The following is a 72089-nucleotide window of genomic DNA, read 5'->3' as shown; positions in this document are numbered from 1 at the left end:
ATGAATGGAGAGAAGTGTATGACGCTGATTGATTGGTCAGCGTCATACACTTCTCTTTACAACGCCCACTTGATAAAAAGGTAAAAAACGCCCAGGTGTCTATTAAGAAACTAATTAGCATAAATCTAAAATTGCTCATAACTTGCTCAAAAATTATCGTTTTTCACAATAAAAACCACTGTTGTTATATACATTACAGCGCCAATCAGATTATGTAGGAGATAGGGCATTTATAATCTGGTGACAGAGCCTCTTTAAGGAGGCAGCACATTCTGCAGCTGCTAAGTGGAGGGAACCTCAGCCATCGGCTCTGTAATGCCGCCCCCTCTGAGACTCTGCAGGGTGCCGCCAGAGGCTCAACTCGCCTCATGGTTGATGCGGTCCTACATTGACCTTACGGGGGGAGGGGGGTGTGGTTGGCCACAGGGAGACGGAGTCTGTGACCCAATGGGACATAGCGGGATATTTTTCAGACCTCCCAGGACGGCGGGACAGAGGTTAAAAACCGGAACTGTCCTGCTGGATCCGGGACGGTTGGGAGCTATGCCATAAGGAAACGGCAAATTTTAGTTTTTTAAATTTCGTTTTTTCCTCCCCGCTTTCCAAAAGCCAAAACTTTTTTATTTCTTCGTCCACATAGCCATCTGAGGGCTTGTGTTTTGTGGAACAAGTTGTAGTTTTTCATGGCATCATTTATTGTAGCGCATAATATACTGGGAATCTTAAAAAAAAACTATTTCTGGGGTGAAATGGCCAAAAAACAGCAATTACGCTATTTTCTGGGGGGTTTTGTGTCGCCATATTCTAAGAGCCATAACTTTTTTATTTTTCCATCAATTTAGCGATGTGTGGGCTTAAAGTTTGCGGAGTGAGCTGTCGTCTTCACCGATACCATTATGGGGTACAAGTGACTTTTTGATCACTTTTTATTACATTTTTATGGAGAGCCAAGGTGACCAAAAAACAGCAATTTGCATGTTTTATATATATATATTTTTGTTACGCCGTTCACCGAGCGGGTTAAATAATGATATATTGTGATAGTTCTAACTTTTACAGACGCAGCGATACCAGTTATGTTAACTTTTATTTTTTTTAACATTGCTTTTATTGGAAACATGGGAAAAGGTTTGTTTTTTTTGACATTTTAATTCTTTTACATTTTTGGAACATAAAAAAGAACTTTATTTAATTGTTTTTTACTAGTCCCCCTAGAGGACTTGAACCAGTGATCGTTGGATCGCTTGAATGATATACTGCAATACTAATGTATTGCAGTATATCGTGATTCTGATAGTCTCCTTTGAAGCCCTGCCGGAGGCAGGGTGGCGCAATGGAATGTTTGAGCGGGCGCCCAACAAATTATAATAATTTAAATGCCGGGGTCGCAATTGACCGTGGCATTTAGGGTAGGAACACACACAGCTTATTCAGGTGAGATACACTGTTTGAAGCTGCGCAGCGTATCCGCCCATAACACCGCAGTGAATGCCGTCCGAAATCCCGCACCACGCTGTGGAGCGTTTTTTCGGTCATAAATTCTGCTGTGGAAATTAGCGCACATACTTACCCCCTCCCTCTTCTGACGTCCACTCTGGCCTCATTGAATGATGTTGCAGCCTGTGATTGGCTGCAGCAGTCACATGGCCTTCAACGTTAACCCGGACTGGAGAAGAAGCAGGGAACTGTGGGTAAGTATAACTTTATTATTTTTAAACACACTACTTTGTTGCAGGTTTAAGCACGCCATTGAATTCAATGGGAAGACCAAAAACAGAAAAGCAGCGATTTCGCAGAATTAATGCTGCGGTTGAAGAAGCCACACCGCAGGTCAATTTATGTGCTTGTTGAAATCTCGCCCACACTGCTGCTTCTGTAATACGCTGCGGATTTTCTGAAATTAATCCGTTGTATAAAATCCAAAGTGTGTAAGTCGTGTGTGTTCCTACCCTTAGGCCTTATTCACACGAACGTGTGCGTTTTGCGCGCGCAAAAACGCTGCATTTTTTGCGCGTTGCAGCTCCATGAGTCATAAGTGTTTGCTGCGTGGCTGCGTGATTTTCACACATATGCCATCCTTATGATACGCGGTTTTGATGTTTAGAAAAAGAAATGAAGGAAGTGGTTTTATTTTTCCCTTCATTTCTTGATCTACTGTTGCGCGAATCACGCGCGACACACGGAAGTGCTTCCATGTGCTGCGCGTGATTTTCACACACCCATTGACTTCAATGGGTGCGTGATGCGCGAAAAACGCCCAAGTATAGGGCATGTCATGAGTTTTACGCAGCGGATTTTCACGCGCGTATCACGGACGTTAATCTTTCAGTCTTCCCATTGCAGTGAGGTGTTGGCTGTATAACATACCCGCTGAGTATATAGCGAGCTCAGCCCGTGAGTGTGCCTATACATCACCGTAACGGCTGTCACGTACAGGTACGTGACATGTTGTTAAGGTTTAAAGTGACATTGTTACTAACTCCATACCTCCCAACCGTTCCAGATCTGGCAGGAAAGTCCCGGTTTCTCACCGCTGTCCCGCCGTCCCGGGCGGTCTGCAAAATGTCCCGCTGGGCGCTGCAACTGTATCAAAACAGCTGATCGCTGCTGACAGGCGCCCTGCATGCCAGATGACTGCAGCAGCGATCAAAAGAAGGCAGGAGTCTTGCGGCGGTGTTCTCACTTGGATCTATGCCGGAACGGGAGTGGACCAGTCCAGTCACCTGACCTGTCATCTGACCTCACCGGGCTGTATCTGGAGCTATCTACAGGGGGGCTGTGTGTGGCGCTATCTACAGGGGGGCTGTGTGTGGCACTATCTACAAAGGGCTGTGTGTGGCGCTATCTACAGGGGGGCTGTGTGTGGAGCTATGTACAGGGGGGCTGTGTGTGGAGCTATCTACAGGGGGGCTGTGTCTGGCGCTATGTACAGGGGGGCTGTGTGGAGCAATCTACAGGGGGGCTGTATCTGGAGCTATCTACAGGGGGGCTGTGTGTGGCGCTATCTACAGGGGGCTATGTGTGGAGCTCTCTACAGGGGGGCTGTCTGGCGCTATGTACAGGGGCGCTGTGTGTGGCGCTATGTACAGGGGAGCTGTGTGGAGCAATCTACAGGGGGGCTGTATCTGGAGCTATCTACAGGGGGGCTGTATGTGGAGCTATCTACAGGGGGCTGTGTGTGGAGCTATCTACAGGGGGGCTGTGTGTGGAGCTATCTACAGGGGGGCTGTGTGTGGAGCTATCTACAGGGGGGCTGTGTCTGGCGCTATGTACTGGGGGGCTGTATGTGGAGCTATCTACAGGGGGGCTGTGTCTGGCACTATGTACAGGGGGGCTGTATCTGGAGCTATCTACAGGGGGGCTGTGTGTGGCGCTATTTACAGGGGGGCTGTGTGTGGAACTATCTACAGGGGGCTGTGTGTGGCGCTATCTACACGGGTCTGTGTGTGGAGCTATGTACAGGGGGCTGTATGTGGAGCTATCTACAGGGGGGCTGTGTGTGGCACTATCTACAAAGGGCTGTGTGTGGCGCTATCTACAGGGGGGCTGTGTGTGGAGCTATGTACAGGGGGGCTGTGTGTGGAGCTATCTACAGGGGGCTGTGTCTGGCGCTATGTAGAAGGGGGCTGTGTGGAGCTATCTACAGGGGGGCTGTATCTGGAGCTATCTACAGGGGGGCTGTGTGTGGCGCTATCTACAGGGGGCTGTGTGTGGGGCTCTCTACAGGGGGCTGTGTCTGGCACTATGTACAGGGGGGCTGTGTCTGGCGCTATGTACAGGGGGGCTGTGTGGAGTAATCTACAGGGGGGCTGTATCTGGAGCTATCTACAGGGGGGCTGTATCTTGAGCTATCTACTGGGGGCTGTGTGTGGAGCTATGCACAGGGGGCTGTGTCTGGCACTATGTACAGGGGGCTGTGTGTGGCGCTATCTACAGGGGGGCTGTGTGTGGAGCTATGTACAGGGGGGCTGTGTCTGGCGCTATGTACAGGGGGCTGTGTATGGCGCTATCTACAGGGGGCTGTGGGGCGCTATCTACAGGGGGGCTGTGTGTGGAGCTATCTACAGGGGGCTGTGTGTAGCGCTATGTACAGGGGGCTGTGTGTGGTGCTATCTACAGGGGGCTGTGTGGCGCTATCTACAGGGGGGCTGCATGTGGAGCTATCTACAGGGGGCTGTGTGTAGCGCTATGTACAGGGGGGCTGTGTCTGGCGCTATGTACAGGGAGGCTGTGTCTGGCGCTATCTACAGGGGGACTGTGTCTGGCGCTATCTACAGGGGGCTGTGTGTGGCACTATCTACAGGGGGCTGTGTGTTTTGCTATCTACAGGGGGTTGTGTGTGGCGCTATCTACAAGGTGGCAATGTGTGGAGCTATGTACAGGGGGGCTGTATGTGGAGCTATCTACAGGGGGGCTGTGTCTGGCGCTATGTACAGGGGGGCTGCGTGGAGCAATCTACAGGGGGGCTGTATCTGGAACTATCTACAGGGGGGCTGTGTGTGGCGCTATCTACAGGGGGCTGTGTGTGGAGCAATCTACAGGGGGCTGTATCTGGAGCTATCTACAGGGGGGCTGTGTCTGGCGCTATGTACAGGGGGGCTGTGTGTGGAGCAATCTACAGGGGGGCTCTGGTGAATGATTTTTCCATTGACCGGTAGCAACTGGAAAAAAAAAATCCCTATCATGTCACATGTCAATTGAAAAGTCATCAACCACAGGGTCTCCTTCTTGACTTTCATTGTTCTCAGCCTTTTGATTTGTCCTGCAGCTGCTGCCGTGATGAGCAAATGTTATACCCAAGATAGGAAAAGTAACATAAAGACGATATAACCGGATCCATAATATCTGTGATATCCAGACAGTCCAGAGATCCGCAGTGAGAATGTGCGCGTGTTATTTGCAGAAGGATCAGGCCGTGATTTGATGTGTTGATGCGGGATATATGGCGTGGTTAGGGGACGTGGCTTAAAATGTCCCTCTTTTCCAAATTCAAAAGTTGGGAGGTATGACTAACTCTTGCCCAACATACGTGTGTGCACCCGTAATTACGGGAGCGTTGCTAGGCGACGTCAGGGGATAGTCACTGTCCAGGGTGCTGAAAGAGTTAACTGTATTAAAAGTTGGAGTTAATAGTATTAAAAGTTAACTTACCCAGAACTCCCTGCTTCTTCCTCCAGTTCGGCCTCCCGGGATGACGTTTCATCCCATGTGACCGCTGCAGCCAATCACAGGCTGCAGCGGTCACATGGACTGCCGCGTCATCCAGGGAGGTCGGACTGGATGTCAAAAGAGGGATGCGTCACCAAGACAACGGCCAGGGTTCGTATAAACTTCTTTTACTTACAATCGCTGCGGAAACTCTGCCCGAAATGGCTGCCCCTTCTCTCTATCCACCACTGATAGAGAGAAGGGGCTGCCGATTAGTGCAATGCAAGTTTGCATAGAAAACGGGTCCGTAAATACGGGTGGAATACTGGTGATAACAGGCCCGTATTGACGGGCACGGGTCCGTAAATACTGTTGTAATACGGTTCGAATACGTGTGACAAAGTACCCGTATTTACGCCAGTATTTATGGGAGGAAAAAAATAGGTTTGTGTGCATGAGGCCTCAGGCTGGGTTCCCACAGTGCAGATTTGATGCAGATTTTGTAAGCCAAAACCAGAGTTGGATCTAGGAGAGCAGACCTATATTGGGCGTAACTGTACGTCCAAAAACCAAGTGATTTCCCGCAGACGGGCGTACAGTTACGCCCTGCAGATAAAGCGAGCACAGGAGCTGTGCGCGCTTTATCTTCAGCGGCTGTCAGCTGTTATACACAGCTGACATGCCGCTGCAATGGCTGCGATGGCTGTTACCGCCGATCGCAGCCATTTAACCCCTTCAATGCGGCTGTCAATGACATCCGCCGCATTGAAGTGGTTTACAGAGGGAGGGAGCTCCCTCTGTAACCCCCGGGGCCCCCCGCGATGGATCGCGGGTGGCGATTGTTGCTATGGCAACCAGGAAGCCGTTACTAGGCTTCCTGGTTGCCCAGGTACGGAAGCCCGAGGCAGGACCTAATACGCTAACTGTCAAATGAAAAATGACAGTTACGATGCACTGCACTACATAAGTACCGGGGATCAGAAGACCAGATCTTCAAGTCCCCAGGTCAGTGTAAAAGAAAAAGTGAAAAATTTTAAAAAAAATGTGAAAGAAAAATAAATAAATAAAAGTTAATAAATAATAAATAAATAATAAAAACAACACTTGCCCTGTTTCCCTGATCAACTCCTTTATTATTAGAAAAAAAATGAAAATATGAAAAAAAAACGATACATAATAGGTATCGCCGCGTTCGGAACGGCCTGATCTATAAAAATATCACATTATTTTTACCGCACGGTGAACACCGTAAATTTTTTTTTTTTTTACTTTATCAAAGATTTTATTTTGAAAATATACACAACAAAACAGCATATACATAGTTTCATACATTTGCAAAATTCACATACAATGCACTATAACACTTCAATATTACATAAAGTATCAAAGACACAGAGCAGCAGTAGGAGGTAGCCTCCTAATCAGTAGGCAAAAACTATATAAGAATGTAATGAAAATAACAGTCCCATAAGTGCAGCAAAGATAGTGCATTATTTAGGGGAGCCAGTCCCCACAGGTGGGTAACAATTATCGCATATAAGTGCACTTTATACGACAGACTAACACTAACACAAGACAACAAAGGGAAACACATACGGATATAACACGCAAAAAGTAGACTTTATGTAGATATTCAAAAGAGGCCATCCAGCCAGAGAGGTAAATCATCACCACCCCGGAATCCAGCCCACACTGCACCGGTGGGGGCAAAGAGCTCAGCTTTACCCTGATCAGCAGACATCAACTCCTCCATCCTCATAATTCCATTCACCTCCGTCACCCATTCCTTCAGAGAAGGCACAGTGCTGGACTTCCAATGACGAGGAATCACTGTTCTTGCTGCTGTCAAAAAATGCCGAAAGACACTCTTTTTGAGGAGTGAGAGTGATCCCGGAACCATGGAAAGTAAACCAATAGAGGCCGAAGTCTGAACCTCAGTGTGAAAGAGTTTATTACCGAGATCAAAAATCTTTTCCCAAAAGGGACGAAGTTTGGGACAATCCCACCAAATGTGCAGCATGATTCCAGGAGCCTCCCCACACCTCCAGCATTCATCAGGTACTTCAGGGAATATCCTATGCAGTAAAGAAGGACAGCGATACCATCTAGTGAGAATCTTGTAATTTTTTTCCTGGGCAAAGCACGAAGTCGGCAGTTTATGCGCCAGTAAGAAACATGTGCCCCACTCCTCAGCAGAGTGTCGGATCCCCAATTCCTCATCCCATGCGGCTGTGAATGTCAACTGAGAGTAATCGTATTTAGGGAGAAGGATCCCGTGTAAAAAAGACAACACATGAGAGGGGGCAGTAGTCAACAACAAGTAGTGTTCCAGAGGAGTCTTAACCTGCAGCAAAGCAAAACGGTCGCCCATTGAAAAAAGATAGGAGCGCAATTGAAAATAGGACCACCAAACCGGACGTCCCCCTGGGCAGGCCCCGGAGACCACAGCCTGTGACAAAATTGTACCCTCAGGTGTAAGAGTCTTAGCCAAGAAACTACCGTCCTGTCTCTCCCAACAGAGGAATGTGTCCACACCCACCGCCGGAGGAAAGGAAGGATCATCAAAAAGAGGGGTTAGAGGGCCTGGACGGTGAACAATGCCCATCGTAGCAATGATCCTCTCCCATACTACAAGAAACTGACGTGTGAGGTAAGGCAGAGAAGATGAAGGTCGCTGAGGAGCGGACAACCAAGGCAGAGACAACAATGCTAGGGGAGACATGGCCTTCTCAATGCGCACCCATTGCTTACCCGCACCTGAACTGAACCAGTCTACTAATCGCATCAGTAACGCAGCTTGGTGGTAGCGTTTAAAATCTGGCAAACCTGCTTCCCCCTCCTTTTTCGGCCGACTAAGGACAGCAAAACGAACACGAGGCTTAGAGGAGCCCAAAACAAATTTAGTTATGGCCCTATGCAAAACTTGGAAGAAGCTCGTTGGAATCATGATAGGGACAGTTTGGAATATGTAAAGGAATTTGGGTAAAATGTCCATTTTTACCGCATTAATGCGCCCAAACCACGATATGCGATTCCCACCATACGCCATTAAATCCTTCAAGGTGCGCTGCAGAATGGGTGTGTAGTTCAAAGCGAACAGATCCGACTGGTGTGTGGGAATTTGCACCCCCAGGTATTTTAGAGATGTAGATTGCCATTTGAACGGGAAAACCCGAGCGAGATGGGTGGCTAAGGTAGAATCGAGAGATATATTCAATGCCTCCAATTTGGAATAGTTGACTTTGAAATTGCTCACATGTCCAAAACGCTCGAATTCCCCAGTCAAAGATGGCAAGGAAACCATGGGAGTTGTAATGTACACGAAGAGATCATCGGCATATAATGCTAGTTTGTGGTGCTTTGCGCCAACACAGACGCCATTAACATTAGGGTTGTTCCGCAGTGCCACGGCCAGGTGTTCCATGACCAAAACATAGAGTAAAGGTGAGAGTGGGCACTCCTGTCTCGTGCCATTAGAAATAGACAAAGAGTCAGATAACAACCCATTAACTCGAACCCGGGCCGTAGGCCCTTGATATAATGCCATAATCCTATCCACCATAACGGCGCCAAGGCCAACCTGTGTCAGGACACTGCGGAGAAACACCCAATGTACCCTGTCGAATGCTTTTTCCGCATCGACCGAGAGTAAACACATCGGTATCTTATGGGATTGGCAGTATGATGTTAAAAGGAGGGTCTTGTTAGTGTTGTCCCGTGCTTCTCTGCCGCGCACAAACCCCACCTGGTCATCTGTGACCAAATCTGGTAAGAGAGGCGAGAGTCGAGAGGCCAGTAACTTCGCAAAAATCTTAACATCTACATTTATCAATGATATTGGTCGGAAGTTTGCGCACACCGTCGGATCTTTGCCCGGTTTTGGTAAAAGGGTAATATGAGCCTCAAGGGACTGGGGTGCAAAGGGACACGAGGAAGACACTGAATTAAAAACTTTCGTCAAGAACGGAGCCAATTGATGCTTAAATGTTTTATAGAATTTATTATTGAACCCATCGGGTCCTGGACTTTTGCCCAAGAGGAATTCCACAACAGCACGCTCCACCTCCGTTTCCAAAAAATCCTCCTCGAGTCCCAAAGCCTCCCCGCCCCCCAAGGACGGCAGCGCAGTGTCATGTACATACCGGTCTATTTTATCACGTAACGCATCCACCTGCATATCCTGAAAATGGCCTTTAAGATTGTATAATGCCGAGTAATACTGTCTGAAGCAGTCGGTGATCCCCACCGGATCATGAACCTCACCACCCGAGGGGGAAGTAATTTTAGGGATATACGACGCCTGGGTGCGAGGATGTAGTATCCGTGCTAGAGACTTGCCACATTTATCAGCAAATTCGTACGAGTGTTTTCGCATACGGTCCCTGAATCGAGCGTGTGACTGGTCTATCAGAGAACGCAAGGATTCTCTCGCTGCAGTGAGTTCCGCAATTAACTGTGAGGAAAGCACTCGTTTATGGCGGGATTCAAGGTCCCGTATCTGAGCAAGGAGCCGCGTAATGGCTACCCCTTTTTCCCGCTTCAACCGAGCCCCATGTTGGATCAGAACTCCCCTGACCACACACTTTAACGCCTCCCACTGCAATGGTAATGGGGTAGTGTCACGTGTGTGTACCTCAAAAAAACTGTTAAGTGAGTCCTTAAGGGCTGACACACACACTGAGTCACCCAGTAAATTATCATTAAGTTTCCAAGATTGGAAATTGGGTACTGAACTAGGAAACGTAAGTGTTAGAAATACAGGGGCATGATCCGACCAAACCATAGGGCCTACCTCCGAAATGGGTTGCCAGGTAAGCAAATGGTGGCTAATAAGAAAGGCATCCAGTCTACTATACATATTGTGTAGCGGGGAGAAGTAAGTGTATTCTCTTACCTGAGGATGAAGAATCCTCCACACGTCAATCAATTGCATGGAATGCATCACAGTTTTCAAGGCTCCCAAATGGGATTTCGGTACCGCAGACCTGCCCGAGGAGGTGTCAAGCCTAGAATCGAACGTCAGGTTAAAATCACCACCCACAATCAAAACTCCCTCGGTGAACTCTTCCAATTTTCGCAAATACCCACAACATACTCGCGCCTGATCCTGATTGGGGAGGTACATATTAGCCAAGGTGAACAGCTTATTCCGAATGGACAGTTTGAGAAACACATACCGACCACCCGGGTCAACCAGAACGTCTACCAGTTTATGAGAGAGTGACTTGTGTATACAAATACTAGCGCCCTTGGACTTGGATTCCAGGTTGGTACTGTGGAACCATACTGGATAATAGCGATTTGTAAACTGTGGAGTGTGGCCCACCTGAAAATGAGTCTCCTGTAAAAACAGGATATTTACCCGTTCTTTGTGCATATTATACAATATCTGCGACCGTTTTTACGGGACATTAAGCCCTCTAGCATTAAAGGTACAGACTTTCAGTTACGCCATTTCCAACGCACATATGTCTAGCAAATCAAGAAATGTGCTATAACAATGAAGAAAAGGACGGGACAGACAAGGAAGGGAGACACGACAACAAGGACAAACAAGCGGGTGAAACAAGCAGCCACTCCTTGATCTAATCAAGGAGAAACAATCCAATATACACCGGATATAACCAGTGAAACCCTAAGAGGAGGAGTGTCAGGACAAGGTCTAGCCAGCGCCCCGCACCCCCCAACCCTGCAAATTTTATATAGCAAATAACACTATAACACAAAAGGAAAACCAAGGCACTTATTGCGTTACCCAAAAATAATTAATTAAGGAGTTACATTGTTAATAGGGCCTTAAAGAAACCCCAGCAGCGAACACCCCTGAATACATTCATTATCAGCATAAATGTACAAACAGGTTTAGCAATAAAGAAAAATAATAAGAAAAAATACATTCGCAATTGTGGCATATTAACGGCAATCGACCGCTATTAGTGACCACCAGGACTCCAACAGCAATCACCTGTGAAGCATAATGCAGACCCACTCAGTAATGACCATATGTAACTACGAATATAATTGCTTCAGCTGATAAACGCAATAAACATTGTAATTAAACTCCGACAGCAGGCTGCAATTAAGAGACATTAAAAGGGCATCACATCGGCTCCGCAGGACGCCCATCATGACGCCTCATAGGAGAAGCAGGAGAACGACCTCGCCTGCGTGACCGTGGACGCGGCGGCGGGATGGGAACATAAGGCCAATCCGGGAGAGAGACTCTAGGCAAGCGGAGAGCATCACAGAAATCTGGAACGTCCCCCGGGTCCCGAACACTCAGCAGTGCCCCATTCCTGCGAACCTGCAACTGAAAGGGGTGACCCCAGGAATAGGAAATCTCATGTTCTCTCAAGACGTCCAGTAAAGGACGTAGCACCCGGCGCTTGTCCAGAGTCATTCTGGACAAATCAGACAGCAGCTGGATCTTGACTCCCTGTAATAAGACCTCGCCTTTATCTCGAGCCTTCCTCATGATCTGCTCCTTAAGAGAAAAAAAATGGACACGGCATAGCACATCTCTAGGCCTATCAGGATCCGGGCTGCGCGGACCTAGAGTTCTGTGTGCTCTATCCAGCTCCAAGGGATCGTCAGCAGGGCGCACAAGTAGAGAATTAAACAGAGACTGTAAAGCAGGAATGAGTTGACCCGGAGAGATATCCTCAGGAATGCCCCTCAGCCGAATATTATTACGGCGATTCCGATTCTCATGATCCTCAGCAAGATTAAATAATGTGTGAATCTGCTGAGAGTGTTGATCTAATCGGTCGGCATGAGAAACTTGTTGCTGTGTAATATTGGATACATCGCTTTCCATCCGCTGTACTTGATCGGACAATTGAGATAAATTGGTAGTAAGAGATTGTATTTCCGATTTATATGTCGTCTCCATGCGGTTTACATAACGCTCCATGTCCTGTTTAGTGGGCAATGCTGATAGCTGTCGTCTCAGGCCCTGCAAATCATCCCCTAGGACAGCAGTAACACCAAAATGAGAGGAGGGATAAATAACCATATCTCTGGGAGAGGTAGAAGGCAGAATTGCAGGCCCCAGCACATGAGGGGAGGATAAAGGAGAAACCCGGCCGCCATTACAGGCACCACGTGGCGAACAGTCCCGCGTAGGCAGCGCCATCTCAGCCCCAGAAGAGCACGGCTCAATCCCATCCAGCAAGGAGGGAAACTGCCCCTGAGAGCCCGATATCGAGGGGAAGGTACTAGCGGTACCTGATGCAGCTACGCCGGTCGCAGATGATAGCCCCTCTGGAAGCGAAGTCCCGGCGCCATCTCGCCTCCCTTCCAGCGGCGCCATCTTGGATGATGTTCCAGATGCAGCGTCGGTCAGAAATCTCTGGATAGAGCCGGCTGAAGATATCTGCCGTGTACAGTAGGGAGTCCCCGTGGAAGCCATGGATTTCCTGACCATCAGGGTGATAAAATATTGCTTATTAATGTGCTTATGAGCGGGTTAGGGAAGTGCAGGAACGGAGCTCTCAAGCAGCACGTCTGGTCAGCGCCATGTCCAAGCCACGCCACCGTAATTTTTAATAAAAAACAATGACAGCATTTTATTTTTTGGTCATCTTGTCTCAAAAATTTTTTAATAAAAAATGATCAAAAAGTTGCAAGTAACGCAAAATGGTACCAATAGAAACTACAGTTCGTCACGCATAAAACAAGCCGCCCCGCAGCGATATCAACGAAAAAATAAAAAAGTTATGGCTGTCAGAAGATGGCGACACTAAAACATGATTTTTTTAGAAAAGAGTATTTTCATTGTGGGAACGTAGTGAAACGTAAAAAAATGAAATAAATTTGGTGTCGCTGTAATCGTATCGCCCCGCAGAATAAAGTTAACATGTTGTTTATACTGCACGGTGAACACTGTAAAAAAAAAAAAGAAAAAAAGAAACGTGCTAGAATGGCTGTTTTTTGGTTTCCTCATCTCCCAAAACATGGAATAAATAGTGATAAAAAAAAAATCGCATGTACCCCAAAATGGAACCAATAAAAATTACAGCTCGTTCCACGAAAAACGCGCCCTCAATAGCTCCGTCACCGGAAAAATAACACGTTATGACTTTCAAAACGCAATGATGCAAAATGATTCTAAGGCCTGATTTACACGAGCGTGTGCGTTTTGCGCGCGCAAAAAACGCTGCGTTTTGCGCGCGCAAAAGGCATTTGACAGCTCCGTGTGTCATCCGTGTATGATGCGCGGCTGCGTGATTTTCGCGCAGCCGCCATCATAGAGATGAGGCTAGTCGACGCCCGTCACTGTCCAAGGTGCTGAAAGAGCTAACTGATCGGCAGTAACTCTTTCAGCACCCTCGACAGTGAATGCCGATCACAATATACAGCAACCTGTGAATAAAAAAAGACGTTCAAACTTACCAGGAACTGCCTGCTTCCTCCAGTCCGGTCTCCCGGCCGTTGCCTTGGTGACGCGTCCCTCTCTTGTCATCCGGCCCCACCTCCCAGGATGACGCGGCAGTCCATGAGACCGCTGCAGCCTGTGATTGGCTGCAGCCTGTGCTTGGCCTGTGATTGGCTGCAGCTGTCGCTTGGCCTGAATTGTCATCCCGGGAGGTCGGACTGGAGGAAGGAGCCGGGACTTATCGGTAAGTCCGAACTTCTGTTTTTTTTTACACGTATATGTATATGGCGATCGAAAGTCACTGTCCATGGTGCTGAAACAGTTTAAGTCTTTCAGCACCGTGGGCAGTGACTGTCTCCTGACGTCGCGTACCCGAACATTTTTTGCCGGGTTCAGTCAAAACGAGTTCGGCCGAACCCGGTGAAGTTCGGTGCGCTCATCTCTAATTTGACACTCCGTTTGGATGTTTGTAAACAGAAAAGCACGTGGTGCTTTTCTGTTTACATTCATCCTTTTGACAGCTCTTGCGTGATTTTCGCGCATGCAACGCAGTAGCGTCCGTGTGGCATGCGTTGTTTTCACGCACCCATTGACTTCAATGGGTGCGTGTTGCGTGAAAAACGCACGATTATAGAACATGTCGTGAGTTTTACGCAACGCACTCACGCTGCGCAAAATTCACGCATCGTCTAAACTGCCCCATAGAGTAATATAGGTGCGTACGACACGCGTGAAAAGCACGCGCGTCGCACGCGCGTATATTACGCTCGTGTAAATGAGGCCTAAATCACGGCCCAGACTCACTTTTAGGTCCAGTAGAATTTCACTAAATACCCCACATCGTCATTTGCTGGACCCCACAGGTGGACCCTGTAGACGCAGCGGAGATGAGGAAACTTTAGGGCCTTGTGCAGCTTATAGGGCTAATGAAGAAGTCAAAGATTAGGCAACACTGGAGCGCAGATATTTTGTATAATACCCAATAAACCTGGCCTGTGTATAAAGGATTGGTTCAAAGCGTACCACACCAATCCATGGATTATTCATTCTCCCCATTATTACATCATCCTATTATGACCTGTTGCACTCCGCCCAGCTTACATATACCCTGATGTACTCCGCCCAGCTTACATATACCCTGATGTTCTCCGCCCAGCTTACATATACCCTGATGTACTCCGCCCATTTTACATGTACCCTGATGTACTCCGCCCAGCTTACATATACCCTGATGTACTCCGCCCAGCTTACATATACCCTGATGTACTCAGCCCAGCTTACATATACCCTGATGTACTCCGCCCATCTTACATATACCCTGATGTTCTCCGCCCAGCTTACATATACCCTGATGTACTCCGCCCAGCTTACATATACCCTGATGTACTCCGCCCATCTTACATATACCCTGATGTACTCCGCCCAGCTTACATATACCCTGATGTTCTCCGCCCAGCTTACATATACCCTGATGTACTCTGCCCAGCTTACATATACCCTGATGTACTCTGCCCAGCTTACATATGCCCTGATATACTCCGCCCAGCTTACATATAGCCCGATGTACCCGCACATATTACATATACCCTGATGTACTCCGCACAACTTACATATACCCTGATGTACTCCGCACAGCTTACATATACCCTGATGTACTCCTCACATATTACATATACCCTGATGTACTCCGCACAGCTTACATATAGCCTGATGTACCCGCACATATTACATATACCCTGATGTACTCCGCACAGCTTACATATATCCTGATGTACTACGCACAGCTTACATATACCCTGATGTACTCTGCACAGCTTACATATACCCTGATGTACTACGCACAGCTTACATATATCCTGATGTACTCCACAGTTTACATATATCCTGATGTACTCCGCCCAGCCTACATATACCCTGATGTACTCCGCCCAGCTTACATATACCCTGATGTACTCCTCACAGTTTACATATAGCCTGATGTACCCGCGCATATTACATATACCCTGAAGTACTCCGCCCAGCTCACATATGCCCCCACATTATAAGCTGAAATACCACTAATACACCAAGCAAAATCTGCGCTTCAAAAGCCAAATGGTGGTCCAACTGAGCCTGGCAGTGTACCCAAACGGCAATTTATGACCACATATGGGGTATTCTGGAGAACCCGCTTAACAATTTATGGGATGTGTGTCTACGGTGGTACAAGCTGGGCACAACACATTGGGCACTGAAATGGCATATTTGTTGAAAACAGCCATTTTCAATCTGCAACATCTATTGTTTACTCATTTTTGCAAAACACTTGTGCAGTCAAAATGCTCACTACACCCCTAGATAAATTCTTTGAGGGATCTAGTTTCCAAAATGGCGTAATTTTTCGGGGGGTACCACTGTACTGGTACTATAGCTCAATGCAACATGGTGTCTCAAAAACGAATCTTGTAAAATCTCCACTCCAAATACTAAATGGCGCTCCTTCCCTTTAGAGCCTTGCTGTGTGTCCAAATAGCAGTTTATGACCACGTGTGGGGTATTTCCCTACTCTGAAGATGTTGCTTTACAAATGTTACGGTGCTTTTTCTCCTTTATTTGTTGAGAAAATGAAAAATTTTTAAGTAATGCTACATCTTATTGGAAAATAATGTAATTTTTCATTTTCACTGCCCTTTTCTAATAAAATCTATGAGACACCTGTGGGGTCAAAATGCTCACTCCACCCCTAGATGAATTCCTCAATGGGTGTAGTTTGCCAAATGGAGTAACTTTTGGGGGGTTTCCACTGTACTGGTACCTTAGGAGCTTTGCAAAAGCGACATGGCGCAGAAAAACCAATCCAGCAAAATCTGCTCTACAAAAGCCAAATGGCGTTCCTTCACTTCTGAGCCCTGATGTGTATTCATACAGTACTTTTTTACCACATATGGGGTATTTCCGTACTCTGGAGAAGTTGCTTTACAAATGTTACGGTGATTTTTCTCCTTTATTTGATGAGAAAATGAAACATTTTTACCTAAAGCTACGTCTTAGTGGAAAAAAATGAAATTTTTCATGTTTACTGCCCAATTCTAATGAAATCTATGAAACACCTGGGGGGTCAAAATGCTCACTACACCCCTAGTTGAATTCCTCAAGGGGTGTCGTTTCCTAAATGGAGTCACTTTTGGGGGGTTTCCACTGTACTGGTACCTTAGGAGCTTTACAAATGTGACATGGTGCCGAGAAATCAAACCAGCAAAATCTGTACTTCAAAAGCTAAATGGCGTGCCTTCCGTTCTGAGTCCTGCCGCTTCCCCAAACAGCTGTTTATGACCACATGTTGGGTATTTCCGTACTCTGGAGAAGTTGCTTTACAAATGTTGGGGTGCTTTTCATCATTTATTTGTTGAAAAAAATAAAAATTTTGAGGTAAAGCTACATCTTATTGGAAAATAATGTAATTTTTCAATTTCACTGCCCAATTCTAATGAAATCTATGAAACACCTGTGGGGTCAAAATGCTCATTACACCCCTAGATGAATTCCTCAAGGGGTGTAGTTTCCTAAATGGAGTCACTTTTGGGGGGTTTCCACTGTTCTGGTACCTTAGGAGCTTTACAAATGCGACATGGTGCAGAGAAATGAATCCAGCAAAATCAGCGCTCCAAAAGCTAAATGGCATGCCTTCCCTTCCGAGTCCTGCCCCTTCTCCAAACAGCCGTTTATAACCACATGTTGGGTATTTCCGTACTCTGGAGAAGTTGCTTTACAAATGCTGGGGTGCTTTTCATCATTTATTTGTTGAAAAAATTAAAAATTTTGAGGTAAAGCTACATGGTATTGGAAAATAATGTAATTTTTCATTTTCACTGCCCAATTCTAATGAAATCTATGAAACACCTGTGGGGTCAAAATGCTCACTACACCCCTAGATGATTTCCTCAAGGCGTGTAGTTTCCAAAATGGGGTATTTTTTGGGGTGTTTCCTTTGTTTCGGCACCACAAGACCTCTTCTAACCTGACATGGTGCCTGAAATATAATCTAAGAAAAGGAAGGCCCTAAGATCCTCTAGGTGCTCCTTTGCTTCTGAGGCCGGTGTTTCAGTCCAGTAGCGCACTAGGGCCACATGTGGAATATTTCTAAAAACTGCAGAATCAGGGCAATAAATATTCAGTTGTGCTTCTCTGGTAAAAACCTTCAGTATTACAGGAAAAATTGATTAAAATGGAATTTCTGCAAAAAAAAATGAAATTTGTAAATTTCCCCGCTACTTTGCTTTAATTCCTGTGAAACGCCTAAAGGGTTAAAAAAAACTTTCTGAATGCTGTTTTGAATACTTTGAGGGGTGCAGTTTTTAAAGTGGGGTGATTTGTGGGGGTTTCTAATATATAAGGCCCTCAAAGCCACTTGACAACTGAACTGTTCCCTAAAAAAATGGGTTTTTGAAATTTTCTTGAAAATGTGAGAAATTGCTGCTAACTTATAAGCCTTGTAACGTCCTAGAAAAATAAAAGCATGTTCAAAAAATGATGCCAATCTAAAGTAGACATATTGGAAAAGTTAGCTAGTAACTATTTTGTGTGGTATAACTGTCTTACAAGCAGATCCATTTGAATTTAGAAAATGCTAATTTTTTTAATCGACCAAATTTTTTCACTAACTTAAAGAGGCTCTGTCACCAGATTTTGCAACCCCTATCTGCTATTGCAGCAGATAGGCGCTGCAATGTAGATTACAGAAACGTTTTTATTTTTAAAAGACGAGCATTTTTGCAAAAGTACAACTGGGCGTGTTGAAAAGTAAAAGTACAACTGGGCGTGTATTATGTGCGTACATCGGGGCGTGTTTACTACTTTTACTAGCTGGGCGTTGTGTATAGAAGTATCATCCACTTCTCTTCACAACGCCCAGCTTCTGGCAGTGCAGACACAGCCGTGTTCTCGAGAGATCACGCTGTGACGTCACTCACAGGTCCTGCATCGTGTCGGACGAGCGAGGACACATCGGCACCAGAGGCTACAGTTGATTCTGCAGCAGCATCGGCGTTTGCAGGTAAGTCGATGTAGCTACTTACCTGCAAATGCTGATGCTGCTGCAGAATCAACTGTAGCCTCTGGTGCCGACATGATGCAGGACCTGTGAGTGACGTCACAGATCTGCACTGCCAGAAGCTGGGCGTTCTGAAGAGAAGTGGATGATACTTCTCATCACAACGCCCAACTAGTAAAAGTAGTAAACACGCCCCGATGTACGCACATAATACACGCCCAGTTGTACTTTTACTTTTCAACACGCCCAGTTGTACTTTTGCAAGCCTCATTTGCATAAATACGAAAATGGTCATAACTTGGCCAAAAATGCTCGTTTTTTAAAAATAAAAACGTTACTGTAATCTTCATTGCAGCGCCGATCTGCTGCAATAGCAGATAGGGGTTGCAAAATCTGGTGACAGAGCCTCTTTAAAGTATAATATGTCACGAGAAAACAATCTCAGAATCGCTTGGATGGGTAAAAGCATTCCCGAGTTATTACCACATAAAGTAACACACGTCAGATTTAAAAAATGAGGCTCTGTCATTTGGTCCAAAAGTGGCTCAGTCCTGAAGGGGTTAAAGAGGCTCTGTCACCAGATTCTCAAATCCCTATCTCCTATTGCATGTGATCGGAGCTGCAATGTAGATGACAGTAAAGTTTTTTTTTATTTTTTAAACTTTCATTTTTGGCCAAGTTATGAGCTATTTTATATTTATGCAAATGAGCTTTGAAATGGACAACTGGGCGTGTTTTTATTCGTATGTCCAACTGGGCGTATATTGTGTTTTTAACTGGGCGTATTTACTTGTTTTACTAACTGGGCGTTGTGGAGAGAAGTGTATGATGCTGACGAATCAGTGACCAGTCAGCGTCATACACTCCTCTCCATTCATTTACACAGCAGCATCACGTTCTTACTAGAACGATGTGCAGCCACATACACAAGTGTCCTGATAATGAATACACATGACATCCAGCCTGGACGTTATGTGTACTCAGAATTCTGACACTTCTGAATCCTTTCTGTGAGATTTCCAGCAAGGGAAACAAAATCTCGTTTACCTCATAATCTCGCGAGATTACGCGCGGCTTGCTGAAATCTCACAGAAAGGATTTAGAAGTGTCAGAATTCTGAATACACATGACGTCCAGGCTGGATGTCATGTGTATTCATTATCAGGACACTTGTGTATGTGGCTGCACATCGTTTTAGTAAGAACACGATGTGCTGTGTAAATGAATGGAGAGGAGTGCATGATGCTGATTGGTCACTGATTCGTCAGCATCATACACTTCTCTCCACAACGCCCAGTTAGTAAAACAAGTAAATACGCCCAGTTAAAAACACAATACACGCCCAGTTGCACATACGAATAAAAACACGCCCAGTTGTCCATTTCAAAGCTCATTTGCATATATATATAAAATAGCTCATAACTTGGCCAAAAATGAACGTTTTTCAAAAAAAAAAAAAAACCCCCGTTACTGTTATCTACATTGCAGCGCCGATCACATGCAATAGGAGATAGGGATTTGAGAATCTGGTGACAGAGCCTCTTTAACCTGTTTAGGTTCTGTTCCTAGTTTTGTTTTACAAAATGCAGGCAAAATCTGCAGCAAATCTGCACAGTGGGAACCCAGCCTAAGGGGCTAACCGCTGGTAAAGATATAAGTCATGTGTAAGGCACTAAGCATCCCTGGCTCTTTAAGAAGGGAGCACGTGGGGCAGGGGACAGGAAGTGGAGGCGTGGCTTAAGGTGAGCTGCAAGATAATGGATGGAGATGTGAGCAGGAATGTGTAGAGTTGCTGTTACCTCTGAGTGATTTACTTTTCATGGAGACGTCACAACTGGCGAGGGGGAGAATGTCCTGCTGCAGTGAGTACTGACTGCTGTTCTGCATTTATCAAACCCAAATACAAGGACTTTGCTCCGACACCTGCAGCATCGTTATTTCTTGCACTTCCATTACTGAGCACAGCTAAGATGGCCGATTATCTGCACGTGTTCCCAGTTACCGCGCTCTCAACAGGAGAACTAGAATTAAAAGCTTTCTGGAAGCAATTGACATAAAAGATGATAAAAGTAAAAGGGGTTATTACTGTACTATGCTGGCAGAGGTGTATGACATGTACAGCACACTACCTGCTGCAGACTCTCAAACATACAGCAGCTGCTCCAAAGCCTAACACATTACTTCAACCCTAAACCAAACATCACATTACATGAGATACAAGTTTAGACCTGCCAAGTAGCTTCCAGAAGAATCCATGGACACCTAAGTCTCAACATTTAAAGAGAACCTTTCACCTGTCCATACATGTGCAGCATATAATAGGCAGGGTTGCACAAACCCTGGGGCGTACGCATGTGCGTGCGTGCGCTCTCTGCCGGGAGCTTAAGAGAGCGCGCACAGCTCCGATGCCGCTGCCGAATTTACTCCCGCCGCAATGGAACAGAAGAAGGATTCGCGCTCTCCTCTTCTGTTCCGTGGCGGAGCTGTGCACGCACGCTCTCTTCTCTCCAGCTCTTGCTGTGACGCTGATCGGACAGTGTCACAGCATTGTTACAAGCCCCATTGACCGTTCAGGGGGTTATTTAAATATTGGACGCCAAATATAACGGCACCGATATCTGAATAACGGAGGAAGATAGGAAAAAAAATGCAAAGTGCCCCAGGGTTTGTCCAGCCCTGCTTATTGCATGCTGCTGAGTTCACACGTGGCGGATTCACTGCGTAATAGCACGCGGCGTACCTGCCCTGTGCGCCGCAGGGAATTCCAGGCGGAAAAGTGCACTGAACTTTGGTGCCGTTTTTTGCCCGGAATGCCCGCTGCGGAAAACTGCAGCACTTAGTGCTAGCAGACCAGCCTCCTGGGATGACGTCTCATCCATCCCAGGAACCAATAACAGGCTGCAGCAGCGGTCATATGGGATGAAGCGGCATCACAGGAGGCCGGCCCCGTGACGTCATCCAGGCTGGCCTCCTGGGATGATGTTTCAGCCATGTGACCACAACTGCAGCCTGTGAGTGGCTGCAGCGGCGGTCACATGAGATGAAGCGTCATCCCAGGAGAATAAAACAGACTGCTAGGTAGGTTTAATTTTTTATTTTTTTTTGTAGTTCTGCTTTTCGCGGCGGGATCACTTCAAATCTGCTGGAAAAAAAACGGAACTGCTATTTGATGCGGGACTTACGTCCCCATTGAATTCAATGGGGAAATCTCGCAACATGTAAGCAGCGTTTGCGTGGAGACAATTGACATGCTGCAGAATTAATTTCCGGACCACGGGTCCACTTCTAAGGCTATGTTCACACGGGGTATTTTGCCGAGTTTTTTGACGCGGAAACCGCGTCGCAAAACTCGGCAGAAACGGCCCGAGAACGCCTCCCATTGATTTCAATGGGAGGCGTCGGCGTCTTTTTCCCGCGAGCAGTAAAACTGCCTCGCGGGAAAAAGAAGCGACATGCCCTATCTTCGGGCGCTTCCGCCTCTGACCTCCCATTGACTTCAATGGGAGGCAGGAGAAAGCGTATATCTCGCTGTTTTATGCCCGCGGTGCTCAATAGCCGCGGGCGAAAAATGGCGCGATAATTGCCGCAAAAATCGGCGTGCAGGGAGATGAATATCTGCCTCAAAGTTCCAAACGGAATTTTGAGGCAGATATTCCTCCCCCAAAATACTCTGTGTGAACATAGCCTAAGCGTTAAGTTAATGTCTATTTACCGGTGCATTTTTCATTTCCTGTGACGGTCCGTGTCTTTGCTCAGCCAGCACTTCCGTCTATTCAGATTCACGACGCGTCATCGACTACGTTTACAGGCAGGGTGCCAGGTGGATGTTTCATGATCTCTTCAGAGTTCTGCCTCTGGACCCACTGCCTGTAAATGTAGATAACGCGCCGGGCATCTGAATAGCTGGAAGTGCTGGCTGATCAAAGACACGGAGTCTCTGCTAGTACACGTTCCCTCCTCCTATTATCTCGTCGTCCACGCCTCCTCCTTCTTCACACTTGTAATTCCCGTACTGCCTGGCCGCCTTGTCTCTCCACTAAAATGCCCCCTCCTCCGCTTATCTCGACCACCATGCCTCCTCCTCCTTTTTCTCTATGTTTACCGCACCAGCCTCCTCTTGCTGCATCCGAACCCTGCCTCCTATCGCTACTGTCCCTTTTTTATCTATTAGCCCAGGGGTCTCAAACATGTGGGGTAGCCCCTGAAATCACTGTCCATATACAGTATGGACAGTGATGTCCGTGTCTTCCCCAGAGCTGGAGGCCCAGAAGAGAGCGCTAGTATAGGCTCTGTTCCGGGACTCTGGGGAAGCCTCTGACATCTACGGGTGGGCACTGTGGCAGTATCTACGGGTGGGCACTGTGGCAGTATCTACGGGTGGGCACTGTGGCAGTATCTACGGGTGGGCACTGTGGCAGTATCTACGGGTGGGCACTGTGGCAGTATCTACGGGTGGGCACTGTGGCAGTATCTACGGGTGGGCACTGTGGCAGTATCTACGGGTGGGCACTGTGGCAGTATCTACGTATATTATCTATCTGTAAAAAAAAAAAAAGTTCTACCATTGTTTGGAGTAGTGTTTGCTTCACTGCACGGGTCAGTTCTCACGTTGCGTAAATACTGCATTTTTTTCTGCAACGGAATAAGTTGCGGAAAATCCATAGCAAATACAGTTGCAGCAAAGTGGATGAGATACAACAAATATCATCCACACGCTGAGTAAATACTGAGCGAAAAAAGCGCTCAGCAATTGACCTGCGGTGCAGAGTTTTTTTCCGCAGCATGTCAATTGTATTTGCGTAAACGCTTATTTGTTGTGGGAATTCCATGGGAAGGTAAATCCCGCAACAAATAGTTATTGCTTTTTTTCCGGCGGGTTTGCAAAAAAAAAAAAACAACTCAGAAAACAAAAAATATATTATACTTACCTAGGAGCCTGTTCCTTAGTCCAGGCCGGCCTCCTGGAATGACGCGTCATCCCATGTGACCACCGCTGCAGCCAATCACAGGTTGCAGCAGTCCTCATGGGATGACACATCATCCGAGGAAACCGGCCTGCTAACAAGTGCTGCAGTTTTTCGCAGCGGACATTTTGGATGAAAAACTGCACGGTGTTCCATTTGGAATTCCATGCGGTGCACAGGGCGGATGCGCTGCGTGCTTTTACACAGCGTATCCGCCCCGTGTGAACTCCGCCTAATACGGTATCTCTTAGAACAGATCCACCAGCAGGTGAGGAAGACTTGCTGATTGGATTGTGTGTAACAAGATGTCTCTCATAGGTTGGGTGTGCAGACTTACATTTATCAGGCTGTGAAAGGGTGGGGTAGGTAGAGGGATGCCTGTAATTTAAATCAGGGATAGATGGAGGCACAAAGGATAATGATGATTATTAGTGGCTGTTTAGGACAGTGCAGGGAGGGAGCTGGGTGCCTGTAATTAGAGCAGGGAATGACCCTGTGAATGTAGAGGGGCATGGCAGTATGCAAATACCTGAGATGCTGTGGTGGAAGGGGAGGTGCAAGCTGTCCCAGATGCTGTAAGGGATCATGGGTATGGTGGGTTACAAGACAGGAAACGAAACAATGGATGTAAACAAACTAGGGCTGGGTGATTTTGCGAAAAAAATAGAATCTAGATTATTTTATTTTTTACACTATAGACAATTTTTGATTTGAATCTCTATTTTCAGATTTTTGTTAAACTGTACTAAGATAGGGAATTTATGGTACATTTCTAGTAAACAATGTACAGTATATATGGTGTGGTGTATGTGCAGCAGGAGAACCGTTAGACCAGAGGTAAAATACAAATAAAGTCCCATTCACATAAAAAAAAAAAAATTCTACGGTTAGCGCGTACACCTGGAAAGATCCAGACAAACACGCTTAATCCCTGAACGACCACCCACCGTCTTGTGACGGCAGGCGGTGCAGGTTCTTAGTCTACAGTAACGTATTTTGGCGTCGCTGTAGATTAGGCTGATGAGCGCTGATCCTCTAAGCGGAAGCGACCATGGCCGCGGCAAGATCAAATGTAACTCCCCGCTTTGATCTTGTCATCGGAAACACAGGGATGTAATCAAACACCGGGGAAACCCTCTGCAATCAGCCCATGGGACCTACAAAGGACCCCAGGTCTGTCTGTTGAGTAAGCCTGCTGTTTGGGCACACTATATGCTGCCCTAACAGCAGCATGTGACATAGTAACAACGTATGATGTGACATGTTTCACTTTATGTGGCAATAACTTCGGAATGCTTTTACCTATCCAAGCGACTCTGAGATTGTTTTCTCGTGACACATTGGATTTTATGTTACTGGCATAATTTGCTCGATACATTCAGTATTTAAAGGGAATGTGTTGCCAGCAAAAAATGTTTTTTTTTTTTTTTAGTTAAACAATTAGTGTGTAGGTGATTAAACATTGTTCTAATTTTTTTTATTTTTTTCACGAGTCAGGAAATATTATAAATTAGATTCTAATTTATAATATTTCCCAGCACTGGTCACTAGATGGAGCAATTCCCAAAATTGCAGCATTGCATGTGGTAAAGCAACCACATTGCTTAATGCTGCAAAATTGGAAAAAAATCCCTCGCTCTAGTGAGCTCTCAGAATCCCCCCCCTCCTTTATCCTGGCTAGTGCCGGGAGAAACGAGGGGATTGAACGGTAAAACCTCCTACACTGTGTGTCGCCATTTTTTGAGCTAACACACAGTGTAGAAGGTTTATATACACTAGTAAACACACACAAACACGAACATACATAGAAATCACTTACCTTCTCTTGCCTCCGTCCGCTCCGTCTGCTGCCGCTGCTCCAAGTGCACAAGTCCGGAAGCCGCGACCGGAAGTAGTAATCTTACTGTCCGGCCGCGACTTCCGGTCTACAGGAAAATGGCGCCGGACGGCGCTCAGTTCAACTTGGACTGTGTGGGAGCGGCGCATGCGCCGTTCCCACACAGACGGCGTACACCATAGTGGATGGAACGGGCCCCGTTCGCATTCACTATGGGACTGTAGCTGCCGTATTCCATGTCTGTATGTGTCGTTAATTGACACATACAGAAATGGAAAAAAAAAATTGCAGCCCCCATAGGGAAGAAAAAGTAAAAAAATAAAAAAAAGTAACACACAAACACACAAATAAATACAAAAGTTTTTAATAAAACACTAACATCAAACTGATATAAAAAATTTTTTTGGGGTGACACTGTTCCTTTAATTGTGAAAAACACCAAAATTTTGTGAAAAATTGCAAAAATTTGCATTTTTCCAAATTTAAATGTATTTGCTTGTAAGACTGGCAGTTATCAAAATATGCACAATGATAAGGTTGTTACGTTCCTTTAATGATTCAAATTTACTGCCTGAAGTAGAACGATTAAAATATTGTTTAATTGATAAATCATTAAAAATGAGCTATCCTAGCCCTAATTTCAATAGAACAGGCTCAGCTAAGGTGGTCAGTCATGAAGAGAGGAATACTCGTGTGATGATGTTCTTCCAACCACCAAGCAAAACCTCTCCCCTTATAGTATATTGCACTGACACACCTCACTGACAGGAGATAATCCAACGCGTTTCCGTGCCACTAGTACAGGTGACACATCATCAGGGACTATCAATTCGGTTTATTTATTGTTTCATCTATTACTGCCGGTAAGCACAGTTGTGTGCTGAATTAAACCTCACGGCGCGTGTACGTCTCTAATGCATTGGCCGCACACGCGCCGGCGAAGTTCCGGTCTATTTGACAGGCCAAAGCCCACCCTCTCAGCTGACGTAGCTAAGGTCAGGCACCAACCCGCAGTGAACACGTCAAAAATAACGTTGCAGGAAAAGTGCCGAGCCTCCTATCAAGCAGCCAATCAGCTTTCATTTGGACGCTATAGCGTCCCACGTTGCCTAGGAGATCTCCAGGCGGAGCATATTAACTGCCGCAAGAATTCATGACCTTTATACAGATACAAATCAGACAAGAAAAAACAGACAAAGGCACCATCTCGCCACACATAGATAAGAGGAAGAAACTTAAAGACAACTCAGATAACGTTATCTATTACGCATATAGAATAAGGGGATAGACATTGTCAAAAAGTAAGACATGGTCCCAAGATGGGATACATGCCCACCCAACGCTGAAAAACGCATACCAATCGCATGCTACAGATTCTCAAAAAACCTTTTACTTCCTATACCACAAGAATAACTGTATTACAACATAATTGGCAAGAGACAAAATCGCCACTCTCAAAAAACGTTCGTTGGATTATATTGTCTTATGCTCAATGAGGTTCAATGTTTGTATGATCAGTGTCTTGACGTGTACTTACACACCGAGACACCCAAATGACCTTCTATATAGCTCGCCCAGACGTTAATGGATAAACGCATATTCAAGTCACATTAGTGACCTTGAGAACAGACTATTGGGTCAGGTATCATAAAAGTACTCAGCAATATTAACAGTAAACCGGATAGAGAATAAAGATATATAGCTCTGAAAGAAACAGCCAGTGCATACACACTTAGGGATATCAGACGTAGAGTATGATTTTACATTAGAATTTTATTGAATGTTATTAAACACCGAAAATTGCTATAGGAAACAAGCATAGGAGATCTGGTCATTTAGACCTTGGGGACAAATAGTTTTAAGACGATGGATCCATTGCGCTTCTTTTTGCATGATCCTTTTATCTACGTCACCGCCTCTTAGTGTCTGTCTGATGCATTCCACCCCTTGAAATTTGAGGTTTGAAGAATCACCCCTATGACACTCCCAGACATGACGGGACACTGAGGTATCCTCTTGTCGCCTGACATCCCCAATATGCTCCCTAATCCTCCTTCTGAATTCCCTTTTCGTTTTCCCTACATATTGCATTTTACAATCACAGGTAATTAAGTAAACCAGCCCCTTGGTTTTGCAATTGATGTAGGACCTGTTCTCAAAACTTTTCCCCGTAATGGTACTCCTAACCTTACTGCTGCATAGTATTGACGCACAGGCTTTACAGGACCCACATCTATAACTTCCTTTTAAGCCACGATTCAACCAGGTGCCAACAGGGTCCCGGATATTTAAATGGCTATGAACTAGCCGATCCTTAACGTTGCATCCACGTCTATAGGTAATCAAGGGAGATTTTCCTACCAGACCCCCAATGTCTGGGTTGGCTTGCAAAATACCCCAATAGCGTTGTAGGATAGACCGAACCTCCACACTAGAGGAGTCAAAGGTTGATGACCCTAACTATTTCCTCCTCCACTTCCTTCGGTTGACTGGCAGTTATACCACACAAAATTGTTGCTACTTAACATCCCCCATATGTCTACTTTTAGATTGGCATAATTTTTTGAACATCTTTTTATTTTTCTAGGACGTTACAAGGCTTAGAACTTTAGCAGCAATTTCTCACATTTTCAAGAAAATGTCAAAAGGCTATTTTTACTGGGACCAGTTCAGTTGTGAAGTGGCTTTGTGGGCCTTATATATTAGAAACCCCCAATAAGTAACCCCATCTTAAAAACTTCACCACTCAAAGTATTCAAAACAGCATTCAGAAAGTTTCTTAACCCTTTGGACGTTTCACAGGAAGTAAATCAAAGTAGAGAAATCCCCCAAAAGTGACCCCATTTGGGAAACTACTCACCTTAAGGAAATTATTTAGGGGTACTGTGAGCATTTTGACCCCACAGGTTTATTGCAGAAATTATTGGAATTAGGCCGTAAAAATCTACATTTTTTTTTTTTCAAAGCAACTGTAGGTTTAGCTAATTTTTCTTCATTTCCACAAGGACTAAAGGAAAAAAAAAGCACTAAAGTTTTGTAAAGCAATTTCTCCTGAGTAAAACAATACCCCACATGTGTGTCCAAACAGCCGTTTATGACCACGGCAGGGCTCAGAAGGGAAACGGCGCTATTTGGCTTTTGGTGCTCAAATTTAGCAGGAATGGTTTGCGGAGGCCATGTCACATTTGCAAAGCCCCTGAGGGGACAAAACCATGAAAACGCCCGAAAAATGACTCCATTTATGCAACTACACCCCTTGAGAAATTCATCTAGTGGTGTAGAGCATTTGGACCCCACAGGTGTTTCATAGAATTTATTAGAATTGGGCAGTGAAAAAAAAACTAATCCCTTTTCTTCAATAAGACGTAGCTTTAGCTCAAAATTTTTCATTTTCTCAACCAATAAAGGAAAAAAAGAACCTCCGCATTTGTAAAGCAATTTCTCCCGAGTACTGCAATACCCCATATGTGGTAATAAACTGCTTTTTGGGCAGAGAGTAGGGCTCAGAAGGGAAGGAGCGCCATTTGGCTTTTGGAGTGCAGATTTTACTGTATTTTTTTCCGGGCGCTATGTAGCATTTGCAAAGCCCCTGTGGGACCAAAGCAGTGGAGACCCCCCAGAAGTGACCCCATTTTGGAAACTACACCCCTCAAGGTATTCAGCTAGGGGTGTAGTGGGCATGTTAACCCCACAGGTGTTTTGGAGAAATTAGTGTGTGCTCGATGTTGCAGAGTGAAAATGGGATTTTTTCCCATTGATATGCCAGTATGTGGTGCCCAGCTTGTGCCACCATAACAAGACAGCTCTCTAATTATTATGCTCTGTTTCCCGGTTTTAGAAACACCCTACATGTGGCCCTAATCTTTTGCTTGGCCATTTGACAGGGCTCACGAGTGAAAGAGTACCATGTAAAATTGAGGCCTAAAATTACAAAGTATTGGATCACAATTGCAGAGGCTCTGATGTGAAATAATCATTAAAAAAAACCCTGAGAAGTGACCCCATTTTGGAAACTGCACCCCTCAAGGCATTTATTAAGCATTGTAGTGAGTATCTTCACCCCACAGGTCTTTTCCATAAATGATTGCGCTGCGGATGGTGCAAAGTTAAAAATGTAATTATTTTTCCTAGATATGCTATTTCAGTGGCAAATATGTCGTGCCCAGCTTGTGCCATTGGGGGGAGACACCCCATAAATTGTTAAAAGGGTTTTCCCTGGTTTGGCGATGCCATATATGTGGAAGTAAACTACTGTTTGGGCGCACTGTATGGTTCAGAGCGGAGGGAGCACCGTTTGGCTTTTGAAGCGTAGATTTGCTTGGTGGTAGATTTGTTTGAGTATTGCTGTTTCCGTTTATAATGGGGGGGGGGGGGGTACATCAGGGGCATAGTCAGGTGGTATAATAATTGGGTTAAAAAAAACAACCAGTAAAATAATCCATAGATGTGTGTTACGCTGTGACCCAATCCTTTCTGCACAGGCCGGTGTCGCACTGATAAATGTCCTTCCTTATCCCCCTTCTGGTCCACACTTCCCAGAAAAATTCCCCAAACTGCAAAGGTGCGAAGTGTTGTCCTGGTATAATACGGGCGCCCTCGCTTCCAGCAGATATGTTTGGGTTCTCCCATTCCTGGTTCCCTCATTTTAGGGCCTTGATAATTCGCCTCTTGAAACAGAAGAAATGTTCCCCTGGGCCGGCACTACTGCATATTTTTTTATTTCCTGACTTATGGAAGCCTTAAAGGGAATGTGTTGCCCCAAAAACATGTTTTTTTTAAAAAAAATAAACATTTAGTGTGTGGGTGATTAAACATTGTTCAAATTTTTTTTATTTTTTTGCACGAGTCCAGGAAATATTATAAATTATTTCTAATTTATAATACTACCCATTTTTGGTCACTAGATGGAGCTGTTCCCAAAATTGCAGCATTGCAACGTTGGGTTAAAAGCCCTCGCTCTAGTGAGCTCTCAGCATTCCCCCCTCCTTTATCCTGGCTAGTGCCGGGATAAACGAGGGGTTTGAACGATGTAACCTCCTACACTGTGTGTCGCCATTTTTTGAGGTAACCCACAGTGTAGTAGGTTTACATACAGTAGTAAACACACACAAACACTAACATACATTGAAATCTCTTACCTGCTCCTGCCGCCGCGGCTCCCTCCGGCCCGTCCGCTCCCTTTGCTGCCGCTGTTCCATGTGCACAAGTCCGGAAGCCGCGACCGGAAGTAGTAATATTACTGTCCGGCCGCGACTTCCGGTCCACAGGAAAATGGCGCCGGACGGCGCCAATTTCGAATAGGACTGTGTGGGAGCGGCGCATGCGCAGTTCCCACACAGACGCCGTACACGGCAGTCAATGGGACGGGAGCCGTTCGCAGTCCCTATGGGACTGTGGCTGCCGTATTCCATGTCTGTGTGTGTCGTTAATCGACACACACAGAAATGGAACAAAAAATGGCAGCCCCCATAGGGAAGAAAAAGTGTAAAAATAAGAAACAGTAAAACACAAACACACAAATGAAAATAAACGTTTATATTAAGGCACTAACATCTTTAACATATAAAAAAATTATTTGGGATGACACTGTTCCTTTAAAGAGGCTCTGTCACCAGATTTTGCAACCCCTATCTGCTATTGCAGCAGATAGGCGCTGCAATGTAGATTACAGTAACGTTTTTATTTTTAAAAAACGAGCATTGACCATTTTCGTATTTATGCAAATGAGGCTTGCAAAAGTACAACTTGGCGTGTTGAAAAGTAAAAGTACAACTGGGCGTGTATTATGTGTGTACATCGGGGCGTGTTTACTACTTTTACTAGCTGGGCTTTCTGATGAGAAGTATCATCCACTTCTCTTCAGAACGCCCAGCTTCTGGCAGTGCAGATCTGTGACGTCACTCACAGGTCCTGCATCGTGTCGGCACCAGAGGCTACAGATGATTCTGCAGCAGCATCGGCGTTTGCAGGTAAGTCCATGTAGCTACTTACCTGCAAATGCTGATGCTGCTGCAGAATCATCTGTAGCCTCTGGTGCCGACACGATGCAGGACCTGTGAGTGACGTCACAGATCTGCACTGCCAGAAGCTGGGCGTTCTGAAGAGAAGTGGATGATACTTCTCATCAGAAAGCCCAGCTAGTAAAAGTAGTAAACACGCCCCGATGTACACACATAATACACGCCCAGTTGTACTTTTACTTTTCAACACGCCAAGTTGTACTTTTGCAAGCCTCATTTGCATAAATACGAAAATGGTCATAACTTGGCCAAAAATGCTCGTTTTTAAAAAATAAAAACGTTACTGTAATCTACATTGCAGCGCCGATCTGCTGCAATAGCAGATAGGGGTTGCAAAATCTGGTGACAGAGCCTCTTTAACTAATCTTATTTTTTGATAGATGTAGTGGTATGAGGGCTTTTTGCGAGACGAGCTGTAGTTATTATTGGTACCATTTTGGTGTAAATGTCACTTTTTAAAAACTGCAATTCTGGCATAGTTTTTAGTTTTTTTGTTTTTTTTTTAACAGCGTTCACCATGCGTTATAAACTACATGTTCACTTTATTCTACGAGTCAGTCAGATTCCGGCGATATCCAATTTATAGGACTTTTTTATGTTTTACAACTTTTTGCACAATAAAATTTCTTTTGTAAAAAGAATGTATTTTTTTCTGTCGCCAAGTTGTGAGAACCATAAAGTTGTTTTAAATTTAGTTGACGGAGCTGTATTAGGGCTTGTTTTTTTGGAAGACGAGCTATAGTTTTTATAGGTACCATTTTTAGATACGTGCGACTTTTTGATCACTTTTTATTCCATGTTTTGTTGGGCAGTGACCAAAAAATAGATTCTAGTATAGTTTTTTTAACCTCTTCCTGCGCTGCTCCACAATAGTACGTCCTACAGAGGGGTTACAGAGCCAGAACTATTTTTTCACCACCGGAGCTGCGTGAGGGCTTATTTGTTGTGGGACAATCTGTACTTTTCATTGGTTACCATTTTGGGGTACATGTGATTTTTTTGGGATCACTTTTTATAAAAAAAATTTGCAAGCCGGGTGACCAAAAACAAGCAATTCTGACAATGTTTTTTAGTTTATTTTTTGTGGAGTTCACCGTGCGCTATAAATGACAATTTTACTTTATTCTGCGGGTCGGTACGATTACGGCGATACCATATGTATATAGTTTTTTTTATGTTTTGCAGCGTTTGCACAATAAAATCACTTTTTTGTAAGGGCTTGATTTTTGCGGGACGGGTTGTAGTTTTTATTGGTATTATTTTCGGGTACATGCGACTTTTTGATCACTTTTTATTCTCCATTTTGGGAGGGGTGGTGACCAAAAAATAGCGATTCTGGAGTCGTTTTTTATTGTTTTTTCTTGGGGTGTTCATCGTGCGGGAAAAATATCATTCTAGTTTTATAGTTGGGGTCATTACGAACGCAGTGATACCAGATGTGTACTTTTTTTAATGTGTTCATTTTTTTCCTATAATGAAAGACTTATTATAGGAAAAAAATGCAGTGTTTGTTTATATAACTTCTAATTTTTCAATTAACCCCTCAATGACCGGGCATGTTTGGACCTTAATGACCAAGCCAGATTTGTCAAATCTGGTATGTCTGACTTTATCAGAGAATAACTCTGAAAGTTTTGAATATCCAAGTAATTCTGACATTGTTTTTTTCGTCACATGTTGTACTTTATTTTAGTGGTAAAAGTAGACTGATACAATTTGCGGAAATTAATTAAAAAATGGAAGAAATTTTGTAAAAATTACCATTTTCCCCTATTTTTAACTGCAATATGTCACATATGTACACACATACTGTACAATTTTTTTAATTAAATATATATTTCTATCTCTTTACTCTATTTTGGCAGCACTTTTGAAAAAATAAAATAAATTTTCAGCAATTTAGAGGACTTACAAATTGAAAAATAATTTTATAAATTTTGATGTACATTTTGTTTTCCTGCACCAAGCCAGGTTTTCAGAGGCTCATAGGTCTCAGAGTGATGGAAACCCCCACAAATGACCCCATTTAGAAAACTAGACCCCTTAAGGTATTTACCTAGGGGTATAGTAAGTATTTTGACCCCACAGTTTTTTGCTAAATTTAATACATAGCAGGTGAAAAAAAAGTCACTTTTTTTTCATAAAAGTATCAGTTTGAAGACCAATTTCTTTGTAAAGCGAACATGAAAATGAAGAAACACATCCCAAAATCTATCACCCTGTTTCTCCTGTTTTCAAAAATACCCACATTGTGGCCCTAATGCGCTGCCTGGACACACGGCAGGGCCCAAAAGGAAGGGAACACCCGGAGGCTTTCAGGACTCATATTTTGCTTGAAAATGTTTTAGGCCCCACTGTACATTTGGAGAGGCTTTGAGCTGCCAGAACGATAGAAACTCCCCATAAACGACCCCATTTAGAAAACTAGACCCCTTAAGGTATTTATCTAGGGGTATAGTTAGCTTTTTGACCACACAGGTTTTTCGCTAAATATATTGGAATTAGGCTGTAAAAATTAAAATGTACTTTTTTTCTGAAACAACATAGAAATTTTTATTATTTACAAGTAATAACAAAGAAAATGCACCCCAACATTTGTAAAGCAATGTCTCCCGATTACGACAATACCCCATATGTGGTAATAAACTGCTATTTGGACCCACAGCAGGGCTCAGAAGGGAAGGAGCGCCACTGGAGGGACCAAAACAGTGGAAACCCACCAAAAGTGACCCCATTTTGGAAAAACCTTCAAGGAATTTTTCTAGGGGTATAGTGAGCATATACACCCCACGGGTCTTTTGCAGAGTTTATTAGAATTGGGGCGCGAAAATTAATATCAAAATTTTTTCCACTAAAATGTTGCATTTTCTCATTTTCACAGGGGATAAAGGAGGAAAAAAACAACCATTTTTTATAAAGCTATTTCTCCCGAGTACGGAAATACCCCACATGTGGTCAAAAGTTTTTTTCATTAGAAATGAATTAACCCTTTCAGGACTGATCCATTTTTTGCTTTCATATTTTAGATTTTCACTCCCCGCTTTCCAAGAGCCATAACTTTTTTATTTTTCCATCAATAGAGTGGTGTGAGGGCTTATTTCTTGCGGGAGGAGCTGCAGGTTTTATTGGTACCATTTTTTGGTACATAAAAAGTGATTCAAAAGTTGTATTACATTTTTTTTTTTTTTTTAGAGCGAAGGTGACAAAAAAAACAAACAGCGATTTTGGCGGTTTCAATTATGATTTTTTTTTTAAGGTGTTCACTGTGCAAATTAAATAATGGTATATTGTAATAGTTCGGACTTTTACGGATGTAGCGATAATAACTATAATTCTTCTACACATTTTATTAATCCATCCCCTTAGGGGACTTGATCCAGCGATCATTGGATCACTGGTACAATATACTGCAATACTAATGTATTGCAGTATATTGTTATTCTTACAGGCTTCTGTAACAGAGCGATCGCTGTACCTGTCCGTTAGTACCGAGTGGGCCTGCTGTAATACACAGCCGACACCCGCAGCGTATGGAGCGGGCTCAGCACGTGAGCCGACTCCATACATCAACAGCCGCATCATGACGGGCAATTAAGTCATAGTGCGCAAAGGGGTTAATACGCAGCGGATGGTTCAAAGTGAAAATTGCAATTTTCCACTGATACGCCATTTTAGTGCATAATATGTTGTGCCACAGAAGACAAATACCTCATAAAACGTTAAGCGGGTTCTCTCGGGTATGGCGACGCCATATGTGTGGGCGCAAACTGCTGCTTGGGCACGCTGCAGACCTCAGAAGGGAGGGAGCGCCATTTTGCTTTTGGAGCGCAGATTTTGCTTGGTAGGTTTCTGTTTTGGGTTTCGCTGGTATTTCAGTTTATTATGTGGGGGGCATGTATAATCTGTGCGGAGAACATCAGAGCATAATAATGGGGTAAATAAATAATATTTCATAGATATGTGGCCGGTGTCGCACTGATTAATGGCGCCCGATCTTATCCACTTTTGGACACACTGCACATTTTGCATCGCCATATTCTGAAAGCCAGAACTTTTTTATTTTTTCACCACCGGAGCTGTGGGAGGGCTTATTTGTTGCGGGACAATCTTTAGTTTTCATTGGTACCATTTTGGGGTACATGCGTTTTTTTTGTTTTTTTTTATCACTTTTTATTCAATTTTTTTGCAATCCTGAGCAAAAAACAGGAATTCTGACACCGGTTTTTAGGTTTTCTTTTTGCGGTGCTCACCGTACGCTATAAATGACATTTTTACTTTATTCTGCGGGTCGGTACGATTACGGCGATACCATATGTATATAGGTTTGGTCCTTTTTTTTAGCGTATGCACAATAAAATGACTTATTTATAAAAAAAAAAAATTCTGTGTCACCATATTCAGAGCCGTAATTTTTTTAGTCAGAAAAGCTGTGTAAGGGCTTGTTTTTTGCGGGACGGATAGAAGTTTTTATTGGTACTATTTTCGGGTACGTGCGACTTTTTGATCACTTTTCATTCTTTATTTAGGGAGCGGTGGTGACCAAAAAAATTGTGATTCTGTCGTAGTTTTTTATTGATTTTTTTTGGGGGGTTTTCATCGTACGGGAAAAATAACATTATAGTTTTATAGTTGGGGTCGTTACGAACGCGGTGATACCAAATATGTGTACTTTTTGAACACGTTAATTTTTTTTTCTATAATAAAAGTCTTATTATAGGGAAAAAAAACATTTAGTGTTTATAGAACTTATAACTTTTATTTTTACACTTTTTATGAAACCTTTTTTATTACTTTTTTTTACTTTTTTTACTTGTCCCACTAGGGGACACTTAGTCTTGCAGCTTTGATCGCTGCTAGAGTACATTACACTACACACGTAGTGTAATGTACTCTGTCATTGTGACGTGACTATCACACTGACAGGAAGCAGAGGAGGAACGGCCGGAGGCTGTTCCTCCGAGGCTTCCGTACATGGCAACCCGGAGGTCATTATCTGACCTCCGATTGCTGTGACAAGCATCGGTAGCCCCCACGATCACTTCGTGGGGGCTGCCGATGTGCTTCAAACCATTTAAATGCGGCGACGGCAATCCGTCACCGCACTTAAGGGATTAACTGCCGAAAGCAGCGGCGATGGTCCGCTGTCCGGCGAGACTGATGTCTCAGCTGTCTAGGACAGCTGTCAGCGCGTGTCTGTCACTCTGTTTACACAGAGTGACAGTTTGAAATGCGGACGAAAATGAACGTCATGGTGCGGGAACTAGCACCCGACCATGACGTTCATTTTCGTCCTTGGTCGTGAAAGGGTTAAACTCATGGATGGTATTGTGTCTTAGGGTATGTGCACACGTAGTGACCAAAAACGTCTGAAAATCCAGAGCTGTTTTCAAGGGAAAACAGACCTTGCTTTTCAGAAGTTTTTTGACCAACTCACATTTTTCGCGGCGTTTTTCGCGGCGTTTTTTACGTCCGTTTTTGGAGCTGTTTTCATTGGAGTCTATGAGAAAACAGCTCCAAAAACGTCCAAAGAAGTGTCCTGCACTTCTTTTGACGAGGCTGTATTTTTACGCGTCGTCGTTTGACAGCTTTCAAACGACGACTCGTAAATAACAGGTCGTCTGCACAGTACGTCGGCAAACCCATTCAAATGAATGGGCAGATGTTTGCCGACGTATTGTAGCCCTATTTTCAGACGTAAAACGAGGCATAATACGCCTCGTTTACGTCTGAAAATAGGTCGTGTGAACCCAGCCTTAGGGCTCTTTGGATCATTGTAATCAATCTCACACCTGTGATAATTATAAGCAAATGTCTCACAGGGACGGGTAACTGGTTAGGTGCAGCTAACATTGGTGTAAGGCACCCCCAAAATGTCACAGAATAGCAGACTCGCTGATAGCATAAATTGAGAAAAAAGAGTCCTAAAGCTATATGTAAAGTACAAAAAATAAATTTTATTACATATAATTGACATATCGAACAATTAATAAAAAACATGGCGAGGTTTCTAAAAAAGAAGTTGCATGTGGGTCACTCAAAAGTAATATATAACCATTGGGACATGAGCATAATAGGATATAGATAGCACAGAAGCATACAAGTATGCAGTATGATAGTAACTAGTAAATAATTGCAAAAGCAGCTGCTATCTATTAGCTTTGAATCTCACATTGCTGTGACTGTATCATTCCAAAAAAGAGGGGGATCCAATACAGGAAACCCCTGTGATAATTAGTTTGCCAGGTGTGCCCAATCAAAGGAAAACTACTTAACCCCTTAGCTCTGTCGCCAGATTTTGCAACCCCTATCTGCTATTGCAGCAGATAGGCGCTGCAATGTAGATTACAGCTAGTAAAAGTAGTAAAAACGCCCCGATGTACGCACATAATACACGCCCAGTTGTACTTTTACTTTAAACACGCCCACTTGGACTTTTGCAAGCCTCATTTGCATAAATACAAAAATGGTCATAACTTGGCCAAAAATGCTCGTTTTTTTTAAAAATAAAAACGTTACTGTAATCTACATTGCAGCGCCTTTCTGCTGCAATAGCAGATAGGGGTTGCAAAATCTGGTGACAGAGCCTCTTTAAGGACGCAGCCTAGTTTTGGCCTTAAAGGAACAGTGTCATCACAATTTTTTTTTAAAATATGTTAAAGATGTTAGTGCTTTATTAAAAACGTTTATATTTATTTGTGTATTTGTGTTTTACTTTTTCTTATTTTTACACTTTTTCTTCCCTATGGGGGCTGCCATTTTTTTTTCCATTTCTGTATGTGTCGATTAACGACACATACAGACATGGAATACGGCAGCCACAGTCCCATAGGGACTGCGAACGGGGCCCGTTCCATCCACTAACATGTACGCCGTCTGTGTGGGAACTGCGCATGCGCCGCTCCCACACAGTCCAATTTGAAATGCGCGCCGTCCGGCGCCATTTTCCTGTGGACCGGAAGTCGCGGCCGGACAGTAAGATTACTACTTCCGGTCGAGGCTTCCGGACTTGTGCACTTGGACCAGCGGCAGCAGACGGAGCGGACGGGCCGGAGGGAGCCGCGGCGGCAGGAGCAGGTAAGAGATTTCTATGTATGTTCGTGTTTGTGTACGTTTACTACTGTATGTAAACCTACTACACTGTGTGTTAGCTCAAAAAATGGCGACACACAGTGTAGGAGGTTAAACAGTTCAAACCCCTCGTTTATCCCGGCACTAGCCAGGATAAAGGAGGGGGGGGATGCTGAGAGCTCACTAGAGCGAGGGCTTTTTACCCAATTTTGCAATGCTGCAATTTTGGGAAAAGCTCCATCTAGTGACCAGCAATGGGAAATATTATAAATTAGAATTAATTTATAATATTTCCTGACTCGTGAAAAAAATAAAAAAAATTTGAACAATGTTTAATCACCTACACACTAAATGTTTAATTTAAAAAAAAAAAACATGTTTTTCTGGCAACACATTCCCTTTAAAGGGAATGTGTTGCCAGCAAAACATGATTTTTTTTTTTTTAATTAAACATTTAGTGTGTAGGTGTTTAAACATTGTTAAAAATGTTTTTATTTTTTTCACGAGTCAGGAAATATTATAAATTAGATTCTAATTTATAATATTTCCCATTGCTGGTCACTAGATGGAGCTATTCTCAAAATCGCAGCATTGCATGTGGTAAAGCAACCACATTGCTTTTTGCTGCAAAATTGGGAAAAAAGCACTCGCTCTAGTGAGCTCTGAGAATCCCCCCCCTCCTTTATCCTGGGTAGTGCCGGGATAAACGAGGGGATTGAACGGTCTAACCTCCTACACTGTGTGTCGCCATTTTTTGAGCTAACACACAGTGTAGTAGGTTTACATACAGTAGTAAACACACACGAACATACATAGAAATCTCTTACCTGCTCCTGCCGCCGCGGCTCCCTCCGGCCCGTCCGCTCCGTCTGCTGCCGCTGGTCCAAGTGCACAAGTCCGGAAGCCGCGGCCGGAAGTAGTAATCTTACTGTCCGGCCGCGACTTCCAGTCCACAGGAAAATGGCGCCGGACGGCGCGCATTTCAAATTGGACTGTGTGGGAGCGGCGCATGCGCAGTTCCCACACAAACGGCGTACACAGAAGTGGATGGGACGGGACCCGTTCACAGTCCCTATGGGACTGTGGCTGCCGTATTCCATGTCTGTATGTGTCGTTAATCGACACATACAGAAATGGAAAAAAAAATGGCAGCCCCCATAGGGAAGAAAAAGTGAAAAAATAGAAAAAAGTAACACACAAACACACAAATAAATAAAAACGTTTTTAATTAAACACTAACATTAAACTGACATGAAATTTTTTTTTGTGGTGACACTGTTCCTTTAAGGCTCAGAGCCCATTTTTCAAATCTGACATATTTCACTTTATGTGGTAATAACGTCGGAATGCTTAAACCTACCCAAGCGATTCTGAGATTGTTTTCTCGTGACACATTGGGCTTCATGTTCGTGGTAAAATTTGGTCGATATATTCAGTGTTTATTGGTGAAAAATTGCACAATTTTTGAGAAAATTTTGAAAAAATTGCATTTTTCAGAATTGAAATGCATCTGCTTGTAAAACAGACGCTTATACCACCCAAAATAGTTACTAGTTCACATTTCCCATATGTCTACTTTAGATTGGCATCGTTTTTTGAACATTATTTTATTTTTCTTGGACGTTACAAGGCTTAGAACATAAACAGCAATTTCTCATATTTTTAAGAAAATTTCAAAAGCCTTTTTTTTAAGGTACCTCTTGAGTTCTGAAGTGGCTTTGTGGGGCCTATGTATTAGACACCCTGATAAAACACCCCATTTTAAAAACTAGACCCCTCAAGGTATTCAAAACAGCATTTAGAAAGTTTTTTAACCCTTCAGCCATTTCACAGGAACTAAAGCAAAGTGGAGGTGAAATTTGCAAATTTCAATTTTCTTTCTGAATTTCAATTTTATTCATTTTTTTTTCTGTAACACAGAAGGTTTTACCAGAGAAACACTACTAAATATGTATTGTCCAGATCAGGGGTGGGCAAACTTTTTGACTCGCGGGCCACAATGGGTTCTAAAATTTGACAGAGGGGCCGGGCCAGGAGCATTTGGAGGGAGTGTTTGGGCCGGATATACTAAAGCATTAAATGTAGTGTGTGCAAACCTCATAGCACAGTAAGAACACTACAACCCAATTTATTAACTGTCTTTCAAATGTGAAAAATAGCCCTTATCAGTTAATAAATTTGTCTCAAGGTATATGCAAGATATGGCATTTACATACTATTTCGCAGATACTGGGAGGAGGAAATGTAAATAGATTAAAATAACATACGCACTGTGATTTATCAAGAAAAAAGTTCTGTTGACTCTGTAAATTAGCTGCCAACCTCTGAGCAGTAGCCGCCCGTTCTTGTGTTGACTGCTTGCTAGCATAGTTTGCATGCTTCGTGGCAAAGTGACGGCTGATATTGTACTCTTTGAAAACCGAAGGGCTTAATGGTGACGTGAAACGAAGTGAAAATTAAAGTGAAATAAAGAGAAATACGCGCCACATTAACCCCTTAATGACCGGGCCATTTTGCACGTTAATGACCAAGGATTATTTTTTGTTTTTTCATGGTCGCATTCCAAGAGTCGTAACTTTTTTTTTATTACGTCGACATAGCCGTATAAGGGCTTGTTTTTTGCGGGACGAGTTGTATTTTGTAATTGCACCATTTTTAGATGCTTACAATATATTGATTAACTTTATTTTAGGAGAGAATTGAAAATAAGCAGCTATTCCAGCATTAATTTTCACGTTATAAATTTATGCCCTTTACTATGCAGCATAAATAACATGTTACCTTTATTCTACGGGTCGGCACGATTACGAGGATACCAAATATGTAAAGGTTTTATATGTTTTCCTATGTTTGCACAATAAAAACCCTTTTAGAAAAAAATTACTTGTTTTTGCATCGCCGCGTTCCAAGAGCCGTCATTTTTTTATTTTTCCGTCGATGTGACCGTATGTGGGCTTGATTTTTGCGGGCCAATGCGTAGTTTTCATTAGTACTATTTTGGGGTACATAGGACTTATAGATTAACTTTTATTTTATTTTTTATGGGGGGAATGGGAGAAAAGAGAGAATTTTGCCGTTGTTTTTTGCGGGTTTTTTGGACGCCGTTCATCCGGCGGTTTAATTAATGTGTTCATTTTATTGGTCAAGTTGTTATGATCGCGGGGATACCATATATGTGTATGTGTTATTTGTTTTGACACTTTTACTGAATAAAACCACTTTTTGGGCAAAAAAAGTAGTTTTATTTGATTTTGACTGTAATTATTTTATTTTTTTTCAACAAACTTTATTTAACTGATTGACATTTTTTTTTTAAGTCCCACCAGGGGACTTCACTATGCGATGTGCCGATCGCATATATAATGCTTTGGTATACTTAGTATACCAAAGCATTATTGCCTGTCAGTGTAAAACTGACAGGCAACCTGTTAGGTCATGCCTCCGGCACCGCCAAACAGGCAGTTGCGGAAGACAGACCTGGGGGTCTTTGTTAGACCCCCGGCTGTCATGGAAACCCGACGGCGACCCGCGATTTGTTTGCGGGGGCGCCGATCGGGTGACAGAGGGAGCTCCCTCCCTCTGTCAAACACATTAGATGCCGCTGTCACTATTGACAGCGGCATTTAATGGGTTAAACTGCCGGAATCGGAGCGCGCTTCGATTCCGGCAGTTGCAGCAGGAGCCAGGCTGTGTATAACAGCCGTGCTCCTGCCGCTGATCGCGTGGGTACACTGGCAGTACCCGCGCCATCACAGGACGGATATATCCGTCCTCCTGCGCGAACTAGCAGCTGCTGAGGACGGATATATCCGTCCTTCGGCGTTAAGGAGTTAACAACGGTCAATGTGTTTTGAGTGCGCCATCTATTGGGAAAACGTGGGCATTGCAGGGAAAGGGGGAAAAAAAGGAGGTTTTTACTATGATTTGGACAAGTTCGGCGGGCCGGATTAAAAAGCCTAACGGGCCGTATGTGGCCCGCGGGCCGTAGTTTGCCCATGTCTGGTCCAGATTCTGCAGTTTTTAGAAATGTCCCACATGTGGCCCTACTGCGCTCGTGGACTAAAACACAAGCCCTAGAAGCAAAGAAGCACCTAGTGCATTTTGAGGCCTCTTTTTTATTAGAATATATTTTAGGCAGCATGCCAGGTTTGAAGAGGTGTTGAGGTGCCAAAACAGTAGGAATCCCCCAATAGTGACCCCATTTTGGAAACTACACCCCTCAAGGAATTCATTTATGGTTGTTGTTACCATTTTGACAGCACAGTTTTTTCACAGCACGTATTTGAATTGGGCTGTGAAATGAAAAAAATTTAATTTTTTCCAATAAAATGTCATTTGTGATCAAAATTTCTTATTTTCACAGGGAACAAAATACCCAATTTTGTTGCCCAATTTTTCCTTAGTGTGGCAATACCCCATTTGTGGTGATAAACTGCCGTTTGGGCCCATGGGAGGGCTCAGAAGGAAAGAAGCGCTATATGTTTGTTGGAGTCCAGATTTTGCTGGATTGGTTTTCGGGTGCCATGTCGCATTTGCAGAGCCTCAGAGGTATCAAAGCAATGGAAACCCACCAAAAGTGACCCCATTTTGGAAACTACACCCCTCAAGGAATTCATTTATGGTGGTTGTTAGCATTTTGACCACACAGTTTTTTAACAGCACCTATTTCAATTGGGCTGTGACATTAAAAAAATGTCATTTTTTCCAATAAGATGTAATTTTTTTATAAAAATTTCTTATTTTCACAGGGAACAAAATACTCCATTTTGTTGCCCAATTTCTCCTGAGTGCAGCAATACCCCATTTGTGGCAATAAACTGCCGTTTGGGCCCATGGGAGGCCTCAGAAGGAAAGGAGCGCTGTGTGTTCTTTGGAGTCCAGATTTTGCTGGATTGGTTTTCGGGTGCCATGTCGCATTTGCAGAGCCCCAGAGGTATCAAAGCAATAGAAACCAACCACAAATGACTCCATTTTGGAAACTACACCCCTCAAGGAATTCATTTATGGGTGTTGTGACCATTTTGACCCCATAGTTTTTTCACAGAACTTATTTGAATTGGGCTGGGAATGAAAACAAAATATTTTTTTTCAAATAATATGTAGTTTTGGCTGAAAAGGTCTTATTTTCACAAGAAACAAAATACCCCATTCTGTTGCGCAATTTGTTCTGAGTGCCACAATACCCCATTTGTTGTGATAAACTGCCGTTTGGGCCCATGGGAGGGCTCAGAAGGAAAGGACCACCATTTGGCCTACTGGGGATTTTCTAGTGCGAAGTCATGTATGCAGAAGCACCTGAGGTACCAGTACAGTTGAAACCCCCGAGAAGTGACCCTGTTTTAATAACTACACCCTTAAGGCATTCGTCTAGAGGTGTAGTGAGCATTTTGACCAGAGACCTACACCCCATAAACTGTAATGTGTGTTCTCCCGGGTATGGCAATACCCTACATGTGGCTGTTATCAGCTGCCTGGACACACAGCAGGGCCCAGAGGGGAAAGACGAGGAGGGGATAAGCTGTGTGGAGTGCATCAGGGTAAGTAAAATTGGGGTAAATTATAAACCAAGGGATGTATGATAAATTTGAAAACACTTTCATACAGAGCTCTGGTTATTCGGGACACGTGTCACATTGATATATTGTGTCCTCCCTTATCCCCCTCTTATAGCAGACTTTGCACCTCTTTTGACTTTTTCCCTTCTTGCCAGTTTGGGGAACTTCTCCTGGAAAGTGTTGCCCTGGTACGATGCGTGTGGCCTCGCTTCCAGAAGTACTGGGTCCCCCCCCTTCTTGGTCCCTAAAGATTAGGTTCTTGATAATCACCTCTTGAAATTCCAGGAAAGTTCCCGTCTGGCCTGCACATCGACGTAGCACGTACGCATTGTACAATGCCATCTGTATGATGTGCACGGCCAGCTTCTTATACCACACCGCATGGCGCTGTAGGGCTTCAGGATTTGATCTTACAAGTCCATCCCTCCCATGTACCTATTGTAGTCCAGGATGCAGTCTGGTGGCCTTCCCTTCATATAGCCTAAACCTGTAGGTATACCCGGATGCACTCTCGCAGCTTATACATCTTCACGCCATACCTTGCCCTCTTACGCGGCAGGTACTCGCGGAATTGAACCCTCCCTTTAAAATGTACCAGGGACTCCTCAATAGAAATACACTTCTCGGGGGTGAATGCTTGGGAAAATCGGGCACTGGAACGGTCTAATAGGGGTCTCCGTTTATACAAACGGTCAAAACTGGGGTCATCTCGGGGTGGGCACGGCTCATTATCAGTATAATGTAAGAAGCGAAGTATTGCCTCATTTATTTATTTTTTTAGGTTCCAGTTCAGTTCTGAAGTTGCTTTGAGGGGCCCATATATTAGAAACCCCTATCAAATACCCCATTTTATTAACTAGACCCCTCAAAGTATTCACAACAGCATTTAGAAAGTTTATGAACCCTTTAGGTGTTTCACAGAAATTTAGAGCAAAGTAGAGGTGAAATTGACATATTTTTATGGTCAGAAAATCCTCTTTATACCATTTTTTTTTATAACACAAAAGGATTTATCAGAGAAACGCAACTTAATACGTATTGCCCAGATTCTGCAGTTTACAGAAATATCCCACATGTGGTCCTAGTGCGGTAATGGACTGAAGCACCGGCCTCCGAAGCAAAGGAGCACCTAGTGGATTTTGAGGCCTCTTTTTTATTAGGCACCATGTCCGGTTTGAAGAGGTCTTGTGGTGCCAAAACATTGGGAACCCCCCAAAAGTGACCCCAATTTGGAAACTAGACCCCTTGAGGAATTCATTGCAGTTTTCTTGGGGTGCATGCGGCTTTTTGATCAGTTTTTATTCTATTTTTAGGTGGCGTGGTGACTAATAAACAGCAATTCTACTATTGTTTTTTTTATTCTTTTTTTTTTTACTGCGTGCACTGTGCGCTATAAATGACATATTCACTTTATTCTGCGGGGCGATACGATTACGGCGATACCATATGTTTATAGGTTTTTTTTATGTCTTATGGCGTTTGCACAATAAAATACGTTTTGTAAACAATCATTCACTTTTTGTGTTACCTTATTCTAAGAGCCATAACGTTTTTATTTTTCAATCAATAAAGCCGTGCGAGGACTTATTTTTTGCGTATCGAACTGTAGTTTCAATCCGTACCATTTTTAGGTACATGCGACTTTATGATCTCTTTTTATTCCATTTTTTGGGAGGTGAAGTGACCAAACAATTGTGATTGTGGTTCGGTTTATCATTATTTTCTTTTACAGCGTTCACCGCGCGGGATAAATAACGAATAATTTTGTAGTTCAGGCCGTTACGGACGCGGCGATACCAATTATGTATAGTTTATTTGTTTGTTTATATATTTTTATTAATAATAAATGACTGATGAGGTAAAAAGGGGGATTTTTACTTTTAATACTTTTAAAACTTTTCTTATTTTTACACATCTTTTTTTTTTACTGTATTACTTTGTCCCACTAGGGGACTTGAGGGCAGGAGGCCCTGATCGTAATTCTAATACACTGCACTACATGCGTAGTACAGTGTATTAGAACTGTCAGCATAGTGGGTCCTGACGTTGTCAGGACCCACTAGGCCTCCGTCTATGGCATAGACGGACGCCATTGTTTGGTGTCCGGTTGCCATAGTCACCATGGCCGGCCGCTATCGCGTAGCGGGCCGGCGATGGCAGCTTAACCCCTAAAAAGCCGCGATCTCTATAGAACGCGGCTTTTAAGGGGTTAATCAGCGGGGACACAGTGATCGGTCCCCGCTGTAGGAGCTGTGACAGCTGCTGAACAAGACAGCAGCTGTCACAGCTCCTGTGTGTGTCGGGAGGACGGCCGAAACGGCCGTTACTCCCGAGACGTACTATTAGGTCATGGAGCGCGAACGATACAGCTACCATGACCTAATAGTACGTCCAGGAGCGGGAAGGGGTTAAGAAGGACGTTCCACATTATTAAGCAGGCCACAGGTTTCAAGCAATATGGGAAAGTAAAAGGATCTCTCGGGGTTAGTTCCCGCATCAGGACGTACAGTTGCGGAGAAGTTCCCGGCACACTCTGTCCTAACGGACAGTGTCCGGGAATCGGGAGGTCAGCTGTCCCCAACAGCTGACACTCCAGCCTTGCCGGTCAGCAGACCATCGCCGCTGATTTCGGCAATTAACCCCATAAATGCGGCGACAGATTGCCGTCGCCGCATTTAAGTGGTTTGAAGCACATCGGCAGCCCCCCCCCCCCCGAAGTGATCGTGGAGGCTACCGATGCTTGTCGTGGCAATCGGAGGTCAGACAATGACCTCCGGATTGCCATGTACGGAAGCCTCGGAGGAGCAGCCTCCGGCCGGTCCTCCGAGACTTCCTGTCAGTATGACTGTCACGTCACAATGACAGAGTACATTACACTACGTGTGTAGTGTAATGTACTCTAGCAGCGATCAAAGCTGCAAGTCTAAGTGTCCCCTAGTGGGACAAGTGAAAAAAGTAAAAAAAAGTGTAAAAATAAAAGTTAGAAGTTATATAAACAAACACTGCATTTTTTTCCTATAATAAGTCTTTCATTATAGGAAAAAAATGAACACGTTAAAAGAAGTACACATCTGGTATCACTGCGTTCGTAATGACCCCAACTATAAAACTATAATGTTATTTTTCCCGCACGATGAACACCCCAAAAAAAATCAATAAAAAACGACTCCAGAATAGCTATTTTTTGGTCACCACCCCTCCCAAAATAGAGAATAAAAAGTGATCAAAAAGTCGCATGTACCCGAAAATAATACCGATAAAAACTACAACCCGTCCCGCAAATAACAAGCCCTTACACAGCCCTTATAAAAAAGTGATTTTATTGTGCAAACGCTGCAAAACATAAAAAAAACTATATACATATGGTATCGCCGTAATCGTACCGACCCGCAGAATAAAGTAAAATTGTCAATTATAGCGCACGGTGAACGCCACAAAAAATAAACTAAAAAACAAAATTTTTTTTTTTATAAAAAGTGATCAAAAAAATATCGCATGTACCCCAAAATGGTAACCAATGAAAAGTACAGATTGTCCCGCAACAAATAAGCCCTCACGCAGCTCCGGTGGTGAAAAAATAGTTCTGGCGATGCAATATGTGCAGTGTTTTCTAAAAGCGGGTAACATCCGACACCATTTATCAGTGCGACACCGGCCACACATCTATGAATTATTTATTTACCGCATTATTATACCCTCTTATTATGCCCTGATGTTCTCCGCACAGATTACATACGCCCCCACATTATAAACTGAAATACCAGCGAAACCCAAAACACAAAAACTACCAAGCAAAATCTGGCGCTCCAAAAGCAAAATGGCGTCCCTCTCTTCTGAGCCCTGCAGCGTGCCCAAACAGCAGTTTGCGTCCACATATATGGCATCGCCATACCCGGGAGAACACGCTTAACGTTTTATGAGGTATTTGTCTTCAGTGGCACAAACTGGGCGCAACATATTATGCACTAAAATGGAATATCAGTGGAAAATTGCAATATTCACACCATCAGCTGTGCATTAACCACTTTGCGCACTATGACTTAATAGCACGTCATGGTGCGGGGGTTGATGTATGGAGCGGGCTCATGTGCTGAGCCCGCTCCATACGCTCCGGGTGTCGGCTGTGTACTACAGCTGACACCCGGGACTAACGGACAGGAACAGCGATTGCGCTGTTACAGCAGACTGTAAAAATAACAGTATACTGCAATACATTAGTATTGCAGCATATTGTACCCGCGGATCCAATAATCGCTGGTACAAGTCCCCTAAGGGGACTAATAAAATGTGTAGAAGAATTAAAGTTATTAGTAGTGAGAAAGAAAAAAGTTTAAAGTAAAAAAAAAACCTTTTCCCATTTTTCTTCTAAAGTAATGTCAAAATAAATATAATTGATATTGCTACGTCCGTAAAAGGCCGAACTATTACAATATACCATTATTTAACTCGCACGATGAACACCGTAAAAAATGTAAACCGCCAAAATCGCTGTAGTTTTCGTTTTTACCGCACGGCAAAACATGTAAAAACGAAAACCCCCAAAAATTGAATCAGACTTTTTTCCTATATTACTGTATTTTCCTATTTTTTTTCCGTTTCCCAGTACTTTTTATGGCACTTTAAATGGTATCAATAGAAACTATGATTCCTCCCGCAAGAAATAAGCCCTCACATGACTCTACTGACGGATAAAGAAAAAAGTTATGGCTCTTGGAAGGCGGGTAGAGAAAAACGAAAATAAGAAAGCAAAAAATGGACCAGTCCTGAAAGGGTTAATTCATTTCTAATGAAAAAAAATGTATGACCACATGTGGGGTATTTCCGTACCCGGGAGAAATAGCTTTACAAAAATTGGTTGTTTATTTCTCCTTTATCCCTTGTGAAAATTAGAAAATGCAACATTTTAGTGGAAAAAAATTGTGATATTAATTTTCTCCGCCTAATTCTAATAAATTCTGCAAAAGACCCGTGGAGTCTAAATTCTCACTATACACCTAGAAAAATTCCTTGAGGGGTGTTTCCAAAATGGGGTAACTTGGGGGGGGCTTCCACTGTTTTGGTCCCTCCAGGGCGTTGCAAAGGCGGCATGGCACCGAAAAACAATCCAGCAAAATCCGTGCTCCAAAATCCAAATGGCGCTTCTTCCCTTCTGAGCACTGCCATGGGTCCAAACAGCAGTTTATTACCACATATGGGGTATTGTCGTAATCTGGAGAAAATGCTTTACAGATGTTGTGGTCCTTTTATTCCTTGTAAAAATGTAAAATTTCTATGCTTTTTCAGAAAAAAAAGTTGATTTTCATTTTCACTGCCTAATTCCACTAAATTCTGCAAAAAACCTGTGTGGTTAAAATTCTAACTGTACCCCTAGATAAATTCCTTGAGAGGTGTAGTTTGCAAAATGGGGTCACTTTTGGGGGGTTTCCCCTGTTTTGGTCTCCCCAGGGCGTTGCAAACGCGACATGGCACCGAAAACCAATCCAGCAAAATCCGTGCTCCAAAATCCAAATGGCGCTTCTTCCCTTCTGAGCCTTGCTGTGGGTCCAATCAGCAGTTTATTACCACATATGGGATATTGCCGTAATCGGGAGACATTGCTTTACAAATGTTGGGGTGCATTTTCTTTATTATTTCTTGTAAATATTAAAAATGTCGTTGTTTTTTCAGAAAAAAAAAGTAGATTTGCATTTCTACAGACTAATTCTAATACATTTAGCGAAAAACCTGTGTGGTCAAAATTCTAACTATACACCTAGATAAATTCTAACTATACACCTAGATAAATTCCTTGAGGGGTGTAGTTTCCAAAATGGGGTAACTTTTGGGGTGTTTCCACTTTTTTGGCACCACAAGACCTCTTCAAACCTGACATGGTGCCTAAAATATATGCTCCTTATAGTGCTCCTTTTGCTTCTGAGGCCGGTGCTTCAGTCCATTATCACACTAGGGCCACATGTGGGATATTTCTAAAAACTGCAGAATCTGGGCAATAAATTTTGAGTTGCATTTCTCTGGTAAAACCTTCTGTGTTACAATTTTTTTTTTTATTAGAAATGAATTTCGGCAAAAAAAATAAAATTTGTAAATTTCACCTCTACTTTGCTTTAATTCCTGTGAAACGCCTAAAGGGTTAAAACACTTTGTGAATGCTGATTCGAATACCTTGAGGGGTGCAGTTTTCAAAATGGGGTTACTTCTGGGGATTTTCTAATATATAAGGCCCTCAAAGCCACCTCAGAACTGAACTGGTCCCTGAAAAAATAGCCTTTTTAAATTTTCTTTAACCCCTTAAGGACGCAGCCTAGTTTTGGCCTTAAGGCTCAGAGCCCATTTTTCAAATCTGACATATTTCACTTTATGTGGTAATAACGTCGGAATGCTTAAACCTACCCAAGCGATTCTGAGATTGTTTTCTCGTGACACATTGGGCTTCATGTTCGTGGTAAAATTTGGTTGATATATTCAGTGTTTATTGGTGAAAAATTGCAAAATTTAGAGAAAATTTTGAAAAAATTGCATTTTTCAGAATTTAAATGCATCTGCTTGTAAAACAGACGCTTATACCACCCAAAATAGTTACTAGTTCACATTTCCCATATGTCTACTTTAGATTGGCATCGTTTTTTGAACATTATTTTATTTTTCTTGGACGTTACAAGGCTTAGAACATAAACAGCAATTTCTCATATTTTTAAGAAAATTTCAAAAGCCTTTTTTTTAAGGTACCTCTTGAGTTCTGAAGTGGCTTTGTGGGGCCTATGTATTAGAAACCCTGATAAAACACCCCATTTTCAAAACTAGACCCCTCAAAGTATTCAAAACAGCAGTTATAAAGTTTTTTAACCCTTCAGGCATTTCACAGAAATTAAAGCAAAGTGGAGGTGAAATTTGCAAATTTCATTTTTCTTGCTGAATTTCAATTTTATTCATTTTTTTTTCTGTAACACAGAAGGTTTTACCAGAGAAACACTACTAAATATGTATTGTCCAGATTCTGCAGTTTTTAGAAATGTCCCACATGTGGCCCTACTGCGCTCGTGGACTAAAACACAAGCCCTAGAAGCAAAGAAGCACCTAGTGCATTTTGAGTCCTCTTTTTTATTAGAATATATTTTAGGCAGCATGCCAGGTTTGAAGAGGTGTTGAGGTGTGAAAACAGTAGGAATCCCCCAATAGTGACCCCATTTTGGAAACTACACCCCTCAAGGAATTCATTTAGGGTTGTTGTTACCATTTTGACCGCACAGTTTTTTCATAGCACGTATTTGAATTGGGCTCTGAAATGAAAAAAATGTCATTTTTTCCAATAAAATGTCATCTGTGATCAAAATTTCTTATTTTCACAGGGAACAAAATACCCCATTTTGTTGCCCAATTTGTCCTTAGTGTGGCAATACCCCATTTGTGGTGATAAACTGCCGTTTGGGCCCATGGGAGGGCTCAGAAGGAAAGGAGCGCTATATGTTTGTTGGAGTCCAGATTTTGTTGGATTGGTTTTCGGGTGCCATGTCGCATTTGCAGAGCCTCAGAGGTATCAAAGCAATGGAAACCCACCAAAAGTGACCCTATTTTGGAAACTACACCCCTCAAGGAATTCATTTATGGGTAATGTGACCATTTAGACCCCATAGTTTCTTCACAGAACTTATTTGAATTGGGCTGGGAATTTAAAAAAAAATATATTTTTTCCAATAATATGTCGTTTTAGCTCAAAAATTCTTATTTTCACAAGAAATAAAATACTCCATTTTGTTTCCCAATATGTCCTGAGTGCGGAAATACCCCATTTGTGGTGATAAACTGCTGTTTGGGCCCATGGGAGGGCTCAGAAGGAAAGGAGCGCTGTGTGTTCTTTGGAGTACAGATTTTGCTGGATTGGTTTTCGGGTGCCATGTCGCATTTGCAGAGCCCCAGAGGTATCAAAGCAATAGAAACCAACCACAAATGACTCCATTTTGGAAACTACACCCCTCAAGGAATTCATTTATGGGTGTTGTGACCATTTTGACCCCATAGTTTTTTCACAGAACTTATTTGAATTGGGCTGGGAATGAAAACAAAATTATTTTTGTCAAATAATATGTAGTTTTGGCTGAAAAGGTCTTATTTTCACAAGAAACAAAATACCCCATTCTGTTGCGCAATTTGTTCGGAGTGCCGCAATACCCCATTTGTTGTGATAAACTGCCGTTTGGGCCCATGGGAGGGCTCAGAAGGTAAGGACCACCATTTGGCCTACTCGGGATTTTCTAGTGCGAAGTCATGTATGCAGAAGCCCCTGAGGTACCAGTACAGTTGAAACCCGCAAGAAGTGACCCCGTTTTAAAAACTACACCCTTAAGGCATTCATCTAGAGGTGTAGTGAGCATTTTGACCGGAGACCTACACCCCATAAACTGCAATGTGGGTTCTCCCGGGTATGACAATACCCTACATGTGGCTGTTATCAGCTGCCTGGACACACAGCAGGGCCCAGAGGGGAAAGACGAGGGGGGATAAGCTGTGCGGAGTGCATCAGGGTAAGTAAAATTGGGGTAAATTATAAACCAAGGGATGTATGATAAATTTGAAAACACTTTCATACAGAGCTCTGGTTATTCGGGACACGTGTCACATTGATATATTGTGTCCTCCCTTATCCCCCTCTTATAGCAGACTTTGCACCTCTTTTGACTTTTTCCCTTCTTGCCAGTTTGGGGAACTTCTCCTGGAAAGTGTTGCCGCCTTGGTACGATGCGTGTGGGCTCGCTTCCAGAAGTACTGGGTGCCACCCCTTCATGGTCCCTAAAGATTAGGTTCTTGATAATCACCTCTTGAAATTCCAGGAAAGTTCCCGTCTGGCCTGCACATCGACGTAGCATGTACGCATTATACAATGCCATCTGTATGATGTGCCCGGCCAGCTTCTTATACCACACCGCATGGCGCTGTAGGGCTTCAGGGCTTGATCTTACAAGTCCATCCCTCCCATGTACCTATTGTAGTCCAGGATGCAGTCTGGTTTGGGGGTGGCCTTTCCTTCATATATCCTAAACCTGTAGGTATACCCTGAATCACTCTCACAGCTTATACATCTTCACGCCATACCTTGCCCTCTTACCCGGCAGGTACTCGCGGAATTGAACCCTCCCTTTAAAATGTACCAGGGACTCCTCAATAGAAATACACTTCTCAGGGGTGTATGCTTGGGAAATCCGGGCACTGGAACGGTCTAATAGGGGTCTCCGTTTATACAAACGGTCAAAACTGGGGTCATCTTGGGGTGGGCACTGCTCATTATCAGTATAATGTAAGAAGCGAAGTATTGCCTCATTTATTTATTTTTTTAGGTTCCAGTTCAGTTCTGAAGTTGCTTTGAGGGGCCCATATATTAGAAAACCCTATCAAATACCCCATTTTAGAAACTAGACCCTCAAAGTATTCACAACAGCATGTAGAAAGTTTATGAACCCTTTAGGTGTTTCACAAAAATTTAGAGCAAAGTAGAGGTGAAATTTACATATTTTTTTTGTCAGAAAATCCTCTTTATACCATTTTTTTTATAACACAAAAGGATTTATCAGAGAAACGCAACTTAATACGTATTGCCCAGATTCTGCAGTTTAGAGAAATATCCCACATGTGGCCCTAGTGCGGTAATGGACTGAAGCGCCGGCCTCCGAAGCAAAGGAGAACCTGGTGGATTTTGAGGCCTCTTTTTTATTAGGCACCATGTCCGGTTTGAAGAGGTCTTGTGGTGCCAAAACATTGGGAACCCCCCAAAAGTGACCCCAATTTGGAAACTAGACCCCTTGAGGAATCCATTGTAGTTTTCTTGGGGTGCATGCGGCTTTTTGATCAGTTTTTATTCTATTTTTAGGTGGCGTGGTGACTAAAAAAATAGCAATTGTACAATTGTGTTTTTTTTTAGTTTTTTTTTTTACAGCGTTCACCGTGCGCTATAAATGACATATTCACTTTATTCTGCGGGGCGATACCAGATGTTTATAGTTTTATTTTATGTCTTATGGCGTTTGCACAATAAAATACGTTTTGTAAACAATCATTCACTTTTTGTGTTACCTTATTCTAAGAGCCAGAACGTTTTTATTTTTCAATCAATAAAGCCGTGCGAGGACTTATTTTTTGCGTAACGAACTGTAGTTTCGATCAGTACCATTTTTAGGTACATGCGACTTTTTGATCTCTTTTTATTCCATTTTTTGGGAGGTGAAGTGACCAAAGAATTGTGATTGTGGTTCGGTTTATTATTATTTTATTTTACGGCGTTCACCGTGCGGGATAAATAATGTAATAATTTTGTAGTTCAGGCCGTTACGGACGCGGTGATACCAATTATGTATAGTTTATTTGTTTGTTTATATATTTTTATTAATAATAAAGGACTGATAAGGGAAAAGGGGGGATTTTTACTTTTAAATCTTTTATTTTCTTATTTTTACACATCTTTTTTTAACTTTTTTACTTTATTACTTTGTCCCACTAGGGGACATGAGGGCAGGAGGCTCTGATCGCTATTCTAATACACTGCACTACATGCGTAGTGCATTGTATTAGAACTGTCAGCTACTCACTGACAGCAAGCATAGTGGGTCCTGACGTTGTCAGGACCCACTAGGCTTCCGTCTATGGCATAGCCGGACGCCATTGTTTGGTGTCCGGTTGCCATAGTCACCATCGCCGGCCGCTATCGCGTAGCAGGCCGGCGATGGCAGCTTAACCCCTAAAAAGCCGCGATCTCTATAGAACGCGGCTTTTAAGGGGTTAATCAGCGGGGACACAGCGATCGGTCCCCGCTGTAGGAGCTGTGACAGCTGCTGAACAAGACAGCAGCGTCACAGCTCCTGTATGTGTCGGGAGGACGGCCGAAACGGCCGTTACTCCCGAGACGTACTATTACGGCATGGAGCACGAACGATACAGCTGCCATGACGTAATAGTACGTCAAGGAGCGGGAAGGGGTTAAAATATTAGAAATTGTATGCAAATTGTGACTTTTGTGCCCTTTTTGTGGCTTTTCTGGTGTAGAAAGGTTGATAAATTACCCCCAAAGTCTGCATGTGATTTAGGACTGCTCTCTGGACATAACTTCTGTGGCAAGTCTTAGGCTGGATTCACAATAGCACATTACGTCTGTAATGGACAGAACGTATTTCGGACGCAAGTCCCGGACCAAACACACTGCAGGGAGCCGGGCTCTTAGCATCATAGTTATGTACGATACTAGGAGTCCCTTGCCTCTCCATGGAACTACTGTCCCGTACTGAAAACATGATTACAGTACGGGACAGTTGTCCGGCAGCGAGGCAGGGACTCCTAGCATCGTACAGAACTATGATGCTAGGAGCCCGGCTCCCTGCAGTGTGTTCGGTCCGGGACATGTGGCCGAAATAGGTTCCGTCCATTACGGACATAATGTGCTCGTGTGAATCCAGCCTTAGATTTATTACCAGCGGTACTACACAGTAGGGATGTACGATGCATCGAAACTTCGATACTGTTTTGATACCGTGCACCCCCAAACGGTTCGATACCGTTATTTCATGTATTTCGATACTAAGCTGTGCGGCGCACAGCTAAGTATAGTAACACATGAATGTGTAAGAGCGCTGCGGCTGTGTAATACAGTCATTGCCCCGCTCCTGAGTCCTGACAAGTGTGTGCCGTCAGGATGATGCGATGCGGCCAGCGTTGCACTAATGAGCGGCGGCTCTGAAGACCGAAGATGGCGGGCGCACTACAAAACACCTCCGTGTTCGATCTTCAGTGCCTGAACAGCAGCTCGTTACTGCAGCGCCGGCCGCATCACCTCAAGCAGACCGCTCGCGCACACTTATTGTCAGGAGCGGGACAATGGCTGTATTACACAGCCGGAGCCCCGCTCTATAACGGCGGGGATGAGAGGAACATCGTGACATCCCTACTACACAGAACTATCAAACGCCCCCCTCCTGCATTGTATATCATCAGCACTGAGGTGAGGATCACCAGCATTGACACTGCTCTCTGCTACGGTCTTATCATAACTGAAGATAACGAAAACCACTTAATTTACCCATTCAGTTCCTGCCGCATTTCAAGGCTTAAAGAGGCTCTGTCACCAGATTATAATTCCCCTTTCTCCTACATAATCTGATCGCCGCTGTAATGTAGAAAACAGTGGTTTTTATTTTGAAAAACGATAAATTTTGAGCAAGTTATGAGCAATTATAGATTTATGCTAATTAGTTTCCTAATAGACAACTGGGATTTTTTTTACCTTTTGACCAAGTGGGCGTTGTAAAGAGAAGTGTATGACGCTGACCAATCTGTGTAATACACTTCTCTCCATTCATGTGCATTTGAACTTAACACTGCGTAATCTCGGGAGATCACGCTGTGCTGTCACATACACCCACATTAACTTTACCGAAGTGTCTTGAGAGTGAATAGACATCACCTACAGCCAGGACACGATGTGTATTCACACTCCCGACACTTCGGTAAAGTTTGTGTGGGACTTAATCACAGCAAAGCGTGATCTCGTGCTGTGTGAGTAAGTCCCACAGTAACTCTAAGTAAATCTAAAATTGCTCAAATATTGTTGGTTTTCAAAATAAAAAACACTTATCTACAGTACAGCGCAGATCAGATTATGTAGGTGATAGGGCACTTATAATCTGGTGACAGAGCCCGTACTCCGATACATCGGCTTTCCAGAAAAAGCCGATCAGAAATTAAGCGGCTGAGTGCTCAATCGAGGGCTTCTGCTCCTTTTGTTTTAGTGATTGGTGGGGGTTTTGATTATTTACCCACCAATCAAAACTTCTAACATGTCACTGAAATGTCAAAAGTTTGTCGAATGTTTAGTTACCCTTTAAAGGGAAGGAGTCATGTTTTTTTTTTTTTTTATTATATTGCCTTTAATATGATATTAACATAAATTTAAGTTATTTGTATTCTAATGTTCTACTTTTTACTGTGTTCTTACTTTTACTTCTCTATGGGGGCTGCCATTTATTTTTTCATCTCTGTATGTGTCTATTAACGACACATACAGATATGCTATAAGGCACATACAACCCCATAGAGAATGCGAACGGAAGCCGTTCCATTCTCAGAAGCGTGTGCCGTCTGTGTGGGAACACAGATCAGAAACTAAGCTCGTTCGTAGAGCGAAATCCGATGCCATTTTCATGTGGATCAGAAGCCACTGCCGGACAGTAAGATGACGACTTCCGGCTGCGGCTTTCGGCCATATGTTCAACTAAGTGAATCCGCAAGGAAGAGGAGCGTAGACCAGTGGACGCGACGGCAGGAGCAGGTCATTTATGTTCGTGTATGATATGTGTATAATGTTCGTGTGATACTGTCTGCTGAGCTCTGTATCTAATCCTCCTAGCACTGTGCAGTCGCTCAGAAAATGGCGGCACACAGTATAGGAGGTTTGAAGACATTCAAACCCCTCCTTCTCCTGGCACAAGCCAGAAGAAGGGAGGGGGGATTGTGTGAGGATACTCGAGGAGTGTTCACACCAAGTTTGCAGCATAAATCAATGAGGTTGCTTTACCACAGTGACCATGCTTCAATTTTGTGAACTGTTCCCTCTAGTGGCCAGCACATGGAAATGTTATAAATTTGAATCTAATTTATAATATTTCCTGACTTGGGAAAAAATTAAAACCATGTATAATCACTTAAATACTAATTATTTAACTGAAAAAAAATGCATAATTTCTAGCGACACATTCCCTTTAAGTGAGTAAGCAGAAGGATGTGATGATGATGAAATTCTTACATGAGTGATTGTATCGTGCACATTATCTTACCATGAGATTCTAAGCACTGCAGCAGGATTACTCCCTGCATGACCTTCCCAAAATGGCCGTGCCATAGAAATAGCAGATCAGGCCACTGCAATGGAAAAGGGTGATTACTTATGCATAACCTCAAACATGAAGCTGCATCAGACAACCAGAAACAGAGAAAATGTTATACACCGTGTTCCAAATTATTATGCACATTGGATTTAAGTGTCATAAACATTAATTATTAGTTTTTCAATTAAACTCATGGATGGTATTGTGTCTTAGGGCTCTTTGGATCATTGTAATCAATCTCAGACACCTGTGATAATTAGTTTGCCAGGTGTGCCCAATCAAAGGAAAACTACTTAAGAAGGACGTTCCACATTATTTAGCAGGCCACAGGTTTCAAGCAATATGGGAAAGAAAAAGGATCTCTCTGCTGCCGAAAAGCGTGAAATAGTGCAATAGCTTGGACAAGGTATGAAAACATTGGATATTTCAAGAAAACGTAAGCGTGATCATCGTACTGTGAAAAGATTTGTGGCTGATTCAGAGCACAGATGGGTTTGTTCAGATGAGGGCATAATGAGGAAGGTTTCTGCCAGACAAATTAATAGGATTAGGAGAGCAGCTGCTAAAATGCCATTGCAAAGCAGCAAACAGGTATTTGAAGCCGCTGGTGCCTCTAGAGTCCCGTGAACCTCAAGGTGTAGGATCCTCCAGAGGTTTGCAAGTGTGCATAAAGCTATTATTCGGCCACCCCTAAACAATGCTCACAAGCAGAAACGGTTGCAGTGGGCTCAGAAATACATGAAGACTAATTTTCAAACCGTGTTTACTGATGAGTGCCGTGCAACCCTGGATGGTCCAGATGGATGGAGTAGTGGATGGTTGGCGAATGTCCACCATGTCCCAACAAGGCTGCGACGTCAGCAAGGAGGTGGCAGAGTCCTGTTTTGGGCTGGAATCATGGGGAGAGAGCTGGTAGGCCCCTTTAGGGTCCCTGACGGTGTGAAAATGACCTCTGCAAAGTACGTAGAGTTTATGACTGACCACTTTCTTCCGTGGTACAAAAAGAACTTTGCCTTCCGTAGCAAAATGATCTTCATGCATGACAATGCACCATCTCATGCTGCAAAGAAGACCTCTGTCATTGGCTGCTATGGGCATAAAAGGAGAGAAACTCTTGGTGTGGCCCCCAATTTCCCCTGACCTCAACCCTATTGAGAACCTTTGGAGCATCCTCAAGCAAAATATCTATGAGGGTGGGAGGCAGTTCACATCAAAACAGAAGCTCTGGGAGGCTATTCTGACATCCTGCAAAGATATTCAAACAGAAACTGTCCAAATACTCACAAATTCAATGGATGCAAGAATTGTGAAGGTGATATCAAAGAAGGGGTCCTATGTTAACATGTAACTTGGCCTGCTAAGGTTTTCTTTATTGAAAGAGCTTTTGATTTCTGTAAATATGACCTGATGCTGCAAATTCAACAAATTACCATTTTAGTTCTCTTTACAACCTTTAAAATGTTTTGATCTCTGTTTTTTGCATAATAATTTGAAACCGTGCATTTTGAGTTTTTTAATTCTAAAAAAAATCTTATTAGGAGATTTGTTCAATAAAATTCACATTATACTCCAACGGTTGATGGCTTGAAGATTATACTGACTGTCATTTGCATCGACTATTTAGGAAAATCAACGAAAAATGACATTTGCATAATTTGGAACACAGTGTAGATGTGCCAAGGATTTTACTCTACAAATAGATGCATACCTCCCAACTTTCAAGTATCGAAAAGCGGGACAACTGAAGCCATGTGTAATGACGGGGGGTAGGGAAACGGACAAGTGAGCCCTAGTCTACCCGCCACTCTGTCCCTGCCTACTTGCAACGACCCGCCCTAGGCGACGGGGTACAACTGGGCGGCGGTCCCTGCGCTCAGTAAGTGCACGACAAACATACAAGTGAATACAAGCAAGGGAAAGGGGCAGTTGCCCACGGCAACACCGTGAGCAACCAGAGTGGTGAACGAGCCGAGTCAAGCCAGGAGTGTGCGAGGTACCAAACGAAGAGCAGAAGAGTAGTCAGTAAGCCAGGGTCTGTATGGAGCAGGATCAAAATAGAAGGAGCTGTAGCTGGGCCAGGAAACCACACGAAAAGAATCACAAGCACCGAGGGACAGGAAGGGCAGGCTTAAATAGACCGAGGGCGGGAGCTAGCTGAGTCTGGCCAGGTTGCGATAGGCTCTCCCACTCCTAAGCCTGCCAGCCTGAGTGGTTGAAGCTGGAGTCAGTCTCAGGGATGTAGATTCAGGTGCTGACTGATTAATTATGGGAGTTAACCCCGAAGCTGTGCCTGGCAGATCCTTTACACCATGCCTCTAGCCCCACCCATACACACCTGGTTCAGTCCACATAGTATCATGCTCCCATAGTGCCCCCACACAGTATAATGCCCCCACACAGTATAATGCCCATACGGATGCCATCGTACTGCATAATGCACATACAGATGCCCTCATAGTTGCCCCGAAAGTGCCCATGTGGTTAGTGCCACAGTGACCCCTGTAGATCGTGCCATAGTAGCCATGTAGATGGTGCCACACAACCCCACCCACTGTAGATGGTGCCATTGGGGCTTCTCTAGGAGCTGAATATCTTGTAACCAGGGAGTCATTGACCAGTGGAGGAGCTCCCTCTGCTCCTACCCTCTGTACTAATGCTGAAGCAGGGAGCTGACTGTTCCTTGCTTCAGCATTGGATTCAACTGTGTATGCGGAATGTGTAAGGTCTTGTCCGCACATAACGGAATTGCATATTTTCCATTAGGGATGCCACGATACCAGAATTTGGACTTCGATACTGATACTTCGTTTTAGTATTTCGATACCAATTAAATATTTTTCCAACCGTAATAAAAAAAAAAAGTTCTTCCGTTTTCTGTTGTGAGGCGCGTGGTGTGATGATGAATTTAACCTCCATGTGCCTCACATTAATAGTAATTAACCCCATCATGTTTCTCAGTCATGGGTTAATGTGTGAGGCACATGGAGGGTACATTCATCACACCTCGTGCCCCACAATAAGTGATAGAATGCAGTTTTTAGTTTTTTTTACAGTGTACACATAAATGATGCAAAAAAACTGTTGTGCAGGTTATTACGGCCGTGCCAATACTGAATGTGTGTATATTTTATGTAATGAGACTTATTTTAATGTTTATTGTAAAAAGGTGTGTGTATATTTTTATTTTATTTAACATTACTTTGTTTTTACTTTATTTTTTAAACTTTAATGTACTGGCATATATCTATATACTGATAGTACATTAGCCTGTGTACAGATAGTACACAGGCAGCTGTTAGGACATACCTAAGTATGCCCTAACAGGAAATATGGTAGGACAGCCCTGGGGGCCTTCAATGGACACTGGGCTGTCTGCCCATATATGGTATGTCCCTCAATCGCGTCACAGGAATTCCCTGTGATGAGATCCAAGGGGCATCCCCCCTTCTCATTTTCCCCTGAATGCTGTAGTCCGCTGTGATCGCAGCATTCAGAGGAATAGCGGTGGAGATGAGAGGTTTCTCTCATCTCCGCCAGCGTGGCTGCGTTTGTGTAATACAGTCATTGCCCCGCTCCTGACAGGAAGTGCGTGCGCGGTCAACATGAGGTGATGCGGCCGGCGCTACACTAATGAGCGGCGGTTCAGTCACAGAGGACAGAACATGGGGGTGTTTTGCAGTGCGCTCGCCATGTTCTGTCTTCAGTGTCGACAATCATTAGTTCAGCGCCGGCCGTATCGCATCATCCTGACCCCGCGCAGTTGTCAGGACTCAGGAGCGCGGCAATGACTGTATCACACAGCCGCGGCCTCGCTCTCATACATTCATGTGTTACTATACTGAGCTGTGCGGCCGCACAGCTAAGTATCGAAATACATGAAATAACGGTATCGAACTGTTTGGGGATACACCGTTTCGAAACAGTTTCGATGCATCGTGCATCCCTATTTTCCATCCAGAATTGCGGTCTGAAAATACACAGTGGAAGCAAAGTGGGCGAGACTTAACAAATCTCATCCACGCGCTGCGTAAGATTTATGTCCCGAAATTCACATGCGGTGCATATTTTTCGTACCGCAGCATGTCAATTCCTGCTGTGGAAAGTGGACTGAATTGCTGCGTTTTTCAGAGGCGATATCACCATCTCACAAGCTTGAAAAACAGCGCAAAATCTGCACCATTTTCTGCTGTAAAAAAAATGCAGGAATTTTTTCGCAGAGGAATGTCTGTTAGTTTTAGCGGAAATGCTGCAGAGATCTCCTGCAGCAATTCCGTTACGTGTGGACAAGCCCTAAGACTCCTGGAACCGCTACATGTTTGGAAAGGAGAATGTCAATGACTTAGGCCTCATGCACACGGCCGTGCCCGTAATCACGGACCTCAATTGCGAGCCGCGGACACCCCCCCCCCCCCCCCCCCCCCCGCATTTACTGACTTTGCTCCCATACTAAGTACGGGAGCACGGACCCTAAAAAGAAACATAGGATGTGTCCTATATTTTGCCGTACATATCTACGGCCCGGACACCTTGCCGTAAATAAACGGGAAGGTGTCTGTGAACAATAGTGAATGTGTCCTTAGTTGCGGTCCGCAATTACAGTCAATTTTTACGGTCGTGTGCATGGGGCCTTACTGCAGAAAACTGAACACCAGCCCATCTACCTGCAGGATCTGCTGTCCAACATCCACTATCTGCACTATTTACCCTCAACTACCAGCAGTCAGGAGGATGACAATTCAAGTACTGTCCCCTATTAATAGAATTGTAAAAGGTTTAGGCTGCGTTCACATCTGCGTCAGGGCTCCGTTCCCGTCTAAATTTTCCATTGGAACGGAGCCCTGACTGACACAAACGGAAACCAGAGGTGACGGATCCAGTGCAAATGGTTTCCGTTTGTCCCCGTGTTGCAGGGGTTCCGTCGTTTTGACGGAATAAATACCGTAGTCTATTACGCTTTTGATTCCGTCAAAACTACGGGACCCCTGCACAACGGAAGAAATTTGCATCGGATCCTTCACCGTTGGAATCAATGATGATGGAAACGGAATCCTCTGGTTTCCTTCAGTCAGGGCTACGATCCGGCGGAAAGCACCGTCGGAACAGAGCCCTGAATTAGATGTGAACGGAGCCTTAGGGTATGTGCACACACACTAATTACGTCCGTATTTGACGGACGTATTTCGGCCGGAAGACCCGGGCCGAACACGCTGCAGGGGGCCGGGCTCCTAGCATCATACTTATGTACGATGCTAGGAGTCCCTGCCTCGCTGCAGGACAACTGTCCCGTACTGTAATCATGTTTTCAGTACGGTACAGTCGTCCTGCAGAGAGGCAGGGACTCCTAGCATCGTACATAACTATGATGCTAGGAGCCCGGCCCCCTGCAGTGTGTTCGGTCCGGGTCTTCCGGCCGAAATACGTCCGTCAAATACGGACGTAATTAGTGTGTGTGCACATACCCTTACTGGTACTAAATACCCTTGGTATCAGGTTTAAACAATATCCTTCATTGAGGCCCCATGCACATGACCGTATTTTCATCTATCCGTAAATACGGTTTGTATTGCATGTGTATTTGATCCGAATATACGGATCTGTAAAAAGAGAGGGAGGCTGCAGATGATGTCACCAACATGTTACATAGCAACACCTCCGTAAATATGGACAGTTTATGGCTGCACGTCCGTAGCTGTCCATATTTACAGAAGCGCCCATAGGCTTCTAAGGGAGTGTCCATGCCGTAATGACGGACAAGAATAGGACGGGTTCTATCATTTATTCAGCACGGACACCCATCCGTAAAAATATTGAAAGGTGTCCGTGGCCAATAGAAATGTATTGATTCCTTAATTACGAATGAAATATACGGTCGTGTGCATGGGGCCTGAAGGTGTATGAGGACGTCATTGCAGTAGGAACAGTGTGACATCCTGCAGAAATTGAACATGTGGGTGACGTGCAGGACATGCAAATCAACATGTAGTAGAATTAGTGCTTTTTTTATTTGATCATTGGTTCCAGTCGATGTAATAACCTATCTGTTTTCCACCAGGCACGGAAAGCTCTCTATGGGGACTCCGGAACACTATTGGGATCCCCCATTTGCTGAATAAAGATATTTTGGGATATGAGTCAGCCAGGTGAAGATCACTCATTCCTTTGTTTTTGGTGCTGTCGCCTTGGCAAAAATGTTCCAGCATACTATATCCCACCTCCTGGAGACCATCCCAGTGGAGATTGATGCCAATCCGGTGTCTGCTGTTACAGCAAATGACAAAATGAAGGCCCATCCACCTGCAGTATCTTCTGTCCAGCATTCACTACCTGGACTATTTACCCTCAACTACCAGCAGTCCGGAAGATGACAATTCAAGTACTGTCCCCTATTGATCGTATTGTAAAGGCTTACTGGTAGTAAAAGCACTTGATATCAGATTTAAACAATATCCTTCATTGAAGGTGTATGCTATTGAGAGATTGAACACGTGTGTGACGTGGAGGACATGCAATTCAACATGTAGTAGAATTAGTGTTTTTTTATTTGATCATTGGTTCCAGTCGTTGTAATGACCTACCTGTTTTCAACCAGGCACGGAAAGCTCTCTATGGGACACCGCAACGCTATTGGGATCCCACATTTGCTGAATAAAGATATTTTGGGAAATGAGTCAGCCAGGTGAAGATCACTCATTCCTTTGTTTTTGGTGCTGTCGCCTTGGCAAAAATGTTCCAGCATACTATATCCCACCTCCTGGAGACCATCCCAGTGGAGATTGATGCCAATCCGGTGTCTGCTGTTACACCAAATGACAAAATGAAGGCCCATCCACCTGCAGTATCTTCTGTCCAGCATTCACTACCTGGACTATTTACCCTCAACTACCAGCAGTCAGGAAGATGACAATTCAAGTACTGTCCCCTATTGATCGAATTGTAAAGGCTTACTGGTAGTAAAAACACTTGATATCAGATTTAAACAATATCCTTCATTGAAGGTGTATGCTATTGAGAGATTGAACACGTGTGTGACGTGGAGGACATGCAATTCAACATGTAGTAGAATTAGTGCTTTTTTATTTGATCATTGGTTCCAGTCGTTGTAATGACCTACCTGTTTTCAACCAGGCATGGAAAGCTCACTATGGGACACCGCAATGCTATTGGGATCCCCCATTTGCTGAATAAAGATATTTTGGGATATGAGTCAGCCAGGTGAAGATCACTCATTCCTTTGTTTGTTTTTTGGTGCTGTCGCGTTGGCAAACTATATTCCACCTCCTGGAGACCAACCCAGTGGAGATTGATGCCAATCTGGTGTCTGCTGTTACAGCAAATGACAAAATGAATCTTCAGGAAACCTAGAACAATTGAAACTTTTCCTAAAATCTGCACCATAACCACCAAACTTATTTTCTTTTGTCACGAAAAACATTAGTTCCTGGTGACTACGAATGGAAAGGAGAACGTCTTGTGGTGCACGGAACTTGAGATGGTTTCCCCCTCATTACACTGACATCTGCAATATGAGCTACAGCTCCCAACATTAACTTCTAGGCGTGTCCGGTCATCTGCCGTCCCTTCACGCCAATCAAGGAATATTTTAACCGTGTCTAATGTCATTGGAGACACATGTAGAACCAACCCAGATGAGGAAGGCCGGCAGAATTACTACATCATATGCTGCTCCGGGGGAAGTTTTAATACTCGGTAACGAGCTGATCGAGATGTTTCTATCTAGACTTGTTGGTGGGACCAGTTGCATCTCAGGCAGCTAGAGGGTAAGACCCATGGAACTGCCACATGTGTAGAAAATGCATGACTTACTGCAGAAAAGGGAAAACGGGCCCACCCACCTGCAGATTCTGCTGCCCAACATTTACTACCTGGACTATAACCCACCTTGACTTTGCCACTACTATCAGCAGACAAGCAAATTTGAGGACTGCCACTTTTTGATAGAGCTGTAAAAGGACTGGTGTTAAAAAAAACACTTGGTATCAGGATTAAACCATGTCCGTCAAAATAATGGAAACTCAAACTTATTAATGTTTTACTCTAGTAAGAAAAGTAAATAGTTGAATATTAGATGGTTTAACAGTATGTTGGAATATTTATGGCACTGTTATTGCAAATGCTGAAATTATTCAAGTTAAATATGATTTGAAAAGCCAAGAGTCTATATGAAAACTAGTAGAAAAATAGTCATGGAAAACGTTTACATTTTGTTTTGTTTTTTTCCCACTAAATCTGTGTTTATCAGAGAAATATTAAAAACAAAAAAAAAGGTTTCCTGTAGTGCGACTAAAAAATACTGTGTGATGTAGATAACTAATACATTGTGTTGATCAACTTCGATGTGATCGGTATTGGGGTAAGCTCACACGTAGTGTAAATACTGCGGATCAACACAAATACTGCAACAGATTTAATTGCGGAAAATCCAGTAGCGGCAGAGTGGATGAGATCTGAACAAATATCATCCACACGCTGCATAAATGATGAGCGTAAAGACCACTCAGAAATTGACCTTGTTAATCCGCAGCATATTAATTGTATTTGCATAATCGCTGCTTTTGTGTTATGGTTTTTCCCCATTGAATTTTAATTGGATGGGGAACCCTGCAACAAGTAGCAGATGTTGCATTTTTTTGCGTCGCTAAAAAACGCAGCTGAGAAAAAAATAAAATCTTAGGCCCTGTTCACACAATTTTTTTTGCATCCACTCCTTCAGGACTTTTGAAGCAGATTTTGACCTGCCTGAAATTTCTTACCGTGACTTTTGCTGGCGTTTTTGCTATTGAGCACCGCAGGTAAAAAAAAACTTTCTCTGCCTTCTATTTATTTCAAGGTGAGGTCAGAGGCTTAACCACGGCATGCTGCTTATTTTTTTTACTGCAGGCGGCTAAAATCCAGCATAGAGAAAAAAAAAGCCTTGTCCTCCCATTGAAATCAATGGGACGCAGTCTTGGGTGTTTTTTTGTGCTTCTGAAAAAAAAAATAGATTTCCGCGTGAAGATCGGCGTAAAAAAAAACTGTGAACTGGGCCTTGTATTTACCCAGAATTCTGTGCTACTTCGTCCAGGCTGGCCTTCTGGGATGACGTTTCATCCCATGTGACTGCTGCAACCAATCACAGGTTGCTGCATGGGTAAAATGTCATCCCAGGAGGCCGGTCTCCAGGATATCAGAGTATGTGTTTTTTGTTTTTTCTAACGTGCAGATTTCCGCAGCGGACATTCTGGACAAAAAACTGCATTACAATTTGGTGCAGTTTTTCGACCGTAATTCCCTGGAGCTGCCAGGGCTAATACGCTGTTTAATTTTACGCAGCGTATCTGCCCTGTGTGAATATAGCCTTATGGTTAGATTGTGTGTCAGAGGCACACAGGAGCCGCTGTCAAACGATCGTCGGTCCAGCTGACTGATTCAGCTTACAGGCATTATGTAGCTAGTGAATTCATAGAACTGCTGCTCATAAACAAAACAATTATTATTATTTTTTTTTATAAATGTTTAATAGAAAAATGTTTAACACTAAACACATACACTGAGGCGGAGTTCACACGGGGCGGATACGCTGCGTAAAACCACGCTGTGTATCCACCCTGTGCGCCACAGGGAATTTCTGGAGAAAGACCACTCCAAACTGTGGTCCAGTTTTTTGCCCGGAATGTCCAGTGCGAAAAACCGCAGCACTTTTTTTTTTTTTTCAATTATTTATTTGTTTATTTTTCAAAAGATGTTGTTACATATAATCAAGTCTACCTTGTCGGAAGACCTATTCAGTACAGCAAATTAATAATGACAACATAGATATGAAAACAAAAAAATAAGTAATAAAATAATAAATAAAAATGGAAAATATATGAAAATAACAATAATAAAACAATGAAGAAAGAAACATTTCTTGATACATAATATATAAATTAACCCCTTAAGGACGCAGCCTAGTTTGGGCCTTAAGGCTCAGAGCCCATTTTTTAAATCTGACATATTTCACTTTATGTGGTAATAACGTCGGAATGCTTAAACCTATGCAAGCGATTCCGAGATTGTTTTCTCGTGACACTTTGGGCTTCATGTTCGTGGTAAAATTTGGTCGATATATTCAGTCTTTATTTGAGAAAAATTGCAAAATTTAGAGAAAATTTAGAAAAAATAGCATTTTTCAGAATTTAAATGCATCTGCTTGAAAAACAGACGGTTATACCACCCAAAATAGTTACTAGTTCACATTTCCCATATGTCTACTTTAGATTGGCATCGTTTTTTGAACATTATTTTATTTTTCTTGGACGTTACAAGGCTTAGAACATAAACAGCAATTTCTCATATTTTTAAGAAAATTTCAAAAGCCTTTTTTTTAAGGTACCTGTTCAGTTCTGAAGTGGCTTTGATGGGCCTATGTATTAGAAACCCCCATAAAGCACCCCATTTTAAAAACTAGACCCCTCAAAGTATTCAAAACAGCATTTAGAAAGTTTTTTAACCCTTCAGGAATTTCACAGGAATTAAAGCAAAGTGGAGGTGAAATTTGCAAATTTCGTTTTTATTTCTGAATTTCAATTTTATTCTATTTTTTTTCTGTAACAAAGAAGGTTTTACCAGAGAAACACAACTAAATATGTATTGTCCAGATTCTTCAGTTTTTAGAAATGTCCCACATGTGGCTCTAGTGCGCTCGTGGAATAAAACGCAAGCCCCAGAAGCAAAGAAGCACCTAGTGCATTTTGGTGCCTCTTTTTTATTAGAATATATTTTAGGCAGCATGCCAGGTTTGGAGAGGTGTTGAGGTGCCAAAACAGTAGGAATCCCCCAAAACTGACCCCATTTTGGAAACTGCACCCCTCAAGGAATTAATTTATGGTTATTGTTACCATTTTGACCCCGTAGTTTTTTCACAGCGCGTATTTGAATTGGGCTGTGAAATTAAAAGAATGACAATTTTTCCAATAAGATGTCATTTTTGATCAGAATTTCTTATTTTCACAGGGAACAAAATGCCCCATTTTTTTGCCCAATTTGTCCTGAGTGCGGCAATACCCCATTTGTGGTGATAAACTGCCGTTTGGGCCCATGGGAGGGCTCAGAAGGAAAGGAGCGCTATGTGTTTGTTGGAGTCCAGATTTTGCTGTATTGGTTTTCGGGTGCCATGTCGCATTTGCAGAGCCTCAGAGGTATCAAAGCAATGGAAACCCACCAAAAGTGACCCCATTTTGGAAACAAAACCCCTCAAGGAATTTATTTATGGGTGTTGTGACCATTTAGACCCCACAGTTTTTTCACAGAATTTATTTGAATTGGGCTGTGAATTCAAAATAATGAAATTTTTTCCAATAAGAGGTAGTTTTGGCTCAAAATTTCTTATTTTCACAAGGAATAAAATACCCCAATTTGTTGCCCAATTTGTCCTGAGTGCGGCAATACCCCATTTGTGGTGATAAACTGCCGTTTGGGCCCATGGGAGGCCTCAGAAGGAAAGGAGCGCTATGTGTTCTTTGGAGCCCAGATTTTGCTGGATTGATTTTCGGGTGCCATGTCGCATTTGCAGAGCCCCAAAGGTATCAAAGCAATGGAAACCCACCAGAAGTCACCCCATTTTGGAAACTACACCCCTCAAAGAATTTATTTATGGGTGTTGTGACCATTTAGACCCCACAGTTTTTTCACAGAATTTATTTGAATTGGACTGTGAATTAAAAAAAAAATTATTTTTTCCAATAAGAGGTAGTTTTGGCTCAAAATTTCTTATTTTCACAAGGAATAAAATACCGCATTTTGTTGCCCAATTTGTCCTGAGTGTGGCAATACCCTATTTGTGGTGATAAACTGCCGTTTGGGCCCATGGGAGGGCTCAGAAGGAAAGGACCACCATGTGGCCTACTGGGAATTTTCTGGTGCTAAGTCGTGTGTGCAGAAGCCCCTGAGGTATCAGTACAGTTGAAACCCCCGAGAAGTGACCCCGTTTTAAAAACGACACCCCTTAAGGAATTCATCTAGAGGTGTAGTGAGCATTTTGACCCCACAGGTATTGTGTAAAAGATAATGCGCAGCAGATGGTGCAGAGTGAGATTTGCAATTTTCTATATATATGCCATGCAGTGTCCGATATATTGTGCCCAGCATGTGCCACCGGAGATATACACCCCATAAACTGTAATGTTGGCTCTCCCGGGTACGGCAATACCCTACATGTGGCTGTTATCAGCTGCCTGGGCACACAGCAGGGCTCAGAGGGGAAAGATGAGGAGGGGTAAGCTGTGCGAAGTGGATCAGAGCGAGTAAAACTGGGGTAAATTAAAAATAAAGGGATGGATGATAAATTTGAAAACACACTTTCATACAGAGCTCTGGTTTTTCGGGACACGCGTCACATTGATATATTGTGTCCTTCCTGATCCCCCTCTTATAGCAGACTCTGCACCTCTTTTGACTTTTTCCCTTCTTGCCAGTTTGGGGAACTTCTCCTAAAAAGTGTTGCCCTGGTACGATGCCTGTGGCCCCGCTTCCAGAAGTACTGTAAGGCTTCAGGACTTGATCTGACAAGTCCACCCTTCCCATGTACCTATTGTAGTCCAGGATGCAGTCTAGTTTGGGGGTCCCTGTACTGGTACCTCGTACAGGTACATGGGTACTGGTGTGGCATCTCCCTGGTCTTGTACTTGACACACAATATGTTGCTGCTAGATTGTGCCCTGCTCTCACCCCTTCTGAGCGTTTGCCCTGCAGAGTCTTAGGGAGGCCTCTCAGATTTCTTCTAGCAGTGCCGCATGCCGCAGGACTTCTGGAAGCGAGGCAGTTGAAGAGTGGGACGCTGGTATAAAAATTATCCAGGTAGAGGTGGTAACCCTGGTCCAGCAGTGGGTGCACCAAATCCCACACAATTTTTGTATTAACTCCCAGTAAGGGGGGGCATTCTGGGGGCTGAGAACTGGTGGCCTTCCCTTCATATATCCTAAATTTGTAGGTATACCCTGATGCACTCTCGCACAGCTTATACATCTTCACGCCATACCTTGCCCTCTTACGCGGCAGGTACTCGCGGAATTGAAGCCTCCCTTTCAAATGTACCAGGGATTCATCTATAGAAATACACTTCTCGGGGGTGAATGCTGGGAAAACCGGGCACTGAAACGGTCTAATAGGGGTCTCCGTTTATACAAACGGTCAAAACTGGGGTCATCTCGGGGTGGGCACGGCTCATTATCAGTATAATGTAAGAAGCGAAGTATTGCCTCATTTTTATTTTATTTTTTAGTTTCCAGCTCAGTTCTGAAGTTGCTTTGAGGGGCCCATATATTAGACACGCCTATCAAACACCCCATTTCAGAAACTAGACCCCCTCAAAGTATTCACAACAGCATTTAAAAAGTTTATTAACCCTTTAGGCGTTTCACAGGAATTTAGAGCAAAGTAGAGGTGACATTTAATTAATTTAATTTAATTTATTAGGCACCATGTCCGGTTTGAAGAGGTCTTGTGGTGCTAAAACAGTGGAAACCGCCCAAAAGTGACCCCTTTTTGGAAACTAGACCCCTTGAGGAATCCATTGTAGTTTTCTTGGGGTGCATGCGGCTTTTTGATCAGTTTTTATTCTATTTTTAAGTGGCGTGGTGACTAAAAAAACAGCAATTTTACTATTGTTTTTTATTCAATTTTTTTTACAGCGTTCACCGTGCGCTATAAATGACATATTCACTTTATTCTGCGGGGCGATACGATTACGGCGATACCAGATGTTTATAGGTTTTTTTTATGTCTTATGGCGTTTGCACAATAAAATACATTTTGTAAAATATAATTTATTTTTTGTGTTACCTTATTCTAAGAGCCATAACTGTTTTATTTTTCCATCAGGAAAGCCGTGCGAGGACTTATTTTTTGCGTAACGAACTGTAGTTTCGATCAGTACCATTTTTAGGTACATGCGACTTTTTGATCTCTTTTTATTCCATTTTTTGGGAGGTGAAGTGACCAAACAATTGTGATTGTGGTACGGTTTATTATTATTTTCTCTTACGGCGTTCACCGCGCGGGATAAATAACGACATCGTTTTGTAGTTCAGGACGTTACGGACGCGGCGATACCAATTATGTATAGTTTATTTGTTTATATATTTTTATTAATAATAAAGAACTGATAAGGGAAAAAGGGGGACTTTTACTTTTATTACTTTTAAATCTTTTATTTTCTTATTTTTACACAACTTTTTTTTACTTTTTCACACTTTT

General features: G+C 43.4%; 1 long non-coding RNA gene across 1 annotated transcript; it reads left to right on the top strand.

Annotated features, from left to right (window-relative positions):
- Window positions 1-20273: 20273 nt before the first annotated feature.
- On the top strand, window positions 20274-66564 carry LOC142748960 (uncharacterized). Its single transcript, XR_012882342.1, has 2 exons — window positions 20274-20416; window positions 63910-66564. It is a non-coding gene; the product is annotated as an uncharacterized LOC142748960 (long non-coding RNA).
- The last annotated feature ends 5525 nt before the right edge of the window (window positions 66565-72089 follow it).

Source organism: Rhinoderma darwinii, chromosome 3, assembly GCF_050947455.1.
Source record: "Rhinoderma darwinii isolate aRhiDar2 chromosome 3, aRhiDar2.hap1, whole genome shotgun sequence".
In the NCBI taxonomy this organism is placed as follows: domain Eukaryota; kingdom Metazoa; phylum Chordata; class Amphibia; order Anura; family Rhinodermatidae; genus Rhinoderma; species Rhinoderma darwinii.
Note: the sequence above shows the minus strand (reverse complement) of the source record. Positions and strands in the feature narration are given on the sequence as shown.